Source organism: Molothrus ater, chromosome 17, assembly GCF_012460135.2.
Source record: "Molothrus ater isolate BHLD 08-10-18 breed brown headed cowbird chromosome 17, BPBGC_Mater_1.1, whole genome shotgun sequence".
Taxonomy (NCBI): domain Eukaryota; kingdom Metazoa; phylum Chordata; class Aves; order Passeriformes; family Icteridae; genus Molothrus; species Molothrus ater.
Genome location: NC_050494.2, coordinates 12,424,941 through 12,497,029, shown reverse-complemented (window position 1 = coordinate 12,497,029; position 72,089 = coordinate 12,424,941). Strand labels below are relative to the sequence as shown.

Here is a 72,089-nt window from a genome sequence, read left to right as displayed (position 1 = left end):
AAAAAAAAGAAGAAAAAGGAAAAAAAGGAAAAAAGGGGGGAAGGAAAGGAAAGGGAAGGGAAAAGGGAAAAGGGAAAAGGGAAAAGGGAAAAGGGAAAGGGAAAGGGAAAGGGAAAGGGAAAGGGAAAGGGAAAGGGAAAGGGAAAGGGAAAGGGAAAGGGAAAGGAAAGGAAAGGAAAGGAAAGGAAAGGAAAGGAAAGGAAAGGAAAGGAAAGGAAAGGAAAGGAAAGGAAAGGAAAGGAAAGGAAAGGAAAGGAAAGGAAAGGAAAGGAAAGGAAAGGAGCCCCTCGGTCAGGCGGAGGGGCGGTGAGCAGGGCGGCCCCGCACGGCCCCGTCCTGACGCTGCAGAAGTCAATGGGGCTGCAGAGCCTTCTGAGCGCTATTGAAACGCCGCATTCCAGAGCACTGCGCTAATCGCTCCCCGCCAGCCCTCCAGCAGCTCTCCACTCACTGATGTTTAAATTCTTTGCCGTACTTTTGTCCGCAGCCTTTGGGCCCCCCAGATTTTTTGACATGTGGTCCTTCCGCTCGCTGCCAAGTCTGCTGGGAGAGGATGTCAGCCTCACAGCACCAACACAGATGCTGTCCATGCACTAACTCTGCTGGAAAAGCTTCAGATAAAGGCCTGTCTGCCCTCCTCCTCTGCCCCATGAACTGTAAAATATTCATTACATCTGCCCCAAGAATCTGCTTAGGAGAAAATCTGAATCCTGAAATTGAGAGTCAGAGCATTGTCAAGTACAGTGTACATAGCCTGAACACATGGAATGAAATACCCTGAAAAACAAGGCAGGATTTGCACTAGATTATTGTTTTCTTGTCTATAAATAAAATCCATTACAGCTATCTCAAATATATCCATACTGCTGGTAGTGATGATGCACACAGGATGCACACAGGCACCTTTTAACTGCTGTCACTTAAATCTGCTCAGTGTGGCTTGAGCTGACATCTTAACTGAGACATCACTCAAGCCTTGACTAGCCTGGTGCTCCTGGTGTTATGGCTGCTGCCAGGAGCATTCTGGGGACAGGGAGAGAGAAAAGAAATGATATGGACAGAGCTGTAGAGTTATGAAATGCACCCTTAGGATCATATGTTCAAGAGCACTCAGTTCCTGTTTAGGAACCTAAATGAAGTTGGCAGGATTTCAGAAGTGCTTAGCATCTATCAGCTCCTACTGAGAACATGCTGAGCTCTTCTTAAAATTGTCAGAGAAAAACAATTTGAAGATAAGAGCCAGCTTGTGGCTAACAATTAACATCATTGTATGGGTCTTCAGAGCAGCCTGGCAGGAGCAAGAATAGCTGCTTTCACAGAAGATATTGTACATGAACTCACATCTCCAAGCACAGGGACAGGTCTGTAAGCACTCACCCCACTGGCTGCCTCCTGAAAGAGCTCTGCACCCCAAGGAGAATTTTCCACTTCTGTCAGTGATGCCTTACAGTGTTGAGTAAGTGGGAGTTTGCACCTGACCATGCCAGGACCAACCACATCAGTGGAGTGAGAAGGACCAAAATGAGTGCTTAAAAACTCAGAACATAACCCACAGGGCTGCAGGCAGGGCAACTGCGAAAACATCTGGAGAAATGCACTAATTTGGGCCTAACTTACATTAGGTTCTGGCATATAATTAGTAGCAAAACTAAGTGCCAGTTGGTACCTTCTGTCTCTGAGCCCCAAAGTGCTCTTTGTTCTGAGATGATGTGAAAGATGTTTTCTCCCAGTGGTGACAAACAGCTAACGCCATGGGAACCTTCAACAGACAGAAAGATTTGTCAAATCTCTCCAAACACTTCCAGAGGCATCAATCCAGCAAAGAACTGAGTCAGCAGCAGTCTTGCTTGCCCTGCTGGAACCACTGATATATTTAAAAGGAAGGCTGTGAATTCAAATCCTCCCACTGCTCACAGCTCCTCCAGCCCTGAACCAGCTGAACCTTGGTACCAACACCAAAAAAACCCCAAACCAAGCACAGCAGCTTGTGCCAGGCTACAGCTCATCCAGGGACATATTATAATGCTTGAAGGGGGCTAAGAATGAATTCTTCTGATCAAGATCCTCTTTTTCACTGTGTCCTTCATCTTACATTGAGATTCCAGCATCTATCTTCCAGGTAGGAGCAGCTTGCTTATCCTTGCTTTCCATGTATTTCAGGGGTCACAATGTCTGTCTGCTCCTTGTCTGGCTATGTTTCTTGGTCTAATTCCACAGAAAAACTCCAGAGATTCCTCTAGGAGCAGCAGGAGCTGAAGGATCTCATGAATCTTGCTACCAAGAGGTCCCTTGACTCACCTTGGTATTGAGATGGAGCTGTAATTTAATGTACTTCCTTATATGAGGGTGCTACACCTCAACCAGAGCTGCCAGAGGACAATACCCCTCATGGTATTAGGACATCACAACTATATTTTTTCACTCTTTTAGCTTAGGAGAAGCTTCATGTTTTCTCCATAACAGATCAAAATCCCTCCTGTTGAAGGTAGAATCAAAAATATTGATTCCTGCTCCTACCCCAGCTCAAGGACCCAGGAGAGAGATTAAACATCATGCAATCAAGCAGTGCCAGACTTTACAAGCTCTGGCCATATTGATTTATCTCCTGACATCCTGACACAAAAGCAGAACAGCAGAAGAAAGCATAGCACTATTTTCCATTCTGACTGAAACAAGTAGTCCTAAACATGCATGAATTTAATTTGTCACTCCTCAAATATAATGACTCATTATGATTCATTACTCCCAAGTATTCTAGCTCATTTTCTACAGCTAATTAACCTTGTAAGCAACAATTCACCCAAGAGAGGATCACTCTATTGCCATGGGGAGGCTGCACTCTGCTTTCTCCTGCAGGAGAACAGAAGTGCTTGCCATGGTCTGGCCAAGGGGCACTGCTGCCCTTTCTCTCCTGAATTTGCTGAACAGGGACAGCCTGAGAAAACTCACTTAGAAAAAAATGGAGAATTCTCCATTCCAGTGAGCAACACATGCTCAATGCAAACACAGTCTCCTTGGGAGCAGGGAAGGGCTGGCTGGCCATTGCTGCAGCCACTGAAGGGTAACAAATACTTGTCCTTTGCACAGCTGAGCTGAGCTCAACTAGGCAGGAGACAGGAGGGTGACAAGGCAGGTAAAGATACTAATGCTCATCTGGAGCAGTGAGAGGAATGGTGGCTGCTGCAGCTCCCTGGGATGATGCCCTGTCCTAGGGAAGCCATGGGCTCACAACTGGGTGGAGCTTGGACAAGACCTTTCAGTCTTTCTCTTGGTCCCTTTTACACCCTGCTCAGATTTAAACATCCTCTCAACTTCTCATATATATTTAGACCAAAGAAAAACACCATTAAAATGCCAAGGAGGCTTTCAAGACAATTGTTATATTAAACTAGCTTCAATCCTAAACTCTGCTCCTGTGAAATCACTCACTGGACAGCCCACTTTAATCCTGAATTACTAATTAGTGCTGCTGTCACTGTCAGATGATTGCTGCTTTCACAGCTCAACCACAGCAGGAAAGGGAATTTTAACAAAACACTGCCTGACCCCAGGGATTTACAGGCAGCAACTTTTGCATTAGGCACCAGGGTATAAAGTCACAAAATCTTCACTGCAAAAGTCCTCTTCATAAAGCAGCAGTGGCAAGAGCTGAGCACTGCTGCTGGTTGTGGAGCACCAAATGCCACTTCCCTGGCATGATCCCATGGCTCTGCTCCCACGGGCGGCCGAGTGTCACCCCGTGAAACCCAAGAGCTGTGGCCATTTTTAGAACCAGTCTGCCCGAAGATCTGCTGCATTATCTGGGCAACACGTAAGGGAACAAGATGAACTGCAGCTCCCCCAGCCACTTATTTACCTTCTGTTTAAACAGAGCCTCTGCACTCCCCGCCCGTGCTCCCACTTGCTCGGCACCTCGCGCAGGGCTGCTGCTCTATTTTTAAAGGCATGCTGCTGGCTTTCATCTGAAGCTGCCTGGGTTTTTTTGGTTTGGTTGTTTTTTTTTTTTTTAGCTCCCATACTCTTTAAACTGATTTAAAACATGGTGGCAAATGAAGGTGGTGAGGGAAGACACAGCAAATGCACCATGGTTGGTATTGCAAGTTGAGATTAAGGCAAAAAGTGTAACTCAAACAGCATAAAAATGAACATTTAAACTCATGAACATTTAAACTCAATTATTAGGGCCAGACAGCAGGAGTCCTTGCTAAGGGGACCATCTCCCATGTATTTGGAGTAGGAATCACTCCAAATTTGAACCAACCCATTTGAACCAAGACTTTAGGATTTGTTCTGGCTGCAAACACGCCGGGGTGTCACAGCACAGCGAGTGGCAGCTGTGAGGAGTCCTGTGAGGGAATGTGGTCCCTGGAACACAGTTTGAATATTCTGGGGAGTCAGAGGCTCTGCTGAGCCCAGCCCTGAGCCCACATGAGCAGCAGTGCCTTCAGTGGCCTTGCACAGTCCCACAGGTGGAGGAGGCGCTGCTGAGAGTCTCCAGCATTGTGGGAAGGTGGAAGGGTGCCAGAAACACGTGGCATGAAAATCCAGTGTCCCTACCAGTGGCTGTTATCCCAGGATGAACTAAACACCCTTGGACAGGGAGGCTGTTCAAGCTTGACCCAAAACCCTCAGCAGTAATTAGAATAAAAGTGTTGAGGCCATGAACACTGACAGGTTGTCAATAGGGAAGATGGTTGACTACACTGATACATCACCAGCAAAACAAGAAACCACTTCCAAAACTTCACATTTTGAGAGCTTGGAGACTTCCTAGCCCATGTCTTTGGTCTAGAATTTTCTCAGATGTTCAGGTGCCAGCTCTGTCAGCACTGCAGAGCTGCCCTGCTGATGGTCCTGGTGTTGCAGACATTCACCTGGCTGTGCTGCACTGGGCAGGCTGAGCTGGGCTCCATTTCAGATTCAGGACATCTCTGAGAACTGGTTGAAAGAGGACTCTCTAACACTCCCATCAGATGCTGATGGGCCTTTTTGTGCCAGGAAAACGGATGTGTGCAACAACAGCAAAAGTGCCTGGAAGCGTCCCAAAGCCTGAGTGAAATGGGGGAATGTTGAGTGGCATCAGACAAAAGGAGCAGTGATTTAATCTCCACAGATGGGGAGGAGGGAGCAGTGTCAGGAAAAGCAGGAGGATGAGATTAGCTAGGCAATAAAATGAAAATGAGCAAGAGGTGGAGAGAACTGTGCTGAGATAAGAGGAGGTGGATTACAGGGCTGGCAGATGGAAGGGGAGCAGGCAGCCAAACAGTGAACAACAAACAGGTAATAAATCTGTAAAAATTGTCATCAACAATGTTAAATACCATTTTCAGCCCATTTTCTCCAAGGAAGTAAGTGGTTATGGCAGAGGGCTGTGCTGTGCCATCCCCTCAGGGTGCAGTGATGCTGCCTCCAGCCCCAGCCCCTGCAAATGGCCAGCAAGGTGGGTTTGCTTGGCCTCTCAGCTCCTGCAAGACAGCCAGAATCCTTTCTGACACATGGATAAAGCAGCCCTTTACACAAAAGGTGAAAGAAAATGCTTATTTCTGGAGGGCCTGACCATCCATTTGACTCAGCCTAATTCAGGAAAGCGACACCTTGTCTCCTTTGCTGCTGAAAAGAGAATTTCCTCCAGCCTTGCTGGAGCACATTAGGCTGGGTATCTCAGTTCCGGGTGATAAGACAGCTTTTATCAAGAGACTTTCATTAATGCAGTTTAACTGGCAATAGACAATTGATAACAAGCAGACATTTGACCACAATTTAAGTCATTAAGCCCTTGACCACCATGTTTTTGGAAGATAATCTCTAGAATATCTTAATCTGTGTCATTTTAACTGCAGCTTTCCAAATCTGTGAAACCCCCAGCCTTCCATTACCCAAGGCAGGTCAGTGCCTGCTGGCAGCACATCCATCTCAAGAGGTCCCTTAAAATCATTTATTTTTCATTGCACTTTAAGTCTGGGAGAGGAAATCAGTGGACAAAGAGAAGTATTTCCTTGTGAGTCTGAGACTTCTTCAGGGCAGGGACACCTTGTTGCTCTGTGCCTGGCCCAATGGGGTTTGGGCAAAAGAGCAGCAGTGGTGGCTCATATGTCATTGCAAACCTCTGTGTGGAATAATAAATACCTGGTTTGAGCTGAAAATTTCCCACCCTAATGTGGGGCAAGGTCACATTAACCCTATCTCTGCTGAGTTGGGTCACATGCCTGCCCCTTTATTGCCCAATGGATATCTCTTCCCCCTCTGCCCCTTTAGCTCATTTAATGTCTCTCCAACCTCCAGCACAACCAGGAGAGGACACAAACAGATCACAGGGTGCTGTTGGGGAGAGGAATGAGGTCAGGGGGAAGGCATGGAGAGCCTAGGTCAGAAGTTCCTCATCCCAGACTCTTCTGGAAAATCACATTCCTCCCTATCAAGGATAAGAAACATTTCTACCATGCTGAAATGAGTGCATTTAAGAGCATTTTTTTCCTAGGAAGGCACCGTGGTTAGGCAGTTCTTGGATAGACTCTGGGAGTTAAGTGCAGGAAATTCAGTGCTCTCTGTTATACACCAGAGGTCAGGCTAAGGGTCCCTTCAGATCCAAACCACAAATTTTGCAAACCATTACCAAAAAAGCCCCTCCAAAACCCCCTCCAGTCTTCCACTCAGCATCGAGAAAACCTCTCAATAACAAGATCTGATTGCCAAATGTTAGCAAAGAGGGACAAAACCATCAGGATCCACGTTTGACTCCAGTGTTTGGGGCAGCCAGGAAGGCTCTGGAAGGAGCATTCCCTAAAGCCACCCAGAGCTGCAGCCTGAGGGCTCCCAGCTCCTCATCTGGCCCCAGGAGCTGCTGCATTTCCCAGCTGTTCCAGGCTGGGATCAGGGCTAGCTCATCCTGCTGGAAGTCAGAACTGAGAACAGTGTGTGAACACAAACCTCTGCTGTGCCCAGAGGGAGGAGCAGCCCCAGCCAGCAGGGAATGGTTGGGCTGAAGGGGACCCAGGAGGGCAGCAGGGAATGGTGGCTCTGAGGGAGGTTCTACAGGAGGACAGCAGGCAGAGAAAGTGCCCCAGACTGGCTAACCCATGTGGGATATGCCCAAATCCAAAATCCAGCCCAGGAGGCTGCAATGCTGCAGCTGAAATCGGTTGTGTCAGGTCCTGGCAGCAGGTGTGAGGAGGAGCTGATTTCCACCCCAGGATTAGCAGCAGGATATACAGCACATTCTCTCTGCAAAAGTGGGATCATATCAAAGCTCCATCTGTACTCAGGCTGGAGCTCAGAGCTATTAATGACTGCTGGGGGAGAACTAACATTTTTTTCTTATTACCAGTTAAATAAGCTTCCCACACCTTGAGAACTAACCATTCCTTTTTCTTTAAAGACATGTCCATACATACCTCTTTCTTTCAATACAGATAATCTACACATATCTAGGGAGAGGGACAATTGCACAGATTTTAAAACCTAGAACATTTAAAATGCTGTGTTTATCCTTTTTTGTTTTTAGAGGAGCTCAACTGTTCTCAGCTTGGATGCAAATACACATACTTCCACTCTAGGTATTTTTGGTGAGGAGGAAAAGATAAATAGATAGTGCATTTCAAACATCATACTTTCAGCTGCCTTTAACTTTGGTCAAGAATTTAAAGCTTTGCACTGAACACCAGCACATTTCAAGCTTCAGCTGTAATTCTCTTCTCCTGACAAGAATTTGCTGCTAACAGAGCCTGTCTGTGACATGGGAACCAACAGGCTGAAGCTGAAACCAAGGCTGTCAAGCTCACTTCACTTATTAGTTATGAAATGGGAAAAACCAGCGAGCAGTGGTGTCACATGGAAACATGAGTGCAGCAGTGACACTGCCTTTCAAACAGTGTCAGCACTAAAACCAGGCTATAGATTATTTGGGAAGTAATAAACACTGACCTCATGATCCTATTCTGGGCTGCTCCTGTGACAAAAAAGGGGGAAAAAAACCCCTAAAGCATCAAAACAAAAGCAGAAGCTGACAGCCCTGAGCAGTTGGCACCAGGGGTGAGAGCAGTGCCTGGCTGTGAGCAGGGACCTCAGTGCCCAGTGCAGCCCTGGGCTGGGGACAGGGTGATTTACATGGGGACAGCTGCTGCAGGAGAGGGGCTGCTCCCAGCCCCAGGGCACACAGCAGCTTCCAGCTGCCTCCTCCCTCCCTTGTTTTTTTTTTAATTTTAAGGCGAATATCCAGTGCCAGGCTGCCCTGCAGGTTTGCCCTCACAGCTCAGAGATGGTTTCACAAAGAGGGGAGCTGCTGTTGTCCCCCCAGCCATGCCAGGAGGGCTCCCATGCCCAGGATAACACATGACTCCCTGAGCCTCCCAGCCCTGAGGTCAGTTCAGATGCTCGGAATGACTTTTCCTAATCTTCAGCACGTCAAACCTTATTAGTTGATTTTATTAAATCTCTCTCCAAACATCTCTGAAGTAACACTTGGTGTTGCTGTATCCCAAAATAGCCTCTCAGTCTGGGTTTTTGGCAGCCAGCACAGAGCCTGGATGAGACCCTGGAGAGTCGGATTCAGAAGGAAACTCGCACCCAACCCACTTGGCCTTTTGACTTGCTCAGCCCCTTCCCAGCCCCACACAACCCCAAACCTCCTTTACCTTAGGAACTCTGCAAGCATCTCTGCTTCTCCAGCTGCCTTGAGCTCCAAACTGGGCCCAGGACAAAATCCTGCTGGCAAACAACTCCAGTTGTAGAAGATCTGCACTGATGGTGCAGCTGCAGGAGCCTTCCACCAGATCATTACTCTTCCTGTTACAACAGGCTTTTATTTCTGCTGTCTGAGAGGTGAGATATCCATGAGACAGAGGTACAAAGCCCCCGCCACTGTTAATTATTAAAAGCATTTATCACTGAATCTCTAGCAATGGGCGGGTGACAAATCTTGGGTGAGCCATAATATTTCCATGAGAGGATTTTAAAGGGGAAACAGTTGGAGGAAATCATCATGCATTTAAAATGTAATATGAATTCATATCAGTGACTGTTTTGACACAGCTTTAACCTCTGACTGCAGGGGTTTACAATTTAAAAGACATCTGGTAACGGACAATCTTGCAAGGTAGACGATTTAAAAGACATCTGGTAACTGATGATTTTTTCAAAGCCAGAAGTCCATTACATACATTCAAATGAGCTTGAAAAAAAGCACGAGGCACATCTGGTGTGATGAGCAAGAGCTCGGAAAAATCCCCATTCTCAGTGTCAGTGCTGCTGGTTTGGGCAGCAGTGAAAAGCAGCACAGCCCTGACCCAGGGGCTGCAGGGACACGATGGGCAGGTGCCCTCCTGGGCTGGAGTTCTGATCCCGCAGGTCTGTGCCTTGGTCCTCAGCCTTCCTCTTAGAGCCAGCTCAGCAGTCCTGGCCACCTTTCCTCATCCTGAATGTCACCTTTCTTCTCCCACCCATAGAATTATTTACATCTTTTCTGTAGAAGGAAAATGGTCAGATTCAGCCCCGAGCCAAAAGATCCTCGTTTGGCCCTGGATGTGTTGAAAGCATGGGTCACACACCAGAGCTGGAGCACAGAAAACCTGGCTGTGTAAGCACCAGGGAATTCTGCCAAAAAGACCAGGGATTTTGTCTGTAGTCAGCCCTTGGAGAATGCTTTCTTTGACCAAAAAAAAAAAAAAAAAAGAAAGAAAAAAAGAAAACTATATAGAAAAACTCCATCTCTTGCAAGCTTATGAGAGCATGGCCATGTGCCACAGAGGCTAATGGGCTCCCCAGCAATGTCCCCCACCATAAATCAAATGGCAGGAGCAGACTCTAAGTTCCTCACTCTCTTTTCTCTCTCTTTTATTGTTTTGTTGGTTTTAAATAAAGCCATTAGACCCTTGAAAAAGCAGCCATTACAAACTGTGGAAAGAGTTTTCCAAACAGCAGCTGAAGGTGCTGAGCAGCCCCCCACAGAACCAGAGGAGGATTTTCCACAGAAAAGTTTTCCATGTTCTCCCCATGCACTGAAAAAAAACCAAAAACACTGAGAGGGAAAAACTTTGCCTTTGGAAAGGGAAGAAGTTCTGTTCCAGTCTCAACTGAGCAAGGTGTGAGCTCCATCTTCCTCCCCAGAGGGGATAAACTGAAGATGCCACTTCCCTCAAACTTGACCAGAAGTTTTGCACATCCCACTGCCTATGTTGGCAGAGATGCCCCCAGGGCCAGCCCAGCTGCTCTGAGCTCTCTGCAGTACAAAAGTAACCTCAGTCTTCCCCCCTTCACAGGGACAAACCCTTCAGGCTGAAAATCCCCTTTCCCTCTCACAGTCCATTCCATCAGCTGGCCAAAACCTCCACCAACCTCAAGGCACTGGGTGTTGTCTCCTGAGCAGGCTGTGCCAGGACAATGACCTGAAGCCCATTCTCCAGGGTCTGCTTTTCTTCTCTTGCATTTAATGGGAATTCTCTGTCTTCCAGCAGGGAGGCTCAGCCCTGAGTTCCCCATCTGTCACTGTTCTCCAGGGTTCATCCTAGCTGGAGTTTTCCTGAAGCCAGCCTGGCTTAATTCCAACAAGTGGGAGCTTCCATCACCCCTCTTATCACTCCCTGCCTTAAACAAGTTTGACCTTTTGATTGATTTGAACTTTGGGCAGCACTAAAACACTTGTTCTGGCAGATGAGGTCAGTCCCTCAGCTTTCTGCTGTGTGTAATGGGGCACTTAATGGCACACTGGTTTTAAATCATGGCATATTCCCAGCTGTGAGGACAGGGAAAGAAAACAAACTCGCAGAGGTTGTCCCCTGACATCAGGCTGGGCCAGGCTTGTGAGCAGCTCCAGCAGATCCTGCTCATGGTTACTTCTGGTTGCACACTTTGCAAAGAAAAAGAAACCTTTGAAATAGTAGAGAAAAAATTCCTATCTCTATGTTCCTCTCCTCTCCATCACCCCCTCCTGACTTCCTGAAGCTACCCATGCAAAATCCCTGAAAATGCCTCCTGCAAAGGATTGTTGTGTCACTGCTGACCTTGGGCAGAGGTTTTTAATAATCAACAATGACGAGCAAAACCTTGGGAGCAAAACGTTTCCATGGCATTTAAAATGGACTTGGAAGGGAAGATATTTTGTCCAAACACATAAATATTCCTCAAGCTGTCACAGGTCAGAATTTGTAACATCATGCTATATGTCAGACTGGAAAGGGGGAAAAAAAACCCAACTGGAAATGGATTCCAAAGAGCAAGTTGAAAGAAATGCAAAACCCAACCACACGGGGAAAACCACACTGGAGCAAGCCCAAATCTTTTCATCACTGCAGAAGCATTTTATGTTAACACGAAGAGGAATTTATTCTTTTATTAATGCAGGATTTTTTTTTCCTCTGCCATCTCTACAGGACTCAACAAAGACAAATAAAAGCCCTGTCAGTGACTTCATTGCTCTCAGTTTTATATAAAGGGGTTGGACACACACTAATGGACACTTCTTTGTGGCAAACAGGAGTTAATAATGGGCATTTTTTTCCATGCTTGCAGAAGAATGCTGGTGAATTTAATACATTTTATAATGTTTGCTTATTTACAGTTATGGTTGTAAAAATTACAAGAGGAAATCTTAGTTGTAAGAAGGAAATTTATAGAAAAAACTAAGCAATGAGAAAGGTTTTTTTTCAGAGGGTTGTTTCACAATAATCTGATTTCTCAGATTACTAGGACACACCCAGAGGGAAGGACCCAGTACATCATCACTTCTGAGGATGCTGTGGCCACCACTTAAGTAGATGGGTTGCTGCATCCTCTCTCTTAGTCTATAGATTGAATTTTAGGTGCAATAAGTTCCAGTCAAAATGCATGGAAACCTGGAATATGCTCATATTACAGCATTCCTCTTCAGAAGTACAACCCTGGGGCTAATTTCCTAATTACTCATTTCCTGCATTGCCCCAAAGCTCTGCAACTGCCATACTCCTTTACTTCCTGCCAGCTCTAGTGAAGAATCTGGAGTTACTTACCCAAACCATCATTTCTGCAGGGAAATAAGGCTGAACCTCAGGTCTGAGGGGTCTGATGGCCAGGGTGCACCAGGGGGTCACAGCAGTGTGCTCTCTGCCCAGGGTCTCCCACAGCCCTTCCAGGAAGGACACAGCCCTGCCACACTGACTACAAAGGGAGGAGAGCAAGAACATCACATTTCAGAGCCCATCATTCAACACTCACACTCAGAAAATCCCCTGGAGCCCTGCAAGGGCCTGAACATCCGCCAGCAGGGAGAGGAGAAAGCAAAGAATACTTTATAGATTTAATTTTTAAAACAAGCACACAAATATGAGTGCCCATAAGTTATACATAGCAACATTCTGTCCTTCCCAACCCACTCACGTTTGAAAAGTTAAATAAAGCGAGTTATATTGTAAAATATTAATCAAAGTGAGCATTATATGGGGTCCCATGAATCACTTTGTGCTCAATATTTGCAGTGTCACCATGGTGAGGAGCTGCACCTAACAAGTGCCTTAGTTATAAAGACCAGTGAGCTCAGCCATTGCTACTGGCTTCCCAAACCATAAACCTGTCATCTGGACTAGGACAGCTCAGAGAACATAAAGTGAGGCTTCAAAATCAGCACCCCTGTTTGAAGTTAATCCATGGCTCAGGCCAGCTGTAAAAGTTAAGGTTACAAACACTGGAATGTCTGCAACAGGAAAGTACTGACTGCTAAACACTGAGATAAAATCCAAGTGAAGATGGGGCCTTTCACTGAAACCCAGCCAATGAATTAATGGGATAGAATATGAAGTGTGAGAGCTTTAATGATCACAAGAACAAGAAAATAAAGTCATTTGGAAGCTCACTGCTGTGCTGTCTCCAGAGATTTTATACAGCCCAGTCTCAGGGCTCTAGGTCACTGGGGAAAGCCTCCCAGATTACATTTCTTGGGAGGGGCTCTGCAGAATGTGCTCCCACATCCCCACAGACCCAGGGGCTGCTTACAAATATCCAGTGTCCTATGAAAAGCTGTGCCTCATGTCCAGCAAAACTGTAATAATAGCTGTAATTTTAGCAAATTTAGATCCAAGTACAAGGTAGGTGTAGGGTTCCAAATGTGAGTGAAGATGGGGAGATGAGCCACTCGCACACAGTCTCTGCCACCTGGCAGCCAAAGCATTGTGCACAAAGTGCCTCACGTGGCCACTCAGACACTGAATATTTCTAGATTAAATCAGCCACAAAAAGAACAATTTAGAATTGTTGAGCACGACATCTGGATCAGACCCTGCCAAGGCTGTTGTTTTACAGGCTGGCTCTCCACTGGGGGGATGTTTTTGGTCCCTCCCCTGCTCTGTGACAAGACTGAGCCCTTCCCTGGCACTCTGTGTCTGCCAGACCAACCACAGGGCACAGCAAACCTCATCCCTCCTCCTGCCCTGCTCCAGCCCCCGATTATCTCAGCTCATCGGTGCTTTGGATGAGCGAATAAACAGGATTATGCTCTCCCGGTGCCTGTTAAGTCACAGCTGGATGGTGATCCTGTCAGAGGATGGCAGGGCTCTGGCATGGCCAGGCAGGACATCAGCTTTTGCTTGCTTGCTCTGTGGAGCTGAAAACAGCACCGGGAAATTTTTAATCTCCATGAAGGGGACACTAGAGCTCACAGAAAGAAAATCAAATTCATCTTTATTATCCTTCTCAATCAGCTGCCTCGCTGAAAAAAAAAAAAAAAAAAATAAATTCCCGATTGACAAAGTCATAACCTCCCTTCAGTGATAGGGCAGCAGATTTGGGATGCCAGTGAAAAACATCTTCCATGCACTGCCTTTTTCATCCCAACTGATCCCAGGATGCTTTACAAGTGCTGCATGCAAATGGCACGTGGGATTAGCAGCACTCTGCAGTGCTCTGCCTCTGTTCCCACTGAGGTTACAGGCAATAGAAGTGGGACTTGCTGCTGAGTAAAATGTGAACCAGGCTGGAAACCAGCCAGGACACTGAGATCAAGACTTGCATTCATTTGGAAGCTGCTGCCACAATGGCCCTATTGATCAGGACTTTGGGTTTAGGTCTTGTCCAAAACAATGCAGCAACCTACAGTGGGGTATGAAATGATGCTATTTCAAACCTGTTGGTAATTCATCATTGTTTATTTTTCAATCCTTCAAAGATAAAAATATTGAAAGAGCAAGCAACAGGGGAAATACCCATATCTAAATTAAAATCTTCTTACATAAACTATCCAGATTTTAACACAGCAGCGTGCAAGCAAAGCCAGCCAGCTCCCAACCCTCTCATATACATGCACACAGAAAAATAAATTCCTTCAAAAGAAACTTTGAAGATCATAATTAAGCATGAAAGCTACCATACATTAAATTATACATCTACTAAAAAAGAGTCATTAGCCCAACAAATGGGCTGTTAATGATTTCAGGTTTGCCTAAGGCCACGAGCTAATAAACCAGTGATTAACCAGCATTTCTGGGCTGCTGCTGCTGAAGGCTGCAGCCTGGTGTCACAGCACTCGCCCAGGGCTTGGGAACTGCAGAAAAACCAAAACCAAAGGAAAAACCACACTGGATCTGGGCCATAGGAACAGTCAGATTTCAGGGCCTGCTCTGAGGTACCCTGAGCTCCATCTCTCATCCAGATTCTTCACTTCCACCCACTGGGATGGCAAAACTTGGGACTTCCCCCATCCAGGTGGGACCAGGTGGGATAGCCATGGGACATTCCATGGGACACTCTCCAGGATGTGTCCCAGCACAGACCATGCCCAGGAGAGGCTCCCTGCCACTGAAACACCTCCCTGCTGCTCCTCACCTTCTCCACTCTCTCCTCTCAGGCCACACTTGGCTGGCCCTGGCAGTCATTTATACGGAAAGCAACCCCACCAGAGCGTGCTTGGCAGCTTCCTGCAGACATTTCTTAGCAACTGGCAATAAAAATTAAAAAAAACCCTCCAGCCAGCTCTCCCCAGAGCACCTGTACTCACCTTCCTCCCCCCAGTTTGAAGAGCTGAGGGTGTGTGTGGGATCTCAGCACATCATTCCTGATGTTCAGAGATGCCAGGAGAACCCTTGGGGGTCTCGAAAATCCTGGAATGTTGCCAAGAGTGTCTGGTGGCTTGATTTTGATCCATCCACAGAAATAACAAGAGTTTGAGGACAAGAGAATCACTTTAGAGTAAAAGGTGTAAAATAGACACATTTAGAAAGTGAAATATAGATTTTAAGGTTTTTAGGTACAGGGGGGTTATGGAGACAAGATAGAGAGATCAGGGCGTGTCTTGTCCTTCTTCTTCCTTCTTCTTGTCCTCCATCTCCTGTGGTGATGTTGGCATTTGGGGATTGGTTTATGGTGAAGGTGCACTTGCCAACATGGGTGAAAAGCATTAAAAAATAAAAGTAAATATTGTGTACGTAGATATTAGTATAAAAAGACATGACCGCCCCGTGGGTGGTCAGAGAGTGCCTGTGACTGCTTGCAGATCAGACCTCTGTTGAGCAGACAGAAAATTTTGTAGATAAGAAATAATAAACAACCTGAAGACCGAAAAGCTGAAGAGTCCAGACTCGTCCTTTAAAACGCGTGCCACCCAAGAACCGCCCTACCCGTGTCGGGGCAGAGACAGACAGCCGAACCCGACAGGTGTGGGAACCAAAACTTGCACAAAATTGTCCTTTCCAAGGCTGGGAGCAGCAGGAGCAGGGAGGATGGTGCCCACTCACTGCTGTCAGGGTGGCACCAGAGCTCACAGAGGTGCTCCTTGCACAGGGCAATGGCTTTGAAATTAAGACCTCTACAGAAGTAAGGAGACATTTGTTAAAAAAAATCCAGAAAAATAAACCACTTTTGCACCAACACACAGTGCACCAGGTAGCATTATAAGTCCAAAGAAGTAAATAAAGAAACACTTTTCAGAGGATGGAATTACTCAGCAGTTTGAAGCACAGAAAGGAAGCACTAGCCATGAAGTGAAGAAAGTTGTTCATCCTCCAACCATCACCCTCAGCAGGTTCCAAGCCCCTCTGTTTGCAGTTTCTGTGGGTAAGGGACCTGCATGAGCTCCCGACACCTTGTAAGAGGAAATGCCCATCCATATACATCATCCAACCCACAGAATAATCCAGACCTGGAGATTTGGATCTCCAGGGGCTGAGCCAGCCTGGGCTGCTGGTGCAGAATTCCCACAAAGCTTGGGGAGGTCAGGGATGCTCACAGAGCCCAGCTCAGCATCCCAGCCCTGCCCAAGAGCCCCTGGCAGGCTCAGCTGCTCCTCTCAGTGCCAGGGCACCTCCTCTCGCCGCTCTTTTTAATGTTTTTAATGAACTAGCCGTTTGATTGATTGGGTTTTTTTTTTATAAAAAGAGAAAATGCTTTCCTCAAATGTTCTTGCAATTAAGGTCCAAGATTTATACCTTCACATAAGAAATAAAGAAATAAATTGGATCCTGTTTCAATAGAGACCATGGCAAAAACTCCCACTGGCTGCAGTTACCAACTGAACAAGGCCCATGCACAAACTTTGGATATAAGTTTTTCTGAAACTATTTACCAAATACTGCAAAGAGTTCACAAATATCTTCTCATTTTCCCCTTTCCTTTCAGTGACATTTACAGCACAACCTCAGACATGTTGTTGAACTGGTTTTTTGAAATCTACATGGCTATGTCATGTAAGTAACGTGCATTTCACCTGATTTTTCATATACATGCTGTATTTTTTTTTCCTTATTATTCCTACAAAAAGAACATAGATGAATTTCAGCAGCAGTTGCAGTGACTTCAGATTAAATATAGCAGTTATTGACTTTCCCTGAAATTCAGACACTTCTGAAAATAAGCTTTTTGGCACCCACTAAGGAACACACTGAACATCTCCTTTAGTTACAAGCCCTCAAAATAAAAAATACTCACAAAGTTCTTACATTTATCTCTAAGAATTTGATCTGAGGTGTTATTTAACTCTCCTTGTAAATATTCAGGGCTGGTCCAGCTCTTGCTGAAGTCAGAAGATTTTCAGTGCAATCTTCATGAACATCACAGCACACAACTGGACAAGGTAGTAATTAAACTGAAGAAACGAATTCTTCCTTTTAACAGCCTCACCTTTCCTTGCAGGGCTGTACAAGTGAGGGCATTTACAGAGCACCTCCACAAGATCTGAGCCCTAAACCTCCCCAGCACACACAGCCCAGCCCTTCAGCCACAGCCCTTAGCGTTTAAAAGGACCTTCCCAAATTTGTTTTGTTTTTAATATATTAAGAAGTCTTTCCCACTGAAGTGGGTAGATTTTCCAGTGAACTCCAGCACTTAACCCTGCAGCATTTTGCTATTTCAAGATTAGAGCATGGGTTTCAAAATTTGCCGTGCACAACAAATATCTGATGACGTTGTACTGAGACTCAGAGCCATCCTGGAATAGAAAACAATCCAAGCAACAATATTTGGCTCTGGATAGAAATTTTCCCAGAAGTTCAGGAGTCATTGCCTCCTTTCTGTTAAAGTGACAGGTAATTCTGTCTGGGCTCCTGTGCATGGCTCCTGAGGCCAACATGCTGTATAATGTGTCAAAATTAAATATTCCATCATGAATCATTTATATTATACCTTTCCCAACTATTTCAGTTCTAAAGATGAAGGGGCACAGTCCTGAAACAGTTTTACCTTCTGTACAGACCTTGTGAGGTCTCCAGCCTTTACCTTCACAGGGAACTACAACAGATTTGCATTATTTCTGATTGAAACCTGTTTGGTTTGCTATGAAAAAAAGTCCAGCTGGAGTGTTTTACTACCACAGCTGACCACAAGATGGAAATCCTTTTCCACAAGATGTCTCCTGATTAGGAAAAGTACTAATGAGGAAAAAAAAAAAAAATACAGCCTCTTTCCAGGAAAATGTTTTAGAGGAAGCAAAGGAGGATTCTCATCCCCCCAGCAACCTGCTTTGGAGGCTTCATCGATTTTAATTTGATCAAACCCCACTTTTCCTGGGAAGTTTTCCCTTTTCTAGGAGGGCAGCTCCACTCAGGAATCATTCTGATGAAACCCCTCTCTACTCTGGGCCAGCAGCTCAGGCACAGCAGGCGCAGGAAAGCACCAGGGAAGTGTTCACTGTCACATTTGGAAATGTGCAGGATGAAGTAAACTCTTCCCTCATTCCACTGCAGGTTATTTTTAGAGTTCAAAAGCCCTCTGAGGAGCAGCTCCAGCCACCTAAAGCCTGGCATGGCAGAGCTCAGGGAGCTCAGTGGGGTTTTACCCAACCTGCTGCCCTGCTCCCTGCACAGCCAAAACCACTGGCCTGGGATCTGAACGCTAAATGTCATTTATTTTTGTGATTGCTTATTTACAGAAGTGTGCAGAGGCTTGCACTGGGATGGCACTGGGCACAAACAGAACCAAAAGGCCATTCCTGTCCCCAGGGGCAGGGGAAGGGTTAGGGGAGGGGCAGAGGGGGAGATGTGTCCCTTTCCCACCTCTGTGGGATTTTCTGCAGCCCCCAGGGCAGGGATGCTGCAGGGACCCTCACAGCCCCCAGCCAGGCTCACTCCAGCTGCTTTTGAACAAACTATTGCAGCCAAGAGATGAAAGAGGAGCTCCCATGATTTTCATTATCTGATGGTGCTTTCCACTCCAAATCTAATTGAGCAGCAAGCAGGGAGCTGCACTTGGAGACAGACAAGACATTTGCATCTGCTCTGCTGATTACAGGAGCTGCACGTTGTACTTTAAACATCAGTGGGTTGCAACTGCTATTCAAATGATATGGAAATTGCTACTTTATACTGAAATGTCCCTTAAGCAACAAAGCAAAAGATTAGCACGGGGCTTTGGTTTTTATCTTTTCTCTTCTTTTCATTTTAATAAAACACTGTGGTGGTAGTGGAAAGCTCTTTGATGGCTCAGGAACAACACCTGTATCTTTGAACATTTTATTTGTACCAAGCTGCAGAATATTTGAATCCTTTTGTGCAACTATTATGACAACAATTTCCAACTAAAATGTCATTCTTTATCTGAGACACTGAATTAACTTAATTTCCACAAGACTTCTTCTACAGAAAAATAAACACACCCAGGCTATGTGGATAATAGTTCAAGGCAATGAAGGTCCCACCACCAATTTATGATTATTTTCACATTAAGATGAAGCTTATCAGCTGGATGCCTGTCCTGTTCCCACACACCCAAGAAATATTTCTCATATGGTCAAGCTCACTCAAGACTGAATCCTATCTGTTTCTAGCAGTATTTAGTAGAGTCACTGCATATAAGAACCAGACCACAGTGGGAATTTTTCCCACTGAAGCTCTCATAAATAAAACCAGTTGCATTCCAACAGCTTTCAGGACTGATCTTTTCATCCCTGCCCAGCTCTGCACCTGTTTATGCAATCCCAAAAGAGCAGCTTTGCAGTGAATTTTAATGGTAAACTTCACTCTGGGCAGAAGAGGTAAGGGATGTATAAAGGCACAGCATTAGACTCCCCAAAATCAGCAGATTTTGAAAGTGCAAGCTACTGATATCACAGAGAAACATGAGCAAAGGGGTATCACTGGCCTCTGATTACCTTAAGATCTACCAAGGGGAACATCATCCTTGTCCCCTCTCAGCAGGGCTATGCTGAATCTGGAGAAAAAGGTAAAAGCAAAATTATACAAAATACAAAAGGTACAAACAAAATTATATTTTAAAAAACCCAATGCAGACACATTGACAGAATTAATTTGTAAAGCACTCTGTCTAAAGAGACTGACTCACATTTGTATTCTGATGTCAAAGATTTAGGGCCTTGGGGTGCTGAAAGGTGGGAAATTATCCACTCTTGACCAAATCAGATACATTGCTGTTCTTGACATTAATTATTCTAGAAAGTAAAACACTGAACTCAGCCTGTGGGATTTGTGTTCCATAAGCACCTAGCACAGATCTGGAGGGAAACTTTCAATTCTTCACGAGTAGGTTCAGAACAGAGATGAGCAAACAGAATGAGCAAACAGCAAAACTCCTTTCTGTCAGGAACAAGTTTCAGTGCATCACCCACAAGAGACAGCACTGCCCAATTCCCAAACTGCCTACATCATCCAGGGCCACAAATCCTGCTCTTACCCACGTGCCCCTGCCATCCCACTACCTTTAGGGTTTTTTCCTCACAAAAGTAAAAATAACAGCATTATTCAAAACAGTCACACTGCATTCATCACTCTGAACCCAGCACAACACATCCACACAGGAGCTCTGATAACCACACTCACACTTTTGGTTTTTTTAGTGTCATTATGAATAGTTATGAATATTTATGCCCATTTCCAGGCTGTGCCCCCTGGTTTGCACAGGGCACAGGTTGTTTCAGCAGCTGAAGCATTTCATTAGCATCTGACAGCTGCTGAAAGAGCTCCTTGGGAGCAAAGAGGTGGTGCCAGGCATTGTGGAGCTGGCAGGTGATCACAGCATCGTTACCAGGGACAAGGAGGGCTCTTCTGCACTGCCCAGACCTGCCTGGTGCAGGGAGATTTAATGATCACCACCAAATGGGCAGGCTGGGGAAGGTGAAGAGCTGACAGGAGCAGAGAGGGGGCAAGCACAGGGCACAGCTGGCAGTAACCACCCTCCAAATCCATCCACACTGGCTGGAGCAGCAGGAGCTGCTGCTCCACACACAGCAAATGTTCAGGTGGAACTCCAGAACAAGGCAGCAGAACCTCGTTCACAGAGGATGCTTGGGATGGGGTGAGCTCAGGGAGGAAACTGGGATTTCACAAGGAAAATCTGGGAGCAGAGAGAAGATCCACAGAGCATGGACAGATACTGAGAAGGGTCTGAAGGAGAAAATTCCTTGGCCTTCAACCCACCACCATCCTCTGCTCCAGGACCTGCCTCGTGGATTTGATTCTCAGGGAGGGAGAGTGGGATGGGCCAACAAATTGTAAATGTGCTCAGAGGGAGAGGGAGGTGAGCCTCGTGCCCTGGGTGGGCAAGGTCCATGATTTTCCACCCCAAGTGGGCAGCCATGGGAATCTGAACAAAACCCCACTCACATTTACCCCTCCAGGTGGAACAAGTTGCACACACAGCATGAAAAAGATGCTGCTCAACTTTTGTTCAAGTCATGGCACATTGCTTTGTCAAAAGCAAAATAAATGCAAGTGTTGGGATGGTCAAATGCAACAGAATAGAGGTACAGCCCTTCTGAGATGCTGGAAATGCTTGTCTTCATATCTCACTAATGAACACAATGATTCCACTCAAGGCAATTACATAAGTTATTTAAAAAATAATTCTGTAAAAGCAGGAAATGTCAACGTGCACATTACTTCCTTTCAAACCATTTTCTTGGCAACCAACCCATCTGTTCAACCTCAATCTTCCTTCCAAAAGAGAATTAATGTTCATCTTCATCAGCTTAACATTTGAGGAAGTTCTGAAATGACTTTTACCTACACAGCATCACCTTCCTTGTGTTGCTTTCACCATACTTGCATTCTTTTTTTGCTTCTCTGTGTGAACAATTATCATTGTAAACACATTTATATACCAGTTTTCAAGAGGAAAAAAAGGCCATGCTCAATAGCAACGTAAATGTGGGTTGTAAATTGCCACACAGCACAGTCACATTGTAAACAAGGCTGTCCATGTACAGCTCCACTGCCTTTGATGCCCAGCCAGAATTGGATCATTTCAACATTTTCTTATTAAGGATAAATTACAAAACAAACCGAGCGTGCTCGAGTGAGAGGCCTTGATGGGAGCAGTGTCCAGGTGCCAGGGTTTCTGTGTTAGATGTTGACAGAGCCTTTCAAACACTGCAGCCTCCTCTCGGAGGCTCAGAATCCACGGTTTTAGTAAAAACACCATTCCTGGATAACGTCCACCTGAGGAGAGAATCCCACCTTTCGATTTTGCCTGGGCTCGGAAGAAGGGGCAGCAGAAAAGGTGTCTGTGTGTGCATTGTGCGTGGGGAGCTGCTCTTCAGTGCCCATCAGCAGCTGGAAGGCAGAAGATGCCCCTGGGACAATGCCCTGGGTGGATCCTGTGCCCAGCCCAGGGAGCAGCTGCCAGCCCTGCCTTGGGAGGGACATTTCCAGGAAAGAGTGAGGCATCCCTGGGCCAGGAGCTGCGGGAAGGCAGCTGCGCTCTGTGGGAGCAGCAGGACCCTGCTCCAGCTCCCCGCAGCAGCTCAGCCCCTCCTGAGCCCGGAGGGAATCTGCCCTGGCTCTCCCAGCAGAGCTTTCCCCACGTTCTCTGTACACACTTGCTGTTAGAAGCACACTCGCGGTGAATGTTTGTGCAAATCACCAGCTCTGAATCTCGGCACTTTATACATCTTTGCTACTATTCTCAATTTCACCTGTATTTTTGGAAATACACCCCACTTTCCTGGAAGCAGATGCACAATTCACAAACCTGGGAGCCAATAAGAGCAGCAAATTTCAGACACTTATGTCTAAAAGTGAAGAGCTGACCCCCGTTACCCAATCCCAGGGCTCACAAAGTGCTCACTGCTGCCTGTTTGTGCAATGTATTTTTAAAGCAGGCAGTGTTTAAATTATGCACAATTAATATTAACAAAGAGCTGTGGTTCTCAGTGCAAGGAGCTGGAACAAGTGTTGCCTTCTGTCTGCTGTGCACTGACCTTTGGATGTATTTTTAGGCACTGTCCTATAAGTAATGTGTCTTGCACAAATTACTTCTGCTCAGATATAAAGCAACATTATCCAGGGGAGGGAGAGGGAAATATGGGGGGGAATTTGTGTTTACTAAATTGGGAAAAAGAGAAAAGTACCAGGTTTTAAAAGAGGATTTTTAAACTGAATTTTACAGGACCATGGGCCATGGATAAAGGTATTCACAATGGACTGAAGTGTGTGATTCTCCTATTTTTGAGTAAAGAATGCAGCAATCAGTTCCTTGCAAGAAACACAGAATTAATAGAATCAATTTTACATTTAATTAGAAGTGCTTGTGTCTCCCAGGGAGGACAAAGTTTAATTTAGGTAACTACTCAAAATTTTCAATCTTCATAACTTTAAGCTAAGAACTAAAGTAGAAATCTGTGTGGAAAAATACTGTTGGAAGTGATTGCTCCCCTAGCCACAGGAAAAATCAAACTGCACTCACTATGTTCTGTGGTATATAAGTGGCTCACACAGCTGTGTAGCAATATATATCAATAATGGACAGGTCTAGGAAATTACATGAAAGATTAGGACAATATAAGGTTGAAGAAAACAAAATAAGCTGTATTTAGCTGCCAACTAAAAAAAATGGGCTTGTCTGTGTGGTTACCCCACAGACAAAAAACTAATGTAACTGTTCCTCCCCACTTATAATTAGAAAAATCAATGTTAAAGACTAATCCTCAGCATCTGAAGGATGAAATATGATCTAAGTTGGCTTTTTTTTTTTTTAGCCAAGATTTCTGAAGCCAAAAAAAAAGGGGGAGGGAAATAATACTCAATATGAAATTGCCTCTGATGCAGAGAAAAGAACCAGGGCGTGATTGCACAAAGGATCACTTACTTTAGGTGACACTGTCAGACAATTTTCTCCCCTGGTACATCACCATTAGGCTCCTTATGAGCTCATTTCTTTAAAACTCACCCACAAAGACCCCATGGCAACAAAATGACTGGTTTAACTGACACCAAACTATGAAGAAATGTAAAAAAAAAAGCCATTAAATCAGATTGAGAGGTGCAGTCCATAGCAGTTTTTCATTTAAGACTTAGATAATAAATTCCTCTGGTGTAATGGTGCCACCAGCAGATAATAGTTAGAACTGGGTTTAGTTGTAAAACCTACACAGATACAAATTTCTCTGTGGAGGTTATTTAATCTTCCAAGAATATATCCATTCATTTTTTTAAAACAATATTTTGATAAGAACACGGAGCTAAAAATTGGTTCTAAATGTGATCTATCAGTAGATAAAACTTTGGATTCATAATCCTCAGTGTAAGATCCTCTGTGATTTATAAAGATGGGGAAGTGCTTGGGACAGTGTGGGGGTTTTTCCCACAGCAAAAAATGGTGATTTTCATGCCCAAACAACTGACAAACATTGGAGCAGCAACAGCAACACTAAACTGTGGGAACTGAATGACTGGAACTCCTCAGTTTTGTCTGCAGGAACACTGACCTGGTAAACACTGGATATGGCAGTGGAGCAACTCCTTTTGCCACAGAGATCCAGGATTCATCACTTGTGTTGCAGAGGGAGAACTGAGAGGATTTTCTCCTCCAGCCACTGCAGAGTTGACATTCCCAGCATTGCTGCCACCTTTTTATCTGCAGCACCTCCATTACATTTAAAATTATCACTTCTCATTCTTATTTACTTAGAGGGTTTAGGAATTTGGAATATAATCACAATGGGAGGAAATCCCTGCCATGCAGGTGTGGATTTCCTTTCAGCCAAGGAAATGGGAGCTAGAGCGTGGTGCAGCAATGCCACCAAACTAAACTCAACTGCTCCAAGAGTTACTCCAGACTGAAATACAAACAGGGCAATAGGAGAAGCAGATCAGTTCTCAGCAGGATCATTTTACAGATTTGGAGTACAAGGATATTTGTAGGAAACACACAAATTCTGCCATCCTTTCCAGCCACAGCCTCTCCCTGTGCTTCTCTCAGGTTTACTGGAGCTGATCTGGAGCAGTCCTGGCTGCCCTGCAGGGCCCCCAGAGCTCAAACTCACAGCTGAAAGTCACTGTCCCCCGTTGTGCACTCCCCCTACTGCACCTGCATATTTTATTTCTCACACAAAAGGTCAAAAGCTTGCCAGCAGGCTGCCTGCCTCCTCAGACACACAATGCGTGCAGAAAAATAACTCCAAGGAGCTGCTTGCTGTAATTTCCTGCCATTTAAGACTATTTATTTTTAAAACTTTTGCTGCCAACCTCCCCATCCGACTGTCACCCTCTTGCTGAATTTCACCATCAGAACACAGTAATTTATTAGAGATCAAATCCAACCGGTTATTTGACTGTCTTGGTTTTAAATACTACTCAGGCTTTTTAGGCTTTTTAGCTCTGAATCCTTCTGGCTCTCTATAATTAATGTTCCTTCAGTAGAGGCAGTGAGGGCTGGCTGTGCACAGCCCCTGTTAACCCTTTGCTGAGACCACCATAGCCCACAGTGATGCAGTCTGCTATTCCTTCTTCTGGCATTTGGGATTGAATCTTCCATGGCAGTGGGATGAGTACAGCCACCCTCCACCCACATGCTCAGGAGCTGCTCTGCACTCGCAAATGTTCACTAACAGATTGTGGGGTCACAGCCACACATACGGGGTTTGGGGAGGGACTGCAGCTTCCACAAAGCTTTGGTGGCAGCTGAAGGGAATTGAGATGAGAGAAGGGGATGGTCAAGGGGGATGGATGTCTGCAGTGCCAGGTGTGTACGCGGGGGTGGCAGCACCAAAGGCGCGTGTGAGAGCAGGGATAAGACAGAAAATTGACCCATTTCCTGTGGAAAGGGGGCCAAAAACTCAGTTTGAGAGACCAGGGAGCTGCTGTGGCAGAGAGCCAACAGATGCTGGGCTGCTCCAGCAAGGGCATCACCAGCAGAGATCAAATCATCACCACTCCACCCAATGCAGCACTTGTCAGGCCTCACCTGGAACACTGGGGTCAGTTTTGGTCCCTGCTATGCATAAAAAAGATGTGGAAAGGGTGGAGATAGTCCAGGGAAGGACCTCAAAGATGATCAAAGAACTGGGAAGATGCCCCACAAGGAAAGGTTGAGAGAACTGGGGTTGTTGAGCCTTGAGAAAATAAAGCCTTAGGGAGACTTCCTCACCATGTTCCAGGCTACAAAGAAGATGGAAATTCCCTTTTTACAGGGAATATATTTTACAGAAATCTCCCCAGGGGACTCCCCAGTGCTGGACACTTCTAAGATTCAGCTGGGCCATCCTATCAAGGCTGTGATTTTGCCTAGAAGGGTTCAGTCATAGGATCCCTGGAGTCCTTTCCAACCTGGTATTCTATGGCTCTATGAAAAATATTTATGAGTAAATATTGAATTTATTCCTACATCGAAAGATAATCTCCTGTGCTCTTTAGGTCAATATTAGCATAGCCCAGAGAGGTCAAATAGCAGATATTTGGCAAGAAGTAAAAACCACTGCACAGTAAAAGGAGGTTGACAGTGAACACATTTTCCTTTAAATTTTAGCATCTTGTTACCATACTTTTTTTCCTCCAGCTCTGACCTATAGCCATGAATGGCAAAAAAATAAAGTCAAGAATAGGAAAACAACAATATTAATCAAGGTCTACTCTCAGATATATATTTTTCCTAGTGAGTATTTCATAGTTAGGAGGGCTGAATGTGACCTCGAAACATTCCAATAATCCCTCCTAAAACAAATTCACAGAAAAATTACTATATTTGATATTTACTTATTAGAAATTGCAGCTGCCATTGGAATTCTGAAGGGGCTGCCCTAAGAAAGCCTTTCTGGGTGAACTATTTAAGGCAGTATCCTTGACTGAACTTCCAGCATTTTAGCTAATTTGACCATGTTTGTCTTCTACCCAAAGCACTCCCAGCAAAAATAGCTGAGAGAGCTCCTGTGCAGCAGTTGACTCAAGAACTCTGCTTTTTGCAGTTCTCTTTTGCTGTATTTTAAGAAGATTTTTTTCCCAAGTCTCTTATCAAATAGCTTTTAGTAGTGACAGATATGTTTGGTGTAAGCCTGTTGGTTTCCCACGAGCACGAGCTTCAGGGGAAATTCAAGAGTATATTTCAATTATAGGCACTGAATGAATCATAGATAAATACCAAGATCTCTGGAAGGCACAAAATATTGTTTTCTGTTTTGATGAATAAGTGGCAAAAGGCATAAACCAAATGACCATAGTATCAGATTATAGCTGTTATTAACTAATGTAAAACACGCAAAATTCTATTCTGGGCCACACTTTTGTTATCTCAAAGGAATTTCCACCAAAGAAAGCAACTTTTCAGACTGCATGCGTATTCTACTGGGCTAAGTGGAGTCTGAAACCTATAAACAATTTGTACTAATCTAATTATAAATGTACTAATTTGTGTTGGCACAAGACCATGCTACTACCTACTTATTTCATGATAGTAAAGACAAGTTTAAATTAATACTTGCAGGAGAGGTATATGATGTAAAACCATTATGTCTCTGACAGCACAGCTTTCATCAGTGTGGAAAACCCCAGCAATTTCACTGAACAAAAAGGAAACCTGACTGGATAAATTGTAAGAGGAGAGCAAAGCTTTGTTGCTACCTCCACACTGGGGCGTAGTTTAGAGACAGCTCTTCCCCATCACACTCCCTTGGAGTCGATACAGAAAAATCCAGGAAGGAGGAAATAACAGCAGATTCCAAACCACCAAAGCAGCTTCCAGAAAATGTTCTCCTGGCCCTGCCTTTGTGTCAGTGTGGGTCCAAAGGAACCTGCCTGAACCTGCCCCAGAGAGCATCAGAGAGGAACCAGCCTTTGTTCAGAGCAGTGCTGGGTACCCGGCACTTCTTCATTCTGTCAGCTCCTGGAACCACAGAGAGTGAGACAGGGCACGCAGAGCCTGAGAGGGGAGTGAAAATGCTGCTCAGAAACAGCCTGGGTGCTCACTCACCTTCCCCACCAGTGGCTGGGTAATCCCGATCCTTTGTGGAGCTTTGACAGAAAACAAACTCTGCAGCTTCTTGCAAAAACAAACATTTTGCTTCCCATCCCTTGGGCCTCTCTGGTAAATGAAAAATTCCCCTATGGGCAAAGAAACAGTCTGTTAAAATAGGAAGTGTTGTGTGTTATACACAACATTCAAACAGTTTGAGGTAAAAAACACAATCTGATTGTTGTGTTTGAGGTAGTTCCTGCCTTTTCTATTCCTTCTTACTGAGCACAACCTCTATTGAATATTTCTTATTCTTCATATAATAAAGTCCTAAGTGCTAAGGGCTGACTGTGATAATGATGTTATTAAATATCATTAATTATTTAATATTAAACACATTGATAATGGTGTTATTTCCCTAGTTCCATTCAGCAATGCAACCACAAATTTTTTGGATTTCTGGACCTTGTGAAGGGGTATGAACAAAGCTAATTTTGTGTCAGGACTGTTGCTTGTGTTCTGGTACTGTTCACTCTCCAACAGAAAAGCTTTTTGTATTAAATTGTGATGAAGTCACTGGACAAACTCTAGAAAAATGAATCAATCACTGTAAGAAAAAGATGCACTTTCAAGTTAAATATTATGAATTATGTATACTCATCCATGCTGCTTATTGATATTTGTTGTGAAGTAACAACAGCTTGTGTATTCATCAAAGGGTTTAACACTAAATGGTAATTTAATGTTTAAATCACAATTACTTCCCTGTTTCACAATGCAACTATTTCCTAATCACCTGCCAACAGGAGGGAAAAAAAATCAAAACCGCTTTCTCCATTTCTATCTGATGAAGGAACTTTTTTGATTGAAGGCACAGGATGAAGTTCACTGCCGAGTACAGATTGACCAGCAGCCACTGCCTGATGCTCCGTGAGAGGAGCTGCATCCTCAGGGTGCAATTACAGCAATTATCTGGATGGATCTTCTCATCAGCGACCCTTGACTCATCCCCTACGAACTGTCAGGCTCCATCACAGATGGGGACAGCAGTTTTATTGTTCTACCATCAGCTGCTGCTGCTGCTGAGAGGGAGGAACCCCTGAGGCTCAGCCCTCGGTGCCCTCCTGCATCCCTGGCAGGACCAACCACAGCATCCTGCACACTCCTGCATCCCTGGCAGGACCAACCACAGCACCCTGCACACTCCTGCAGCCCTGGCAGGACCAACCACAGCACCCTGCACACTCCTGCAGCCCTGGCAGGACCAACCACAGCACCCTGCACACTCCTGCAGCCCTGGCAGGACCTGCAGCTCCCTCCTGGCAGGACCAACCACAGCACCCTGCACACTCCTGCAGCCCTCACAGGCATTGGGAGGAAACAGAAAAATATCCCTTTGTGTCCAAAGTACAGGTGCATTGCCTCATGTTAAAAGGTGGGGTTTGTTGGTTTTGCCTCACTTCTTGGAAGTTTGGCCCAAAAGAAGACACAGCTGTCTCACTTTGCATCCAACTAGAATGAATTTACTATCTATCTGTATTTACTATAAACTTACACCTCTGCAAAAATGGAGCACAGTCTTACCCTAACACTATTATGACATTTATTATCCCACAAGTTTTACTGGAGCAAAACTGCATAAGTTTTGTCAGAGGACATGGCCTGGAGGGTACAGCTCGTGTAAAACTAAACAATTTCAATTCACAGTCAGTAAAGCTAAATGGTGAAAGGATAAACAACTCCCTTCAAGCAGCAGGACATTTAAAATGGGATTGGCAAGTAGCAACTATAAACAGCTTCACAACTTTCACTTTGCAGTGAAACAGCTGATCCTGTAACAGAACAAAAAATCACCTTTGCCATAAAGGAACTTGAGCTTAGTTCTCTCAGCTTACAGCTCTTCCAGAAAAAGGATGTCAGTTCCAGGCTTAATTATAATCACCATTAGCTGCTACCTACCATTTAATTAGTTGGTAATAAAAGCAAGTCTCTTTCTTATCAAAGCAATCAGCAGTACCACTTCTTTGCATTCCTCCCATTAGCTGCAAATGTTATGTGGCAGAGCAGGGATAGAACCAATAATAGTCCAATTTGGGAGCAAAAAAAAAAACAACCCCAAAAGTTAAAAATAAAACAATTTAGAGAGGCAACTCAAACAGTCAGCTACCAAAGGAGATAGAAACTAAATTCTTCATTGTCAAGTGCCAATTCAAAGTGAAAACAGATTGAACCAAAACTGTCCAAAAATGCTTTCCCATTTTGTAATGCTCACACCCCTAACGCCAGACAGAGCCCAGCTGTTTCTGCCACTGACTTCAAACAATAGCTGGGCTGTTTAAAAGTTTAAAAGCTGTTTAAAACAGGGAATGATGTTTGCCTGAAGACATACTTTATTAATGCAAATTGCTTTCAAATGCACATCCAGTTTCTTAAGCAAAACAAACCCGAGATTTTAAAGGGAGTGGAAGTTACTGCTAGAGCCATACCCAACCTGTCAGCCAGAATTCAGTCACCCATTAGGAGTCAGCTTGCATTCTGCAAAAGGGGCCCCTAAGGTTTGTATCAAAGGAAGATGATTTTCATTTCACTCTTCCTACTTTAGAAAGGCCTTGAGATTTCAGAGTCTGTGTCTCCTTTTTGGACCTTCCAATTACCAGCAGATTGCTTGTCCAGGATGCTGCACTCCACTCGTGCCCATGGCTGTTAGCCATGCTGCCACAGTGCCTTCCTATCAGCTTAAGCACTGACCTTTAAGAAGTTATAAATGTTATTTCAGCTTTAATATTCTGATTTTAATGTCTCTGGAAGTGATTAACAGCACTAGCTTTATGTCTTTAGGTCCTTGCCTATTTGCTCACCACCTTCTGCTAATGTAACTTAATCAGCACATGCTGCAGCTCCCCAGGTTTCTATTTCTGGTTCAGTGAGATTGAAGTAGTAATGAGCAGAGCACACTGTGGGTTTCATTGCTCCTGAAAGCAAGAGGATTAAATCAGAGATTCATTTTGTTCTGTGTGTCATCTTTCTCATCTGTACAATGGAGACAACACAGCTATGGCTGAGAGACAGAGAGGCTTCCTCACAACAACAATTAAACTCCCATCTGTTAATTTTTTGTCAGTTATCTTTGCAGTATAGTTGTGAGATTGTTAAATAACCAAATTCATGTAACTAACAAAAAAGTAATCATGGCAAGGATCTCCAGGAATGTGCCGACAGACAGCAGACAAGTTTCCCTGATCCAGACTCAGCAGTCAGCAAAAAAGATTTGAAAGACAGGAAAGAGACTAGTTTGGATACAAAGGAGAGGATGGCAGGAACGTTAAGATGACAATTCAAGAAAATTTCTTGGAACAGTCACAAAAATGGAAATCAGCTGGAAATCCATCATTTCCTTGTATAGCGTACAAGAATAATGCTCAGACAGTGAGTAAAGACCATCTCATGGTAAAATGTTACATCACAGCACGAGGAGTCCCAGTCCTCGTGGTGATGCTGACTGTGCACCATATCCACATCGTGTCAACCCTTACCTTGGAGAACATATAAAAGAAATCTACTGGACTTGACAAGCTGCTCCTTTATCAAAGGGCCAGGTCACTCCTCATGGCCTGTGCCCACTTCACCTCACCTTAAAGGACTTTTTAAAATTCACCTAACAAATGTGTTGCTTGATAAAAACCCTAACATCTCTTTTAAGTAAAGAGTTCTTAGATAAGCTGCTTAAATTATCAACAAACATTAACTTTCTTGATATATTAAAAAGATTTATCAGCAACAGAAAATACATTAACATGCCCTAGTGCAGGCTCCCTGCACCTGCCTTGCACTGGTGCCAGGGACCTGACCTCCCATGGAGCCAGCTCAGCCAAAGGGAAGCACAAACACAGCGAAGGCACGAGCGGGGCTGTCAGTCCCTGAACGTGCAGGGACCAGCTCAGCCTCTGTCAGTCCCACCGGGAGAAAATTCCAGTTCCAGGCACAACAAGGCAGCCCCAGCCCATCCCAGCTGGGCTTCAGCAGAACACAAGGCAGCAGCAAACTCCCCTCCCTCTCTACTGGATGCGGTGACAACACTTGGTAGCGACATTAGGACTTAGGAACCTGCTGAAGGAAAGAAAAAGCTCTTTTTGGATCGCCTGGACACGGCCAAAGCGATGGAGGGAAGGGCCGAGGGAAACTGAGGCAGCAATTCCAGAACCTGGGAGCGGCTCCCCTGGAGCTCCCGCGGCCCCGTGCTGCCACCTGCGGGCAGCGCCGGGAATGACCGCGGCCGGGAATGACCGATCCCACATCCAACACCGGGAATGACCGAGAGCAGATCCAACACCGGGAATGACCGATCCCACATCCAACACCGGGAGTGACCGATACCAGATCCAACACCGGGAATGACCGCGGCCGGGAATGACCGATCCCACATCCAACACCGGGAATGACCGAGAGCAGATCCAACACCGGGAATGACCGAGAGCAGATCCAACACCGGGAATGACCGCGGCCGGGAATGACCGATCCCACATACAACACCGGGAATGACCGAGAGCAGATCCAACACCGGGAATGACCGAGACCAGATCCAACACCGGGAGTGACCGCGGCCGGGAATGACCGATACCACATACAACACCGGGAATGACCGAGACCAGATCCAACACCGGGAATGACCGATCCCACATCCAACACCGGGAGTGACCGAGACCAGATCCAACACCGGGAATGACCGCGGCCGGGAATGACCGAGAGCAGATCCAACACCGGGAGTGACCGCGGCCGGGAATGACCGATCCCACATCCAACACCGGGAATGACCGAGACCAGATCCAACACCGGGAATGACCACGGCCGGGAATGACCGAGAGCAGATCCAACACCGGGAATGACCGCGGCCGGGAATGACCACTGTCAGATCCAACACCGGGAGTGACCGCGACCGGGAATGACCGATCCCACATACAACACCGGGAGTGACCGCGGCCGGGAATGACCGAGAGCAGATCCAACACCGGGAATGACCGCGGCCGGGAATGACCGAGAGCAGATCCAACACCGGGAATGACCGCGGCCGGGAATGACCGATCCCACATCCAACACCGGGAGTGACTGATCCCACATCCAACACCGGGAATGACCGAGACCAGATCCAACACCGGGAATGATCGCGGCCGGGAATGACCGATCCCACATACAACACCGGGAATGACCGCGGCCGGGAATGACCGATCCCACATACAACACCGGGAGTGACCACGGCCGGGAATGACCGATACCAGATCCAACACCGGGAATGACCACGGCCGGGAATGACCGAGAGCAGATCCAACACCGGGAATGACCGAGAGCAGATCCAACACCGGGAGTGACCGCGGCCAGGAATGACCGATCCCACATACAACACCGGGAATGACCGAGACCAGATCCAACACCGGAATGACCACAGCCAGGAATGACCGATCCCAGATCCCCACCGGGAATGAGCACGGCCAGGAATGGCCGATCCCAAACCAGGACTGCCCCTGAGCTCCGGCAGGAGCTCCTGCAGGAACACCAGAGCCGACTTCCAGTCTTGGCTCCGTCTTCTTTTGTCCAGGATTCTTTTGAGGTCAATTCTTCCAAATTTCAGGATGCAGCTCATTCTAATTGACACATCACTTCCACAAGGTCACGTCACATTTTGGTGTCATTGAAGCTACTCCTGTGTCATGTCTGTTTTATTACAGAGCCTAAATTGTAAAAAATGTATCCAAAGGCCTGGTTTTACTCTTTCTCTGCATTTTATCTGCTGGGTCTGTGCAAAACTGTATTTCCTCACACATTAACTATTTAAAGCATAGACAATTTCAGCTTGCAGAGGAAACTCAGAATGCAAGTTTCCTGTTCTTTCCCAAATAATTGAATTATCTCAGAACACTGTTACATAATGTTACAGAACGCTCCAGTATTATCTGTTTCAGACATGAATAATTCCTGTGTATTTAACAACTCCTCCACAATTAGTAAATTAAAATATTTTAAATTTGGCATCTGTTCAGAATATGCATTGCTTTAAAAGATATTAATACATATCTACCAGTCCAAAATATGTAATATAATGAAATCAAATTATCTTTGTAAAATATAAATCAGAATAGCGATGCAAATATTTGCATTTGCATAGTTATGCAAACTCTTAATCATGAAGAACAATCACCTGCTGTTAAAAAGCATAAGGCCACTAGGAATGGCTCCTGAGGAGGTCAAAGCATTCTTTCTTGATTTCCAAAATGACACATTCATAGCTTCTAACTACTGAAATAATAATTTGAAAGTTCAGAGATAAAAATATCTTTTATTACTACATTCACATTCCACTCTATGTAGTCTGATTTTTAGATGTCAGCACAGAATGAGTCAGCTTTGTTATTAACAATTCAAATGAACAACATATATTCAGCAAATTGATCAAGGAATTTAAACAACTTCTAAAATTAATTTTAACCAAGCAATCTGCTGCTTAGAATTTATAACACAAATGGAAACAGCTCAACAAGAATAAAGTTAACAATATTATTTAAGCAATTATAATGAACAAAAGTATTCTTAAGTCCTGTCACTTGTAAGAACAAATGAACTTCCTGAAATGTTACCAGCATGAAAGCAGACACAGAGCAATCAATACGAAACTTTATGAACACTGAAGTAACAGATCTGTAATGGAGGGACAGAATCAATAAGGAATCGAAATGAATTCAAGCCCTCTGACTTTTCAGGGTTTGCTACAAAACTGAAGGAGGTTTCTGTTACCAAAGTGGCAATTCCTGTTCATGTGTTTGACTGAGATGATTGATGAAGGTCTTGGTGAGGCCTTTGGTGTGGTCTCTATAAATGGGATTATTTATTTAAGACTGAAATTATCTCCTGCTAATCCCAACATCATCCCTTATCTGCTCACTGAGCACAGAGATACTGGGGACAAAGCTCCTGGCACTGCTCTGGGTCACAGAACAGCTGCTGAATTAAAGAATTTACCCTAGAACGGGCATGTAGACATGTCACCAAGTACAGGATAAAGTGCTATGTTAATAAACTAACTGGCAAAAACTTAAAGTTTCATTGTTTCACTTTTCAAAGCAAAAAAGTTAAAAGTTGCAGTTGCAGTGAGCCTGCAGCTCACCTGGGGTGCACAGCACAGGAATCCTCTGTCCCTGCCCTCATCAGCAGAACCTGCAACCACAGCCTGCCCAACCTCCAAACCCAAACCATCTCATACTGGTCAAATTCCACACCATAATGAAGTTAAACACAGATGTTAATCTTGAAATTGGGATGAGGGTTTGGCATTCCAATTAAATTCAGTTGTTACATGACCTAATATTATTAATATTTGTTAGTTATGCTGGCGCTTATTTATAATGAAATGTAACATAAGAATAGCAGCATTAAAAATGAATATTTAAAAAGTATTTAAGATTTTATGAGGCTTCCAAGTATTAATTATAAATGACAAAAAATGTCTGAACAGTGCATAAATGGCAATTGTGATCATTGTAGTGAATCATAAAAATTAATAGTACTTACTGTAAGGACTCTAGTAATTGTTAAGAGTTAAATCCAGTAGTTCCTATAACCTAAGGAAAGTCAGAGAATTGTATTTGACAGTTAAATTATTTTCTGATTTTTAAGTGTACTATAAACATGAACTTTCCTAAATAACACAGTTGTGCTTTATTGAAGATCTAATTAATTGGGTGTGGTGTGGATCTGGCGCTAAATGGAAGATCAAGAACTTATATGGGAACACTTGCAAGGCTGGTTAAAGAAAACAGATCCCACCTGCACTCAAAAAAGAGTCAGCTTAAGGTCACAGAAGGTTTCACATTCCCAGAATATGGGGTCTTCCACACTTCTCTGCCACCCTGCTCCTGCTTCATTTTTGCCATGCAGTTCTGTTTCCCCAGCTAAGTGAGCTGAGAAAAACTCAGACAAAAGGTTAGTTTCTAATGACCAGCAAGTATGAGGCATAAAAAATGGTGCTTTTCCACAAAATTGTGCCATGCATTCTATTGCATCATGAATTCGATTAGAAACGAAAGTGTTTGCAGAAAGGAGATTTAGTAAATGTACCTTGTACTAAAAAAATCATTGCCTTTCATGTGCTTACCTCAGCAAAGTATAAGCACTGAAATTCAGTGATACTGAGGGATAAACTTGCCTCAGATCAGTCTGCAATTCTGTGAGTAAAGCTGGAAAAAAACAAACGTAAGGGGAAACAAGCAATCTATTCTTTAATAAATAACCCTGAAATTAGCTGATTTTTGCCATTCTGTTATTACCTGTATGTAATAAACCAGGTGAAAGTTGCCTCTAACTTTCACAATTTGCAATGGTATTTAGGTCACACAGTAGAAACTGCAGCAAGAAGAAACATGAGCACAGAAGGGCTTCGACAGCTTCCAACCAGCATCTTTTCCACCTTTCTAACTGGAGGTAGTTCCACACTTTGAGTTCCAGCTGCTGAGAACAAGGATGACCAGTCTGTTTGTGCATTATTTGTCCATCACTCTGAGGATCCATTCCATGAGTTGCTTCTGCTCTGTGTTCCCTTGGAGTTGCTGTTTCTGTCCCATCTAAAACAGGAACAATCTCACTGGCACAATGTTCATTTTTCACAGTAGAGTCATCTGGGAATAATTTCAGGGCAACTTTGAAAAAAAAAAATTAAATATTGTGATGATTAACCAGAAAGACAAGTAAATATTTCAATAAATTTAACAAGTATGCAACTTAATTTAGTGGAGAAAATGCTGCCAATATGTAACTAAAGCACATCTTTTATCTTGCACTTTACTTGGGGAATGAATTTATCTTCTGTTGAATATTACATTACAAGCCGTGTGACTGAGTTTGGTATTCTCATCAGAGGAAAACTAAGCATTTTTTAACTGGAAATTTAATTATCATAGGCATGCTTTTTCTTTTTTAAGTATTAGCAACAGCAAATCACTGACAGCCCCAGTCTCACAAGTCATCATCTGCAAAGCCACACTGAGGATCCCACAGGCCCCTTCAAGTTGTACAAGTGGACAGTGATATATAAATACTTGCAAATGTCAGTTTTGGGGAAAAACCTTCTGGAACAGCACAGAAATTTCTAGGTTTTGTGTGAGTCAGTTAATGAACCGAACATTTGCATGAACAACATCTGAAGATACATTATCACAGCCCTAGAAAATCAAGCTTTCAGATGAAGGTATTTACAAGATATCAAAAAGAAATTGTTTGCATGTAGGAAAACATTAATAAGCAGCAAAATCTAATTACTGCAAAAACATAAACACTGCAGCTGTAACACTTCTCTCTAACCATACCATTACAGCCTCACCAGTGAAAACAGAAGTGTCAATGCTAATGTAAACTCAGCTGCTGATATATATTCATTAGATTCAGAAAAGCTCCAACATTTCTTCCTCTCACCGCATCCAATTTTCTCTCAGTGCAGATACAATCTGATACAAAGGGTGAGGTTTAGGGACACCTAGGCCTAAGGTGTATCTCCATTCTTGTCTCTTGCTCCACAAAGATCATCTGAAAGCATTGCTAAGAAGGGAGGTTAGGAGCAGGGAACAGCCCAGGATGGTTCCTGTACAGAGCCCCAACTCACATGACAAGAATTTCTGACCCACAATAAAGCCTATTCTCAAGTGTTCTTCCATTATTAGCTTCACTGTAAAACAGCAATTAAGCAGCAGGGAAGATTCAATGCCTTAGCCTTTTAGTCTTGATTCTAATTTACATGATTAAATCCTAACTTAGTCACTGATTACCTTCTGGCTTAGCACGCTTCAGGTTCTCATGGATTTTATTTTTGCTTTTGCTTCCTTTTCTGGGTGTAGCAGTTTTTGCCTTCACCAATCCAAGATTTTCAGCGTGCTTACACATATTAGTCTGTTAGCATAATGAAGAACAAATATATCAATCAATTCTTAATCTGTGTAAGCAATTTAACAGACACAAAGCAAATATAGTTCTGACAGACAAATTCTGGAACACTAAGTGGAAGACGGACTTAGTTAACAACTTCCATAAAACTCCTGAAGATTTTCCAGAATATATATTAAAATTCTGCTTTAAAAGAACATTGCCATTTGGTGGGTATAAAATAAATCATTTTCTGCTTCCTGGAGAAGCAATAAAGTTTCACATGTAAAATCTGTATGTGGAAAAAGGGTCACATTTACTTTAAAGTGTGCACAGTTAAGCCAAAATGAGAATATGTTCTCATTGCATATGGTTTTGAAGTGAATAATAATTTCTTACTTTCCTTGCTGAACAGGTTCTAGCTATCCTAAAAGTACTCTTTAAAATAAACTTTTCAGTTCAGGCTGAATTTATTCTGCATCACCACTGAAAATCACATTTCAGGCTCAAATGCTACATTTTGTTCTTTATCACAACATCCCTAAAAGTGACTGCTCTGACTTTATACTTCTAAGCAGTCCACATACAAAAGATTTATCAAGAAGACAGTCCTTCCAGCATATCAATTTCAATTTGTGAAAGATTTACCCCAGAAATAAGAACCATTACCCTATTTGAGTCGGACTGCAGTCACAGAAGTTTTGATTTATTTTTCTTAAGGTAACTATAACCCCAAACTCTGTGTGTGTCAAGACCACCACCAGAGCGAGCAGTATTTTCCCAGGAACTGAAATAAATACCTGGCTGCATGTGCAGCTGCCCTGAGCACACCTGAAGCTGCTCTCACTCCTGTGGGGCAGGAAGGTGTAGAGCTCATGGAAAGCTCTCAGCCCCTGCACTTCACTGCCTCTTCCGTGTAGGAGTGCAGATTCCTCAGCTGGACACCTGGACAATTGTTCAAAACAACTCGTTTTAATGGCATGGTCTTTATTTTCGGAGTTTTGAACAGGAGCTGGGTTGTGTATAGCCCTGAGTAATGCAAATCTTGTAGAGGAAAACGCCAAAGAACCTTCCATGCCCTCGGCAGTGGGGTAAAATAGACAAATAAGTTTAAGATTAAACAAAAGCTGCAGCAAGATGTAACTTCCCAAAGAAATCAAGCAGTTATAAACCTGAATCTTACTGATTTCAGTGGAAATCATTTAACAAATCAAATACTTCAAAAAATCCAGTTTCAACACAGAATTTTCATGTACTTCTGGAAACTTAAAATTATATATAGGTTTTTTTCTTACTGGTCAGCTCTACTGCCACCAACACTTCTTCTGAAAAATCAGAGGGTCACAGTGCCACAGGTATCAAGCAAATAATAAAACAGAAAAAGCTAAATATTTGCTACTTTGCATTTTAAACAAAAATTAAAACATCAACCACAAGATGTCACCACATCTCCTTGCAGGAGGAATTTACCTGTAAATTTTACAAATACATTTTACTTAAAATATTCTGTGATAATATGAAATCAGCTATAACATATTTGGTGAAATTTTGTGAAAATTAGAGATTTCACCTCTACTTATCTCTACATTATGTTGTCAGTGTTTTCTTTTAGACTCACCCAAATCACTTTTTCGAGAAAGGAAAGTACTACAATGTGGACATTGGTGTTTTGGCACATTTTCTCCACGTTTCTGTAACACATGGATTTTCATGGTACCACTCTGAGTGAATCTGGCCTGGCAAACATAACAGTCATAGCGTTTTTCAGCTATTAAAAAGAAATTAAAATAAGATATGCTTAGAAACTCTACTTATTTAATATAAATTCAAATTCCCACAGAATTCAACATTCATGTCCTAACAGCAACAGTCTCCAGATCAACCAAAAGTTAATATTAGTTGACAGTGCACAAAAGGCCAAATAAGTCTCCAGAAGTTTATGTAACTGATTGCAACACAAAATCTTGGCTTTCTGAGTCCACAAGTCAAACTGTTGAAGCATAAAGCCTTTCATATAATTCTAAACTAGGAATTAGGAGCTATTTTAAATTGTCATCTATTCTTCCTTGAATACTTCATGTACAAAAATGCAGAATTATCTTCAAATATGCAAGGAGAGAAAGTCAACAGCAGTAAAACATCATGATAAGAGTGACACACCATCAGCCGTTGATAATGGTGGGAAGGGAAATTAGGAAATTATTTTCTTGCCTTTCCTCTCCAAAAAGCCACATCAGGTGTGAGTACCATTAAAAATTACATCAACACTGGCAACTGGCACAGCTTTGAACCAACTCCAGACTGGTTCTGTGGAAGAAGCCCCTGCCAGGAGTGGGTAACACTCTTGAACTCTTCCAGTTGGACTCTTGGGGTTGACTCTCATAAAAAAATAATTCAGTTTAATTGCACCAAACTGTCTCAAGATATGAAGCAATGCGTGACAAGTGGGGATATTTGGAAAATTTGATTCAAACCACGCTGTCACACTCTGATTCAACCTAAAACATTAATCAGAGCACAAATTACATATCATAACTGAGCCAAGTTAAACCCTGAAGTACAGGATTGATACCCACTGCCCCTGAGATGACTTGCATGGTACAGAGCTGTGACAAGAACACACTGCTTCCAATATTAAAGCAATTTAATTCTTTGTTGACCAAATTAGTTGCTGGCAATCTGGGGTCTCAACAATATGCATGTTCTGAACACATAGTTAAAAATCTCTCATAGATACCTCTCCATGTAAAATCAGCTAATTGAGAAATAAAAGTGACAACTTGATCCACAGAAAATGAAATCTTTCTCTAATAGAGAAGAAGTTTAGGAGAAGCAGCAAGACTAACTACTGGGCTTCCAACTGCCAAATCCAGAGCACTGAAAGAGAACCTGTTTTTACTCCAAATCACAAATTCAAAAAGGGCTAATTTTGAGCCTGAATTAAGATTGCTCTATAAATATTAAGGAGTGGAGGCCCTGGACTTGATCACTAGCCCAGAATCCCACCTGTGTGAGTTAGCATGAGCCTTCTCAGCTTGTAGGCATCTTTGCTGCTGCACAGGGGGCAGGGGTAGGGCCGCGCTCCCGTGTGCGAGCGAACGCGGCGTCTCATCCTGCTGGCCTCAGACAGAAATGAGAGATTGCCTAAAGCAACATCTACACTAGAGATACATTTAATTAAAATATAAGCAAATTGACATGCTGCACCTACTGCAATTTTAAACTTTGTATTAATCCCAGAATTGGCACTCTCACATACGTGGTTTCCCCTGCACAATCAGCCTGTTGTGGCTTTAGGAAACTTCTGCACTCTTTCCTCATATTATCTTACTTTCATATTTAGTGCCCACATTAGAAAAATGGCAAATTTTATAATAAGAACAAAAAAGATAAAGTTTTAAAAAGAGGATATCTACTACTGCCAGGCTACTTGGATATACCAAGCATAAAATTCTTTGAAAACATTCAGGAAAATAAATGAAAGACCAAACTCATTATCCAGAGTCTATTCATCTTCAAGTCCCAATGAAGCACCTTAGTCACAAAGTTTAATTCAATTCTACTTTTTTATGCTGTTTTTTCTGATATGTTCTACATAAATATTATAGGTATGTGATTAGGAGTTATCAAATGTTCAGTTCCTCCATTTATGAACACTATTAATGAATTCACTGCTAGATTCCTTCAAATCTACACTGCTATTCATTTAAATAAATTAAACATAACTGCCAACCTTTGATACACAAAAGTCAAATAATCTGCATGGCAGTGCTGGAGAGCTCTTTCAGCTTTCTTCATTCAGGTAAAGCTCACAAGAATGTGGGTTCTGTAACAGCAGTGAATGCTGAATAGCTCCTTACTGAAACAAGGGAAAGAAGAGGGTAATTTAGTATCAGCTGTCAGGCTTTTTAAAGATGCAAGCCATCAAAAATCTAATTATTAAGATAAGGTGCATGGAATAAAGTTCAGGATTGCTTACAGCTTTAGATCTGGACACAGCACAAATTCAGATATTGAACATCCACTAAACTGTGACAGTGATCCAGTGCACCCTTAAGCAGACACTAAGGTATTTTATTCCTAATGAAGAAAATTCTAGAACTGCAAAAAACCCATACATCATCAAATATATAAACACAATACATGAACTTCCTTTTAGACATTAGCTAGTATTGTCCTACAGTACATGGAATGTAGTGGAAATGAGGACCAAAAATGCTTTTGTAGGACCAAAATCACACAAACACGTTGTCTAGCACCAATTTTAGCATTAAAAAAAGATAAAAAGCTCTTATAATGCAACTAGTTCTTAAACTAAATAATTGTATGAATATTAATTTGGAGCAACACATTTGCAAATACTGCATGGACAAATAAGGGTTCCAGGAACTCAGGTTACTTGTTCCTTTTTTGCAGGATGATGGGGATGAAAAGATGTGCACACAAATGAAATGTAATGCAATGTAATGAAATGTAATGTAATGAAATGAAATGTAATGAAATAAATGCATGGCGCCACAAAGTTGTAGCCATCAGCCACCTTGCAGTAACAGTGCAGCACCATAACAGATAAACACAATCCATCAGTGTGTCCAAGGCCATCAGCAGAGCCTGGACTTCTCACGGTTAAAAAATCTGGGCAAAAATTGTATGTACATTAAATTCCTGGCATGTGAAAACCTTCACACCCTCCCAAAAGATTCAGTAAGGCTGTACTTACTTCTACACAGGGAGTATTCACATATTGTGCACTTGAAAGGCTTCTCCAAAGTGTGCTTGTACCTCCTGTGTCCTGCAAGTTCCCCTTGGGTCACAAAGGCTGTGTCGCACTCACTGCATTTATGGGGTTTGCTCCCTGCAACAATACATGTGAGATTTTTATTCAGCACCACAGCAATGTGATTTGTCTGCCTTACATCAGCATGCAAAATCTTTTAATAAAACCGTTTCCGATATTCTGATTTTTTACATACAATAAATCATGGAATGATTTGGGTTGGAAGGCACCTTAAAGCTCATTTTCTTCTACCCCCTGCCATGGGCAGGGACACCTTCCACTGTGCCAGGTTGCTCCAAGCCTGGGTCAACCTGGCCTTGGACACTTCCAGGGATGGGGAAGCCACAGCTTCTCTGGGCAGCCCGTGCCAGTGCCTCACGACCCTCCCAGTAGAGAATTTCTTCCATATATGTGTACACAGAAAGTTTATTATAAACACAATTTATCACTTTGCTTCATATGTTTATATAGCTAAATGAAAACATCGCAGGAAATTCTATTCTGCATGTAGGAATGAAGCACAGCTGAAGTCACTGTTCAGCTGACAAGAATCGTTACAATGGTACTTAAAAAATAAACACACACACACACAGGGTTCCTAACTACAGACCGTGTCTTTTCAGTGCACAACGCCACAGATAATCAGAGGAATTTCTGAGCACAAAATGATCACAGAACACAGCTCTAAGGCAGAGCCACTTGCCTGCTCATTCAGTTTTGAAGCCAGTATGTAACACAGTGTTTTCAAGCCTCGGGTACCTGTGTGTGTGTTGACGTGGCCATGCAGCAGAGCTGCTGTATGGAAGCCTCCAGGCAGAGGTGACACGCGTGACGTTTCTCATCCGAATGGGTTTTCAAATGACGCCTAAGACTCCATAACTTGACTGAGGTGAATGTGCAGTAAAAACAGTTGAAACTTTTCTTTTCTCCTGTTGGAACAAAGACACATTTACGCCGTACATGCCACAAAATAGTGACTTTACTTTTTCAAAAAATGGTACCAATTTCTAAAGAGTCCCTCTAGTCTGGGTAAAACTACTTCGAACTTCTACATCAAAGGATTCATTAAGACTTAAGTGATTTACCCCCAAATTTGTGTTAATTGCTGGTGATACAGTTTAGAATCTAATCCCAGGAAACCTAACTCCTACCCTTGCCCTCACTACCAAGACAAGATGAGATTTCCTCTCTAAGTACCATCTCTAAGACTTACAACCTGTGCAACAAACTTCTTGACAACAACTATGTAATTAGCACTAATTAAATTTATGCAAAGATTTGGAAATGGCAGGTTAAGCTATTCCCAGCTTTCTGGTGCTCCTGAATCTGTAAAGTGCATACAAAAAAATCATGATGTGAAAGCCTCTTTAAAATCACTGGGTTGAATTTGAGGGGAAAAAGTCAGTTCTGTGGAGAAGTCATAGATTAAAGTTCGGGGCACAAGAGTGATAAATTTCTTTTGAGAGTAACAAGTGAAGATTAAATGTGCAACACTTTTAGTTATGAAGAAGATCTGAAACTGTGAAATGGCAAATACGTCATATTTGAAGAGTCTTTCCAGAACAGTTGTCTCAGCTCCCAAGTGTGCTCTCTGTAATGATTTTCATGCTGAGACCAAAATGCATTTCATACATTGCTTTATACCACACAGAGATGTGCAGATAACACTTCACTTCAGTAAAAGCAAACAAAACCACTTTATTGTCATTTGTTCATTGTGGATTCATGCCCACACAAAGGAACATTGTTAGCTTTGTTAAAACTGCTCAAATGTGCTTCCTATAAAGGCTGTAACTGAAACAGGGGACATTAACAATTTGTGCAGTATCTACAGAGAGCCCCAGCCAAGATACCTTAACTTCCAGATCCAACACACACATTTACAGACTCAACATCATTGATGTCATCCAATTTTTACAGTACACACACAGTTTCTAGGGAAACAGATGCTTATCTGTTCTCTTCTGAGTCAGTCCTTAACTTCTGTAACATAATTTTATGTTTCTAACATCTTAAATCAGCCATTTTCTGTTACTCTTATTTAGGCTTTGGGAAAGGCTTTGCTAACAGGTATTGATTGATAAGTGCCCACCACCCTCTGCTAGCAATGTGGAACCACTCTAAGCTCAACCATACACCCTCAAACAAGCACATTTTGAGGCTGAATGAGTGGATCAAGACACTAAATAAATTACTAGGTTTTTTCAAGGGTACTTATACAATGTTAACTTTGAAATCTCCCTGGAGGTTTCAAATACCACACACTGTTCAAAAGACCATTAATTTCTAAATGCCATCCAAAATGTCTCTCCTGAACACAAGGCAGATGACATCAGCCTGAACAAGATCTTTGAGCACTTAGAGCTGAAGGTATTATTTCTTCTTCCAAATTTCCTCAGAATGTTACTTAACCTAATCTAAACAATTACCACTGTGAATATTTAATGCAAAACTTCAGCCTCAGTTCAAAATCTTACTTAACGTGCCTTATTTAAAAATTAACTACAAAGATAATTAACTTTTTACCTTTTTCCTGTTGTGGAGCACAAGCCTCAAATTTTAGATTCTTGAGATTTCTTACAACTGTTTGCTCTGATGCAGAGGGATATTCCTGCTCTTTACTTTCATTGAAAGAGTCTGACAAATCATCATCCCCTTTGCAGCTCTGACTCTTTGTTTCCCCAACAGTGGAAAAAACTTCCTTTCCTTCCTCCTCTTCAGATGGACTCAGTTGCTGGATGTTATTTTCAAACGCAATGGCATCATTATCTCTGTCAATCTATTAAAAAAAAGAATATGTTTTACAACTTTTTCAATTAAAGGCAAATCAACTGAGCAGTCAAAAAAATGCAAGCCACTAATTCGTTCTGATTTTAATCTTACATGTGATGGACAAAATTCGCATTTGGCATACAGCAGCCTAACTGGTAAGTTACAATTAAGTAAGAATAATTACTAAAATTATGCCCTCCCTCTTCAAAATTTTATATAAAATTTCAGAGCATCGTTTTGAGATTGCAGCACTGAGAACACAGAAACATGTATCTTTATTTTTTAAAGAAAATATTTAAAATTTCATTTCAGTCCTTTTAAAAGGAAATGAGAAGTATGCTCTGTTTTTTTAACAAATTTAGGACTTTTGCGGGCTAATTGTAATGCCTTCTTTGTCATATACCAGTTAGCCAGGTTGTGATACTTCTTGCATTAGCTAGACTCAAATATGGCTGCTTCTCACCTGTTAATTCCCTCCAAAACACAAAGCCCCGAACCCGTGGAGGTTTCCCGCCCAGTGCTCCAGGTGCCCGGTGCTCCTCGGCCCCACACAAGGAGCAAGTCCTGTCGGAGCAGCTGCCGTTTTCTCACCCTCTGAGATGATGAAGATCTCTGGGCCTTAATTGTAGGCCCTTAACCTTCTGCTCCCACTTGGCTGGGGACCGCGGGGCTGAGCTCAATTGGTTTCTCCGCTTGGGGAATATCTGAAGCACTTGCTGTGTTTCTGTGACAGAAAGCCTCCAGCCGGGAGCTCTGCGCTGGAGTGCCGCTGAAGGGCCGCCTGATGCTGCCGCCGCACAAGTGTTGTACAAAATTGGCTCAAGTGGCTTTGCAGAGGCAGTGGAGCGATGTATAAGCATCGTTACACTCTACCTTAGGCCAGGATTGGTTATTCAGTGAGAACAAGTTGAAATACTTCTTTCTCCAAAGGCATTGTGAAAATGTCTTTGAGGTAAACTTGCACAGTTTGAGTGACTTAACATTTAATCTTGTGTACCCTTCTAGACTAGTAATTTCCAGCCATCAAACATTCTGTAAAACCCACTTACTTTGAATACTCTATTATATGTCAGTGCAGATGACAGATTTGGAGCTTTACCTCTAAATATTAGCTCTGTGCATTGCAGGGTGCAGTATAATGCACAGGGACTGCAGCCCAGTGTGGTCTGGATCCTGTTAAACTGAATTACCGAACACGAATCAAAGCCCCAAACGAAGTGGTGGCTTTCCTTGTCTGTGGAAGTAACCCAGTACAACTGGCATTTGTGAAATCTCTGTAGCACAAACAGCAGCCCACACCACTACCCTCAGATGAGGTGGGGTGATTAGACCTCATCCTCAGAGTCATCAACTGAAAATCTCATAAACACCCTTGACAACAGCCACTCCTACCCACAGTTTTGTAAAATCTTAAATGGAAAAATAATACAACATGTTTACATTTAACAACTGCAGGTTAGTCATAACTATTCTACTGCTTGGAATCAGCACAAATCCAAAGCAATTATTTAAGGCTGAATATCTATTCCAGCAATTTAGTGCTGATATTTTGGTTAGACACCACATTATTCATCATCCACAAATCCACGGGCTCTCAAAACTAAAGAACAGGATGCAGAGTACACAATATATTCACATAATTAGGCTGCCAGTAACTGTGGCCAGAGATTTTACTTCTTACACATTTCTAAATCTTTTCAAGTTGCTCTGTATACTGTGCAATTATGATAGTAGAAGGGCACTGTAGGAAAAAAGTTGTTATAATAGTACACCATCCTTTAGCTTGTTTTAATGAGGTTTTCTGCACTTCAGCAGTCATCAACTTCTAAGAGCTGTCCTGCCTTGCACTTCTGCATTATTAATACCAGCACCATCCACGCAGCTACAGTAAAGGTCTGTCATTATTTCCACTATTAACCGATATTTCCAAGGATTTATAGCTCAAATGCAGAATAGCCCTTCAGTTCATTTTTTGCTGAATTTAAAGGAACACTTGGATCAGCAATCTACGAATTCAGCCAGTTTCTGGGTAGGTTTTGACACACCAGAGGTTAACAGCTCCATAATGGCCATTATGGTGTGTTGTGTGAACAGTCTCCAGTTACTGCTGCTGCTGCTGCATTGTCTATCTCTAGCTGCAATCAAGCTTCTACCCTCTCCTCTGGGAGTCTGGTTCCTTCTAACACATCAACAGCCCTCATGAAAAGTCTATCATGAAAGAATAGAGATGTATTTTATATTTTAAGTCATAATTATACTTCGGGGGGTAAACGTTCAAAATGAATTATTGTTTGTTAGGAGTATTTCATAAGGAGCGAAAGGAATTTAATGTATGCAGATTTTCTTGTGCTAAAGTAACATTACATAAAGAAACAAAATTCAGCCACAAAATTGCAGATAAATTACTGATAAGAATCTACCAGTGCATGAAAGTGAATACATGGACAAGTAAAATCCTCAATCAGCAGAGTAAATTTCCTTGGCTGCACTAAGGAAACACAGCAAACTTTGTTCTGATCTGTGGTTTTCCACCCAAGTATAAACAGTGCAGCTGATTTTTTAAAGTAAAATACTGAGTTATCTGTTCAGATTGTCAGTCTTAAATCTGAATAATGTCTTTTATAATATTTAAGATGTTTAATGTGTGTTAGGTGGAGCTGATCTTTTAAAAAGCTCCATTACCAAGTACATAAAGCATATTTGACCTTGAATGTAGTTCAAGGTTTGCTTCCCTTGCTGTGTTTCAGAAACTCACTTTGGATGACTGCAGAGGCTGTTTATCCATCCTCCCTGGTGATGCTTTGCACCTCCATCACAGGTTCTAAACTGCAGTCCTCCGATGCCAATGGAAGGATTGCCATCAATTTAACAGGGCTTGGAATTAGGCCCAGAATAGATAACTATGTGAAGCAATGACAGTGGGATTTATTTACACATTTTTGACCTGTCCACACACTGTAGAGTAAATCAGGAATGCTGCAGTGCACTTGAAAAAGAAAAATGAAAAACAAGAGACCAAAGCATAAAATCCTAAAACAAATAGGTTCAAATTTACCCTCCAATGTTCATAATTGTTCCATTTATGACACTCTGCCTTGTAGCTGAAACCTCCATTCTTCTCCAGAACATGACTCCTGTTAGTCTAGGAGAAAACCCAGTCTTTGTTGTGACTTATTTTGACAGCTTTAATATCATTTTCCACCTGGCATCTGGAAAGTTTTCCATTTTCACCTTCCACCAATGTCTCACTTTTGTTTCCCAGCATGTGTCGCGTTCGCGCCGCACCTGTCAGCGGTGTGTGCGCCTTAGCACCGCGCTGCGAACACGCACGCCTCCCCTCTCCTCCCACCCCAGGGACAATCACTGCCTTCAGCACCTCTTTTGCAGTGAGATATTGCCCCTCTTAATAATGACAGCACCAGATAACCTCCTTCACGCCATCACCTGCTTCGGAGAGAGCGGAGATGCTTTTACAATCTTCTAATTCATCTGGCTCCCTGAAATGTTGCTCAGGTCTTGAAGCTGTCACTAAATGGTTGAAGTCTTTTTGCTGTATTTTTTGGTGCTCCTTGTTCCTTTGGTGTCCCACTTTTGCAAATATGAGGCATTTCTTCAGAGACCACCAGAAACCTTAATTAAAAAAAAAAAGAAAGCACATCAGCTAATGAGTGAGATAAAAAGTTATGTTCTTTTTGATGCTGTTCTAAGCAACTGAATCTTGCAGATTCAGAATTAAGTCAGTGCTTCAGTGCTGGCCTGGAATATTCTCAGGAGAAAATATACAGTTTGATCATTTGGAAAGAAGAATATTATCGATTTTTTTTTTTTTTCCCCCAGACCTGTGGTTCAGAGATGGAAGCTACAGTTCATTTTAGCAGACATCACTTAGGATTTAGATCTGACTCGGATTTCTTGCCTGCCCCAAAGAACACAATTCTCTGCTCCCTATTGCTGCAGTCATATAAAAAACTAGTCAGACCTCAGACCCAGGAACATCAGAACATACAGTCCTACTTGTTTCCTTGCTGAATCCCCAAAGTAGAGAGAAGATGGGAGCAGAGCAAAGCAAAGCCAGATGGAAATCATGCTGGAGGGTATTGATTGACTAGTGTCTAGGCAGGCTATAAATTACCACTTCTCATGCAAAGAGGAGGGTGAGCAGAGCTGCAGAGCTGTCTCAGGGCACAGTGCTTGGACTGTGCTGTTCATGCAGGATCAGCTAAATTCGGGTTGTGCCTAAGGCACAGGGAAAGCCAGGCTTTGCTCTCTCTCCAGTGCTCATCTTGGCTTGGAGGAGACAGATCATTTCTGTAAATATGAGTGATTCTTGCAGCAGAACAAAAGCAACTCCTATTAAGTCAAAAGACTTAATGCTTTCAAGTGTTGTCTATGCTCTTAAAATCCTGCTCCATACTGTAAATGATTTTAATTATATAGCATGACAAAAAACCAAGACCTAATAGATGTGGGATATATAAAAGGGGAAGTATTTAGCATAAGCTTATTGGAGCTGAAAGTACCAGAGATGATTGATTGCTTAGACACAAGTCAGGAAAGTGGTCTAAAAATTATTAACCATAATTGCAATTTGTCTATTAAATGTTTCATCTAACATTATGATATATTTAGAAACAATCCTGCCATCCACTAATACACAATTTGCTCCTTGTGGCAAACAGCAGAGCTGCGTGCCTGGATCTGTTTGGAAGAAGGATGTTTATTGGGAAGCATATCACTTAGTCCATTTCAAAAGGCATTAGTGTGGTTATACACTTAACTACACCTCAGTGACTTCCACTGTTTTTACAGAATACTCTTTAATCCAACAGATAGCAAAGAAAGTTTTTAATACAACTTGCCTTAGTTAGTTATTACAGGTTTCTGTTGCTGTTTGTGCAAGGGTGGAAGAGTTAAAGGTTTAAAAGGCAGAAAGTTTTCCTCTTGTTTTGACTAAACTAGGGGAAACGTGCTGGAGCTGTGCAGAATTTGATTGCCAAACACAGATAGAAGATACACAGTGAGAAAAGATAGTAAAGGTTTAACCCAGCTGATGTAAGAAACAAACTCCAAGGATGCCCATGTTTCCTTCTTTTATCAAAGCACTGTTAATCTTTAATCAGGAAAACAGTTCTGAGAACAGCTCTTTGTGCACAGCTGAACAGACACCAAAACTTGGAAGTTAATAGGATCACTGAAGAATGAGACTATTAAATGATTGTCCTAATAAATCTGTGAGTGAGATGTACAAACCCAGAGGAGTTCAAATTCTGCTTCCACGTGGATGTGCAGCAAGTCCAGGTTAAACCTTGCAAAATCAGCAGTAAGGAGGCAGTTGGTGGGTTCAGAAGAGCATTGGGTTCCTGTGCACTTTTTTCCAGCTCAGATAACAAATCCTCTTGGGCATAAAACTTTCTGAGGAGTCCAAATCAACTTCTTAATTCAAAAATCTAAAGAAATCAAGAAAATTTAAGGGAGTATTTAACAACTTGTACATTAATGTCACTTCATTGAACAGCAGGTGATGTAGTCCGTGATATTTATCAGCAGAAATACCTTAAATCTTAGTTTTCTGCACTGCTACAATGTTGAAACATCACTTAAAGTCCACAACCAGCTAGCCCCAGGCCTCTCCATCAGGAACTGGTAATGGAAATATAGTATAACAGGCTTAGTTGTACATCTTTTCTGCTCCTCTAAGAAACAAAGTCAATTTTATAGACCTTGTAACTTAAACATCAAGATGAGGCAGTGTCTAGAAAGCAGATGAGAATACCTGGGTGACACATTTTGTGAATCACAGTTATTACTCCATTCAGAGCTGCCTCTACAAACCGAGTCTCTTGATCTGTCATTCATACCCATCTTTTGTTTAAGATTTTATGGGCGGAGAACATCTATGCTTTACCTAAAATCAAAAGGTACTTAGTGCTATTTAGAGCAAATATCTGAATCTTAAAAGGCTAGCAAGTGCATGGGGGTTTTAATTTTATTTGCAGAATGCAAGATGATTGCTGTTCATTTGTACATAGTGGTCTAAGCACCCATGTAAAAAGTTTCTCTTTACATGAACAGTATTGATATACATATATATCTTCCTGAATCAGTAAACTTGGAGAGATTTACAGAAGGTCAGTCAAAGATGCACACATAGCAGTCAGAATTATGTCTTCCTAAGAGCATAAGAAAAAAAAACCCCATGATTTCCAGGGTCCAGTTGAACTCCTGATCTCTCTACTGAGTGTTGTTTGTAGAAATAATCATAATTGTGGCATTTTTCTGGTAAGAACCATTTACAAAAGTGCCTTTACATTGAAAAAAATCCCATTGTTGTCCACTGATGTTGCCTTATGCCTCTTAGAATGGTGCTAAGCAGAAATGTACAGTATGTAGGATTTCACCTGACCTGTTAACACTTACATAAGAGTTTTCCAGTAAACAGAGGATTCGTTACAGGGATTATTGGTTTTTGTGCAATGTTGATTTTCCTCCAGGTGCCAGGTTCAAGAACCAAAAGGTATGTAGTGCTTGACATAGGCACTTTTGGCTTCTGACCTTTAGATGTAGCTTGGCTTTCATTTCTGCATAATCAGCTTTTCTATCCTGTTGTTTAGCTTTTAGTGTTATAAAATGCTTGAAATGTTAACCAAAGCTGTTTTCCTGGGGAAAAAGTATAGAACAAATCTCACTTGAAACAGAAGACAAGGTTTAGCCCAAGTTGCTGCTTTTGTGCTGCTATTGAAGGAGAAAACAATTTCTAGTAAATGCTTTTCATTTCAATTAAGAACTTACTATTTCCATTACAGTAACCTAGAGAGAACCCAGCAGGGACTGTCTGTGGCACAGACAAAAATGAGAAGAGATAATGATCATGTTTAATTAGCTTTTAAGTTTCTCTAGCTGGGAAATATCAACCAAACTAGGAGAATTCATAAGAACAGGGAGAAATTGTCACCTCCCAGTCACCTCCCTAGGAGATGATAAAGGCTTGGGGATGTAGTTACATGTCCAAAGTCAAAATGAGAAATCCATAGCAGAGGAAGAAACAAAACCTAAACCTTCAGAATCTGCCCCCACTCTTACTGGTTAAAGCCATCCTTCTTCAAAAGAGTCAACTCAAGAAGGATGTACAGAACTGTGACCAGTGGGTCAGACTGCAAGTAAAAAGTGACTGAAATGTTGAGGGAGAACAAAGGTATGTGGGAGGATTTAAAGAAAAGAGAAAAAGCCTGTGGCACAGGTAGAGCTGGGGAACCCTGAAAGGACACCTGCCAGCACAGTGCTGCCAGCAGGTAAAGAATCACAGAGAAATCATGAACAGTGTGCAGGAGGAAGGAGCCAGGGGAGCCAGGGTTGTCCCATCCTACAAAAAACAAACAGATTTAGAATATAAAAAGGTGCTTCCCTGTCATTTCTTTATGCCTGAGGAGGTGAGGTCTCTGTAAAAGGGCACAGCTAGCAGAACACCACAGGAAGCTGAAATTCTTGAACGAGAGGTGCTTGAACTCGTGTGCAAGGATTTGTCTGTTCCCTACTCAAGTAGGAAGCAGGAAGTCCTTGACAGCTGCAAGCACACACCTCTGTGGTAAAGAGATTTCACTCCAGCAAGGGTAACCATTTCTATTTGCAAACTGGATTTGGAGCCATCTGGGCTTTGTGGGACTGAGTACAGTTGATACTGAAAGATAAAGGGAACACAAACCTTTTGCTGGCTGTTTTTCACTCTGGTTAGTATGGCTTGTCCCCTTTTCTCCTGGCTGTGGTTCTGTTGTTCACCCAGCAAAAAAAACCTGTAGTAACCATGCAAAAATCATAATTCTGTTGTGGCTAGGGTAAAGCTGGTGAAAGTCTTGGTGGGCCCAAACTCTCCATATGACTGAGACTTTCTGCAGTAGATGAGAAGAGCTCCCAAGCTAACAGAATTACACATACCTGGCCACTGGTCAGGTACCAGTGGCTACAGAGCCCATTACTCACATATTCACACTGAAACTTGACAGTTTTTGTTTTTTGGGGTTTTTTTTAAGACAGTATTCCTTTAGGGAAGAGTCCCCAGATTAGAGTCACAGCTCAAGAAATGGCTCCAGAGGAGTGACTGCTTATCAAAGTTAAAATTACATGTCTCAATACCATCTCCAGAGCTGAGCCTGTGAAAGTGAGCCTAAAAATAAAGTAATAATAATAACAATAATAACTATTTTATCTGCCGAAGCAGAACAACAAGCAATAAACCAGTGTGCCCATGGTGTAATGTCAGCCTTGGCATGTACTGTGGCACAACCAGGACTTTCCCTAAAATATAGCTCAGGACTGATCACTTGAGCTGATACTAAACAAAGCATCAAAAGTTGGCGACTTTGTTTAGAGACTTTAAACATGCACCAGTGCATCTTCCTGGCTGCTGAAATTTGCTTCCATTTGTTTTGAGAAATCTCTGTTGTCAAGCTGAAAATGCTGGACGAGTCAATGGAAGTACAGTCTAATCATGATAAATCTGGATATTTTTTCCCAGTCCTCCACCATCAGAACAAGCCACTTCATTTTGAACACGGGCCAAAAAAATCACATTGCCTTTTGTAAGGATCCACAAACAGCATATTTTACAGTCTGCCCAATCCTGCATGGATTAGGGTTGGAAGGGAGGTGAGCAGGAGGTAAAGCACGGTGCCCCCAGCTTGCTGCTACCTGTTGTGGCTGGTGGCAGAGGCTCAGTCTCAGGGTTCACACGTGGAGGGGAGCGTGCAGCACACGTAGCAGGGCCCCCAGCCCTCCTGCAGATGGGTCAGTGCTGAAGAGCTGCTGCAAGAGAGGGGCTGTGAGGTGGAAACGTGCCCGGCGCCGTGCAGGGTCTGGAACGAGCCCTTGGCTCACTCACAGGCTCTTTTGCAACCTCAGGCAATTTGCACGGTTCACGTTTTCTTTTGGAAATGGAGAGAACGATCCCTGCCCTGCTCTCTCTGAGCTTGCAAGGGCTGCCCTTGGGTCTGGACTCTGTGGCATCCAGTCCAGGAGCTGTCAGAGAGTGCTCAGTGTCAGCTGAGCAAAACACCACAGAAATAGCAGTCCAGAGGCAGTGCTCTTCCGTTAGTGGAACAGCTCAGAGAATCTTAAAAAAACCTACAGTTTTATAGCAAAATACCCAAGTGACAAACTCCTTGGAGGTGACAATATGTAGGAGAACTAGCAATGGGAGGGAAGTAGAATTTCTGAGTGTTATTATATGCCATTAACAACTTTCAGATCTCACTGTGAGTGCTTTGTTGCACCTTGGTTTGTAGTGATGAGTTAAGCTTCCTAATGACACTTTTTCTGAGCATCTAAAAAACCTTTACATTTATTGAGTTCTAGTAAGTCTGTAAAACCTGAAGTGCTCAAAAACTTCTGTTTTGAGCAACCTGAATGGTGTCCATCAAAGCAAAAATCCTAAAACCCCTCCTTTCAAGGCACTTGTTGAACACTGTCATCTTGAAATGTCAGATTCACACACATTTAAATGATTTGACAGCTTCCAAGAAGGCACCTGATAAGCATCACATTCAAGTGTCAAGAAGCAGAGAGAAAAAGTGCCAAAAAAAGTTCAATCAGAAGAAATCGTATCAGCTATTAGATGAGCATTATAATGCAGCTACTACTAAAAAAGACTTCTCATTTAAATGGAAAATAAACTTTACATTCAAGACAACTATTTTTTAAAAGGCCTTACATTTCCCCATACCACCTCCTATGTTTGCCATTCCTGAAATCTTCCAGAAACTGAATCCTGACAGCAGCACCCACTGGTACTGGGTGACACCTCAAGACCACTGTAACTGAGCCATTGGAAGTGCTGCATCTGGGTTTTTGTGTGGGAGACAGTGGGTGTTATGAGAATTCACTAGCTTCACATAAAACCTTTAAGGCCTTCTGTTGGCTTTCTGAAAGCTGAATCTCTAAATGAGAAGATTCTTGAAAAAAATCCTGGCCTTGATTTGCATATGCTCCAGTTATTTCACTGCACCAAATACTATGTGTGTTTTATATAGGGGCTTGAGGCTTACTGTGTGTTTGTGATATGCTTTGAGATCCTCTGATGGGAGGTGTTACCTAAATACAAGTAATTTGATGCTGAAGTGTCTAGAATTCCCAGTGGACATCTGTACTCGAGCCCTGCTGCCATCACAAATGAAAAACATTTGGAATCCTTAATGTGATTTTTAATGGACATATGTTCATAACACAGTGCCACCAATTTGGCATATTTAGTGTCTTCTCAAGAGAAGCCCACAGTTTGTATAGCAAGATTGTGGGAGGTTAGGATTGCAGTGCTAGAAAATTTGCACAACACCTGCCTGACTGTAATTTAATTGGCAGAAATTAATGCTCTGGGTTTGGGAATTTTTTTAATCCTCTCAAAACCTAGAGACACGAGGACTGATTCTGCTGTATTACGCTGTTGTATGTAAGATTTTATTCTGATTTTACTTGTGCTGCAATATGATAATTTCCTGGTCAACTGTCTTCCTGACAACTGAGCATTGCTGGCTTACTCTCAGTTATTTCTATGTACACTGACTTACCTGGCCAACAAAAAGCACTCAGTATTTTTGTACTTCTCTGAAAAAGGGCTCTGCTTAGTATTACTAAAGATTATGCTCCATTTTATTTTCAATGAAGGTACTTTATGACATGTTTTAAAAGGAAAATATTTCTCATCAGCTCCACCAGCAAGACAGTATGTGGACTCTTGAGACAAACACCAGCTTTGCCATTATTAAATTGGTTTTGGATTTTATCTTTGCTTACATCACAGCCCTATCTGGAGCAGTCTTTAGCACCTCTTATCCCACCAGATTTTTGTTTTCTTTTTCAGGAATGTTTGGCCTTGCCATGCATCAAGGACAGCCCCTCTTACCTCACTGTTTTCTTCCCATATTTACAAAACACAATAAAAGGCTTTCAGGGGAGATAGAGGGTACAGTCCCAGAGGGTTTTCCTGCAGAGAGAGAGTCAGCTCTGCAGTATTTTAGACTTGCAGGTGGGAAGGTGAGCTACAATCCTGATCCCTGCTGCTGTGCCAGCCTGGCTTTTTGGGGGGTTGCAAGTCACTGCTTGCTGCCCCAGCAAGAACCTTGCTGGGAACATCCAACTGCCTCACAAACCTGAGCAACAGCTGGGTTGTGAACACCCTTTATACAAGATAAGTCAATTTTATTGCTTTTCAGAACTCCCTGAAACCTAGCTGGGAATCCCAGATTTCCTGTTCTGCAAACTACCAATGACAACCAGGGTAAGAGCACCATCAATACAAAAAAGTCTCAAGTTGGCACAAATGCATTACCTTATCCAGGCTCCAGATGCTTTGCTAAGACTGTGTATAAATAGAGGGAGAGCAAATGGCAGCAGGGCTGTTTCTACAGTTCTATTTGCCTGAAATACTTCAGTCTTCACACACCCAGACTGCATGGACAAACAAACTGATCATTCTTTATGGTCACAATTGTCTAAAATGGAATAGGGGAAGCTAAAGACAGGCCTGCAGAAACAGAGACAAGAGCTCAAAGTGTCTGAGATGATGGTCAAGTGCCTGATATCAACACCGAGATAACCCTCAGAATTATAAGAGTACTAGTGGCTGTTGATACCAGATAGTGCCACATCTGACACAAGTAAAGACTCAGGTCTGTGTACATGCACACAGTGCACTTCACCCACAGAACAGCATGCAGCCCCAGTCCTTAGCAGTTCTGTGCTTTTGCTCTGAGTACAAATTTAGGGATGGGTTAATATTTTATGACACCTCGCCCCCACAGAACTCCCAGTAAAATAAAACATAATATTTGAAAGAGGAGGTTAATTATTGAGACAGTTGCTGCTCTGCCTCTTCTGAGGTTGTAGCAATAGCAAATAACTGTTTCATTTGCAGAAGCCTAAAACAAGCCATAAACAAAAACTTCCTTGCCTGCACTGAAGGAACCCCAACACTTAGATTTATACTGCTAGCGATGTTTTTAGAACTGCATAGACAAAAATAAGAGCTGTGGGCCTTACGTAGTGGTTATTCAGGCCTGTCAGTGCTCACTGTTGAACTTTATACCCAGATCAGGCAATGTTCCCAAGGTGAGTAAACACTCCTTGGACGAGCCTCCACTTCACAGCCAGCTAGTGACCATCTGCCTACAAAATGTGCCAACTGCACTTTGCCTCTGTGCATGACCTCCGTGTTCCTGGTTCCAGAAACTCTTTGTACTCAACCTTTCCCACACGCCGAGAAGTTATGACGTTTTTGATTTCAAAGCCAAAATGGATCAAAGTTTGGTTAAACTGCTAAATTTTGTAACTGCTTCAAAACAGCAAACCCAGGGGCTAAGAACCTCCGCTTTCAGCATTCATTAATCAAGCCTGTTAAATGATTACCCTGCCAGGGCTGCTTTGTTGACAACTCTGCATGATGACAATGTCAGTGGCACTGTCCCAAGACACATCCAGTGGTGATGTAAAGGCCAAGCCTCCTCCACCTCAACTGGTGGGATGGACACTACCATGAAGAATATTTAAGGAAGGAGGTGCATCCTTGAAAGCAGCAATTGCAAGAGAGCTCCAAAGCAAGTGAAACGGGCTCAACTGAAAGGTACAGCAAAATCCTCTCTGGCATCCAGCTGCAGCTTCCATAGACAGTAAGTAGAACGGCCGCTATTTCTTCCATCTTAAATTAGTAGAATGGCCTCTATTTTTTCCACCTTAAATTAGTAGAATGGCCTCTATTTTTTCCACCTTGATCCAAATTCCCTGCCTTGATTTTAAAGCAGTACATAATCAAGTCCATTGCAAATTCTTTGTGTTATATGTTGTAAGGCTTTGTGACACTGGTTAGAACGTAACTAAGCTAACACACCTAATCTATTTGATTTTAGATTGTGATCAGTATTTTACAGCCATCAACGAGATCCACAGCAGCTTCAACAATGCCCCCACAGCTGAAAGCCGACATGAACGTCATGCCCAAGGTTGTGCAGGGGGATTGGGAGAGTCTGCCTCCTGAAGCAAGGGATTTCATCGAGACCAATGCCAAGCTGTGCCAGCCTGAGTGCATCCACATCTGCGATGGCTCGGATGAAGAGAACAAGAAACTTCTGGACATCATGGTAGAACAAGGCATGATCAAGAAGCTGAACAAGTATGAGAACTGGTGAGTAGCCTAAACGAAGCCAAGTATCATCTCAGAATTGGAAAATTCATTTTCTATCCTGTTTACTTTAAAAACTTCTTATAACTCTCCAATATTTGCTTTCCATGAACATTTTGGAACTTTAGCTTACATAGGTAAAATACTCAGGAAAAGCAAACTTTTTCCTCTAAAAATTAGATAAAACACATTATTCAGTTGGACTATCAACTGTACATTTTCTCTGTTGATTAGTTACATCAGGGAACTGAAATAATGTCATGAGACTTAGGCAACTTATCATTAGCAACAGCTAAATATTATTGAGCAAATCTTCTTTTGAAGAATTCTACTATTTTAGTCAATTAGTTTATTCATCACATACTTTCTTGTGGCATTCAAATAGGTCTGTGGGTGTTCAAATATTATTCAGTACAGGCATTATTCATATCGTGCCGATGAGCTTTGACTCTAATGTATTCTGCAAATACTTTTTTCAAATATTTCATAATTTCTCCCAACTAACTGAACGTGAAAGGAGAATATTAACAACAAGTGCATACTCGAGAATTACGTGCCAACCACGAGATCTTCATGGGAGAAATCTGCAAAGACTTTTGAATAACTAAGTGCAGGAATTTGGCAATCTGTTTGCAGACTATTTGGGAGAGAAAAGGGCAAGATTCACCAGATAAATTATTCATTGTTAATTATATGCTTAGCTGTAGTGATGATGGTTATGACAGCCCAACTAGAACATTTTTATACTCGTGGAAAATTTCGATGCACAGAGGTGAAAATGTAAAACAATCCCCTCTATCGTAAATAGATGGCAAAAAATTCCTTAGAGGGAAAAAAGAATCCCCTTTAATGAACTCCTTCACTTTTAATGATCGTGCTTATACTCAGTATTTCCTTTGTGATGCCTCTAATTTAAGGGACTATGCCAATCCACTAAGCTGGGTTCTGATCCCTCTGGCACTTATACCAACACTTAAACTACTTTCCTTGGCATCCACTTAGCTTGAGGCATCATTTTGTGGTCCCCATACAAAACAACTTCACACTGATGAGAATGAGAATTAAACAAGATTAACTTTTCCCTGAAAGTTAACAACAGAGAACAAGGCTGCGATTAAGAGGCAAAGGACTATTAAAATGTAACAAGAATTTCCTAGGCCATATGATTTTTATTATTACTGGAAAGTCTTAAAGCAATTTTTATGAGAGAATATATCTGACTGATTTTTGATATTATCCATTATACTGCTTTGTCACTAATTTTTGCCTTACAAAGCATTGTTTTAGCAGCCTTTTGTGCTAAAGTGGACCCACAGAAGGGTAAAAATGCTATATTGATAATTAAAGTCTAATGTGCTGATTTTTGCTGAAATGCAGCTGGTTGGCTCTCACTGATCCAAGAGATGTGGCAAGAATTGAGAGTAAAACTGTCATCATCACTCAAGAGCAGAGAGATACCACTCCAATACCTAAAACTGGAACAAGCCAGCTGGGCCGCTGGATGTCTGAGGAAGATTTTGAGAAAGCCTTCAACACCAGGTTCCCAGGCTGCATGCAAGGTAGGCAAGAAAAAGATAATTGACACTGAACTTTCAGCAATGCTGAGACACTTACTACTGTTGCAAGTTACTGAAAATCTTTGAAGAACAGTTTCAGCTGAAGATTTAGCTTTATCCCTCTGTAGTCACTTCACTGGTTTCATGCAGATCTTTACCATAGACCCAAATACCTGGGCAAGGACAGTCCTCAGTCTCTTTCCAGCACTCTTGTTTTCCTAAAGAGTGGCAAAGTACAAAAATTCACGTGACTTGGTTCAGGAAGTCACATAGCAACTGAGGAGCAGATAGGAAGTGAGATGAGAATGAAGGTCCTCTGGTCCACAGCAAGAATTTCAGATTCAGGGATTTACTCTAACAGAGAACTTGGCCTTCACCTCCCCTTACTCCTGGCTAGACAAACTGTCTGAACTGCTGCTTTCAGCATTTAAGATAAAACTTCTTGCTACACAATTAGACAAACAGAAAGCTGCAGCTCTTTAAACATCATCAGAAGCTGTCATAGGACAAACAGCTTTTAAAGGACTGAGAAACAACCTCCATGTTTATAAAGCTTACTTCAAATGTTCCTTGTTTTGCTCTTGGCCACATCTTGCTACTGCCTGTTTTCCAGGACGTACGATGTATGTCATCCCCTTCAGCATGGGGCCTATTGGGTCACCTTTGTCCAAGATTGGGATCGAGCTGACGGATTCACCCTACGTAGTGGCCAGCATGAGGATCATGACACGGATAGGAACAGATGTTTTGAAAGCCCTGGGCAATGGGGAGTTTGTAAAATGCCTTCACTCAGTTGGATGCCCTCTGCCGCTGAAAGGTAAGAGCCTTACCTTAAAACCCTAGGAGCCATTAAAAACCCCTGGAAATGCCCAGGGCTGTGTTTTGGAACTGAGTGCATGTCCTCAGCACGTGGGACACCCTCACCACAGAAGCCCAGGGTGGTTCTGTAACAGCACTAGGTACAAAACTCAGTTCAAGGAATCAAAGCTCAGTGAGAGTTTGATGGAAAGGAGATCATTATCCCTAGTACTTACCAGGGATTTCCTTGAAGCATATGCTTTGGGTTGCTGTCAGAGGCTCAATGCTGATGAAACAACAGCGTGATCAAGCATGGGAATTGCTGCATTCATGACTACAACATTCTGTTCTGCAGAGCCATTAATCAACAACTGGCCGTGCAACCCGGAGCTGACGCTGATTGCTCATCTCCCGGATCGCAGGGAGATCATTTCCTTTGGCAGCGGCTACGGAGGGAACTCCTTGCTGGGGAAGAAATGCTTTGCTCTTCGGATTGCCAGCAGACTGGCCAAAGAGGAGGGCTGGCTGGCAGAGCACATGCTGGTAAAAATCTATGCTGTTAAATCTTGTGTGTTTGAACAGCCGTTAAACCTCAAATTAGAGCCACATAAATCCATCACCCGCCTGGCCATCAATGGAATTAGTCTCATATGGATAGTCCTGTAACTTTAGATAGGAATCTGTTATGTGCCAGGCTCATGGGGAATAGAAAACTGCTTGCAAGGCCAAGTTCTAAACATTTAAATTAAGACTTGTCATGGTATAAAGCAAGCAAGGTTTGGAACTTCTGAGAGTGACTTCTTGTACTCAAAAACCTGCAAATATCAGATTTTCTAAGGGAGTTGTGCTGTGTAACCTTCCTGGCTTTAATTTCTGCTGTCCTTCAAACATTCTACCACCATAAAATACCACTGAAAAAAAGAATTTCAAAGTGCATAAGAGAGCAGCCTTAGGAAAAAAAAATCTGTGGTCTTTGAGAAGAGCAGAAGAATCCATGCACAAAGTGCTTTCCTTTCACTCCACTTGTGCAGCCAAAAGAATATTGCCTGGTTTTCTTCTCTCTTGACAGAGAAACACAGATGTATATGGTCTTTAATCAGCAAAATATAAAGAAATGTTTATTATATACAGACTTAACATTTTTTAAAAATATAAGAATTTCTTACAGATATTCTAATGGGAAGAAGATTTGACTCTGATTTAAAAAATACAGCTTGAGTTATTTGTCAACAATATTATGTTGTGCTTCTTCTGTAGGACCAAATGTGCATAATTAAATATTTTATCATTTCCACTTGCTGGGAGACAATCTCCAAAATGAAACGTGCAAGAAAAAAAGGCTGTTTTTAACAGTTGCGTTAATTTTTCAATAGATCCTGGGAATTACCAATCCAGAAGGTAAAAAGAAGTACTTTGCTGCAGCATTCCCTAGTGCATGTGGAAAAACTAACTTGGCCATGATGAACCCAAGCCTGCCAGGATGGAAAATTGAGTGTGTGGGTGATGATATTGCCTGGATGAAATTTGATGAACAAGGTATGGAAATAAAATTGGAATGTTTTACAGGTTGCTGTAAGTGCAGTAAGACATGCTACAAACTTCTGGGTAGAATTAAATCAGTATGGTTCACTTATATTTTATCATTTAACTTCCAGGCAACTTAAGGGCAATCAATCCCGAAAATGGCTTTTTTGGTGTTGCCCCTGGAACCTCAGTCAAAACAAACCCCAATGCTATTAAAACCATATTCAAGAACACCATCTTCACCAACGTGGCAGAAACCAGTGATGGAGGAGTTTACTGGGAAGGCATTGATGAGCCCCTGCCAGCTGGAGTGACAGTGACCTCGTGGAAGAACAAGGATTGGACCCCAGACAACGGTACCTGGCCCACCCCGTGGCCCTCTCTTTGGCTTTCTTTGGAATTAATGAATAAATTCAAGTTAACTCTGTTTTGCTGTGTTGTTCTGTGCAGGAGAACCTTGTGCTCACCCCAACTCCAGGTTCTGCTCCCCAGCCAGGCAGTGCCCCATCATGGATCCAGCCTGGGAGTCGCCCGAAGGCGTTCCCATCGAAGGGATCATCTTTGGAGGCCGCAGACCAGCTGGTAAGAGATGCAGCAGCCACATTTCCAGGCTGGCCACAGAAGAGTTGACACACAGCTGGGCATGGCCACAGGTTTTGCTTTCACAGCTGCAAAAGCAAGGAAATCACCACGTTAGTCCAATTCCTCTGTGTTAGCCTTTGGCACACACGCTTCCAGCCACTGGTGTTTCAGGGTCTGAGGTGTTTGATGTTAACACAAAACAGGTAATAATAATAACAAAGGGCTGAAGGGAGATCAGGCCCCATTAACATGGGTAGCAGACACATAGAAAATTGCTACATTGGTCTCAATTTGCCTGTAGTTTAGTTAGCAAATGGTTAGAGAAATGAATCAGTTTTAGACAGTTTAAAGATAAATTGTTCTGCTAAAGGCCACCTCAAGTTGGAAAAGAAATAGAAGTAATGCTAGATCTGAATCTAATATGACCACAGGATCAGATTCTATTTCCACTAAAATCTGCTGGAGATTCTGATGTCCCATATATCTCCCACTGGATGAGTTCAGTAATCAAGAGCCAGTTTTGAAAACATTCATTCAAACTTCTTTGCTGTATGAGAGCAGGAAATGAACTGATTAAAAAAACCCAGGAAAAATTAGAATACATTATCCAGTAACATGCATTCAGCACTATGTCAGATGGCAAAACCTGTCATAAAAATGCTTCTGGACCTCTAGTTACTGAAGTGATTTTGTTCTTTATAGGTGTCCCTCTTGTCTATGAGGCCTTTAACTGGAAGCATGGAGTATTTGTAGGAGCAGCCATGAGATCTGAAGCAACAGCAGCTGCTGAGCACAAAGGTAAATCAAAATTTAATCTGCCTACCTGTATTAAAAGCAGGCCCCTCTGGACTGCTTGCCCTCTCCTTCCCCCTGCTCTTTCACATTTCAGTCTTGGCAGCTAATTTTGCAACCTGTGCATTTTCACAATAGAAAATATTTGTACTGGAATTAACGGCCAAATTCTCTGTAAAAGTCAAATTAAGCAAAATAATCCCTTAGGTGGCAAGCATACAGAACAGGATGCAGGCACAGGGTTGCCAGAAGCCTTGACAGAGAGTTCTTGTTACAGTCTGGGATAAACAAATTTAAATTTGTCTTCTGCTAGAGCTCAACATAAATGCATGAATGATAGCCATCTCTTGAGAATCTTCATTTAAGCTGCTTGACCTGAGCTTTAAGAAATTTAATAACAAAAATTAATTTCATTTGTACCTTTGGTGCATCAAAGATAATGCTTGTGTTGTTTCTTAAAGCTCACAAGGGTGGTGAAGGGATCATGGGTAAACCCCGGGAGGATCTGAATCTTTGTGCTTCAGAATAAAAGTGCTATTTATTCCCTTACCTTATCCATCTGTGTTTCAAACAGGCAAGGTCATTATGCACGATCCATTTGCCATGAGGCCTTTCTTTGGCTACAACTTTGGCAAGTACTTGGCGCACTGGCTGAGCATGGCCCATCGTCCAGCTGCGAAGCTGCCCAGGATCTTCCACGTGAATTGGTTCCGCAAAGACAGCCAAGGGAAATTCCTGTGGCCTGGCTTCGGGGAGAATTCCCGCGTGCTGGAGTGGATGTTCAACAGGATTGAAGGGAAAGCCTCTGCCAAACCAACTGCCATAGGTTACATCCCCACTGATGCTGCTTTGAACTTGAAGGGTTTAGAAGACATCAACCTGACCGAACTGTTTGATATCTCAAAAGAGTTCTGGGAAAAGGAGGTAGAAGAAATCAAGCAGTACTTTGAAGTGCAAGTTAATGCTGACCTGCCCTATGAAATAGAAAGGGAATTGCTTGCCTTAGAGATGAGGATAAAACAGCTGTAAGCTGGTCAAACCCACAATTATTTATCAATTCGCACACACTAAGACAAGGCAAACACATTTTACCAAATCACCACTGGAAGCATAACAGCACACTGATGGGCAGGGGGTTATAATGAAAGTAGGTCATAGCTTAGTTAGGGTATAGATACAGAGACATTCTAGAAATAACTCCAGACCTAATGATTTATAACTACATCGGTTGTTGTGAATAGGTGAGCAGCTGTGGGAGTGCACGTGCACAGGGTCTGAAACCCCTGTTCTGTCACTTACATGCACACAGAGCCATGATGGGTGTAAATTATTTGCCTAGTTCTGCATATGCAATCCAAACCAATCCAGCCTTCAAGTTGTAGCACATTGTTTCCATCACAGAAACCTCTGGAGTCTCAGACTCCACTGCAAAGAGGAGAGAAAATTAGATGCTGTATATATGTATTACCTAAACATATTTCATGTCTTAAATACTTTTTAGAAAAATGAAGTTGTAACTATCAGAGTGAAAGATGACTTTATATTACTAATGCATATTTAAGATATTGCTATTATATATTACTCATGTTCCTGTGATTTCCAGATGTTTTGAATGGCTTGTTCTTAAACTATAAAATAAATGTTTATACAAAATATTACCTCATTTCCAGTATTCTTGCTGTTTATAAACTGCATGCACATAAATCGAGGCTCCTGTCAGTACCACAGCACAGGCAGAGATGCACATGTGGAAGTTAGATGTTGACTGGAGTTGATCTGCTGCTCCTGAGCCAGCTAGTTTAAGCCCAATACTGTCTTTGCAACTTCAATTCAAGCCAAAGGAATGACCAAAAATTATTATACCAGCTGTGAGCAGTCATCCAGACGGTGACACACTCTCCATAACTGGGCATTGTTAGTTGCTGCAGGCATTTATAAAATAAACTACCCTCTAGGAAAGCCCCATATTAGGACCTTGCTCATTTGTTAAAGTCATAGGATTTGTCCCTGTTCCACAGCACCTTGGCTTTTGCAAGAGTAATGAGTGAAGCTGTTGAAGTAAAGACATCTTGGGAAAAAGTTTTCCAGATTTGTCAGGATGCCTAAAGCCTTAGAGCTCAATGAAAATCAGGGCAGGAACCTGTGCTGGCTTCCTTGTAGAGCCAAGACACTAAAACCAGCCCATGTTCTCCCAATTAGAGGTGTCATTTATGTACTTCCCACATCCCTGGCAGGTATCCTGCTTTTTCACTTTGAATGCTTGATCTCCTAAAACACATTGCAAATATTTGCTTAGCAAAAAGAAAATCACTTACATTGTGTAATAAGCCTTTTTACAGACTTGCTTCCTTGCAGAGCAAACAGTGCCAGGGCTGGTCAACAACTGCCCTTCAAAGTTTGCTAGGAGAGGTCACACAATCTGAAAAGGCTCTAAACTACCCCCTGACCCCATGTTTAAGACTTAACACAAACATCATCAGTTCTGAAGTGAATAATAGAGCCCAAGTCAATGCATAGGTCACACAAAGAACAGGCAATGAAAAGCTGTGAGGGAAGTGGAGGAGAGTGGTGCAGCCCCTGTGGAGATGATCAAAATCACATCTGCATCTCTTATAGGGTCACCTCTATGTGTCCTCTTGAGTGGGCTCCAGATTAACAGAAAAATCAAGGTGTAAGTCAGTAAATAAGTCAGAGGAAGTGAGCCAAGGAAGATTGGAATGTACACCCCTCAGATTCAAACATCACTATCAAGTGGATAAAATAAAGTTGTTAATAAAGTAATTCTATAAATAGCTGATGAAGAGCCTGGGCCATCCACAACTGGTGTGACAGCACTGGGCTGGTATTTGGATAGGTCTGAGGAGAGCAAGGAGAGCTGAGAAAATCTGTCATGGTGATCTCAGAGTTATGGCCAGTTACAGCCCCAGGGTTTCTTATGGGCCTCAGGAGAGGCTCCCAGCCCTGAGCAGTGCAAACGTGTTCCAGGCACAGCTTGAAATGCTGCCCAGGAGTTGTACAGAAGCTTGGGGCTTTCCAGAGCTCCTGCTCTGCCTTCCTAAACACAACCAGGCTCAAACGAGTGTTCCAAAGAAATGGCTCCTTCTTCCTGCCAGGGGAATCTGTGCCAGGGCCCAAGCCCAGCAGGCATAGGGGCATGGGAAAACCAAGTGACACTTCTCCCATAAAATGCTGCTCCATTAGGAGATGGAGATTACTGGGGTCCTACAGCACACGCCCAGCTCTAGCATCACTGGTGTTATAAAGTGCTAACTGCCTTAAGAACATCTTACCCAGCCCAAAACACTGGCTTTCACATTCTGACTAAACCCCTGCTTGCTCCTCCTCACCCCAAGAAATCAGGGAATTTTCCTTCCTTTGCCCTCAGGTTCTGCTCTGGGTGTTTTTTCCCTTGTAACACAACACAACCCATGGACAGTGCCTATCACGAGCTCCTCTGGAAAAAAAATATTTAAACCATTTGTGGTTCTCCCACTGCACACATTTTAACCACATGCACCTTTTCAAACACTGCTCAGAGACATAGATCATTCCAGAAACCAGAAAATGGGGGGAAAAACCTGCTGTACTGTTAAGAATGAGAACAAGAAAATGAGTTTTTGCGTGAGTCATTCAACAGCTCCTTTGTATGTAAATATATCCTCAACCCATCAGCATCTATGGGGAGTACAATTTACATTTTGAATGATCAAAATGTTTAGTATTGGCAGAGAAAATGTTTAAAAAGGGAGAAGGCGGTGGTTTAAAATTTAGAAACTTAGTCAACTGTGCCAGATTATGATCTCAACTCTTCTTCCTCCAACAAATACTATGCTCCATAAAAACAAAATGCTTTTAAATTGAAATTTGGAAGTTCCCCTGATTTTCAAAAGAAAGAGGGGAAGGCAACAAATGCAATAAATTTCAACAAATTAGTAGAGAAATATAAAACTTGGCCTATTAAATGCAATTCAGAGAAGGGAAGCACAGGCAAGACTAACACATGAAGTGCACAGAGCCATAACATTTGCAACAGCTGTGTTATGAAATGCACTTGGTATTCTGGGAAGTGAGAAACAAAATACTTTGTTAAAACACTTGAGGATGTACCAGTGGCTTAGAAGAAGAGAGACAAAATTAAAATCACAGTTTAACCATTAATGGTTTTGAGGATATGATCTCTGGTGCCTTGTTTGTGCCGTGATTCACTGGACAAGAACATTGTGATGGATGCACCACATCCAGGGAAGGCTGTGCTCAACTACCCTAAATTTAGCACAGTCCCTTGGGTAAAAGTCTGGCCTCAGTGCCAAGTGCTCCTGTTAGCACAGATAAATCCAGAGCTCAGACCTAGACCTTGGCCCAACCCTTGCACAGGTTGAGAAGCCTCCAAGCCCGATGCCATCGTTTGGACTCATTTCTCATGTTTCAAGGTCAAGTTTTGACTGTGTTTTGTCTTGTTCCTTCAAATCCCCTTCTCAGATGTCAGTCTCAGCAGTAATTAGCTTGAGCATATAAGATATCCATGCACCTGGATTCTGTCAACATCATGAAGGTTAAACCAAATAAATAAATAAACCTGAAAAGCAGCGTCCAGCTTGCTGTAGAACTCGTGTTGGAAAACAGTGAAACCCAACTTCAAACCTCTCACAATTCTGGGATAATATTTTCAGGAAAAGAAGCAAAATTCAGAGAAATGGCATTTGTGCTTTGGGAAATGCTGTTTTCCAAAAACCTTGGCTACCATAGTAACATGATTTATTCCATACTTGCGGCAGTATAGTCAGTCAGCTCCCCAACTGAAAGACAATTATTGTAACTAGAGATGTACCTGGCTGGAAGACTGTGGGAACGCTGCTATGGATGGCAGAGCAGAGCACTCTAAACTCCAAATTAGTAATTGGTAGCGTTGATCGTGGAGGACATTTCTGGCAGAGGTTTAACCTCAGCAGTACAAAAGGGCACGTTGGTCAAATGAGTGCTGGCAAATCCCCCTCACGGAGATTCCAAACCACGTCCTGCCCCATCTGTGTGTCCTTATGCAAAACAGCTAGGTGGGGAGAATGGGAAAGAAAAAAACCCTAATTGCTATTGTATTGCTTTCCTGCATTCTGCAGCCACCATGGATACGTTGGCTGCAAAACTTTACCAGAGAAGGATTTTGTGAGCAAATTGCAGAAATCCACATATATTAATGTGCAAAATTCACATTTTGTGTCTGATCCTTGCAAACAAAAACGTGGTTATGGCGCCTTTGCTGTAAGAGGCCATGCAAAAGACCTCTGAGTTGTCCCTACCCAGTGTGGAGGGCTTGGTTCTGCCTTTGATGCCATCAGTGAAAATCACCTTGAAATTTCTTTTGCTCCTCCTCACACTGGTGCTTCTTTCCATGCCTTTTCTCCAGCACATGTAACCAGACATAATTCTGAGATGATTCTGCCTTCAGCTCTCCTTCAAGCTGATAAGCTGCAAGCAGAACATTTTTTTTAATACACATCCCAGAAATGTTCTTTGTGTCTTTTTGGAAATGTCAGATGCTGGCCATTGGAAAAGGGAAAACATCTGGTTTAATCCTCCCGAAGGAACATATCAAAGTTTTTGTGTTGTTTTTTTATCCATCCTCAATGCCTTTTATTCATCTAAAAAATCCCTTTGTAAACTGCTGCATTTCATTTTTGTTGGTTTTGCTCTTTTTCTGAACCAAGAATGTAGTTTTTGTTCCTTTTCTTGTAAAGCATCACAAGGCCATTTCCCAGGTTGAGATGGCCAAGGAACAGTCCCTCCCAGAAACCTGATCCTGATAAACAGCTGTTCTCCAGCACAAACTAAGCTCATCCTCCACAGAAAATAGCTCCTAGGCTCACAATAAATAGATCTTACCCCTGCTGTGTATAGATTTGTGGGCTTTAAACTGAACTGATAGTCTGAACTTGTCATCCTTCCCATCTCATCAGATATCCTAGAAAGGGCCTGTCACCATGGTGGAGGCTGGCACAGCAACAGCACAAATGCCAGCTCTGAACGTGAATAGAACAACAAAACCTCGTTTTACCCACTGGAAACCATCACTATATTTATCTGTGTCTTCCTGAACAGATGAGAAACTTCCCATGGTGTTCTGGAGCTCCAGATCCTGAGAGCAGCTATGAATAGCGGCTTTAAATTTATCCAGGGTTGGAAAGAGACCGAAACCCAAAGCTACAAGATGATGGCAGTTCAGCTGGCTGGGAAACCAGCAGAGCCTTGCAAGGGGCATGGAGATAAATTCCCACCCACAGGGTGAACAACATCACCACCCATGTCCAGTAATGCTGTGGAAGTGGGGTGACTTTGAATGACGTGGGATCATGAGAGGTACAGCTCTCCCAGGAGTTATTCCTGCTGGCAGGAGACAGAAAGGTGGTGAGACCCATGGGGAGCTTCTGCCTTGACCCTCACTGACCACCCTGACTCCCCTGTTCCTTTTCCTGTAGCTCACTCAGGTCTGCCCAGGCTAAGGTAAATGTGCCTGGACTTTTGTTCTTTTGTTCCACCTCAGTCCCTGGATTGTCTTAAATAACAATTTAATGGAGAGCCACATGGACAGGATAGTGGAGCTGGACAACAGAGCTTTGGTGGTGTCCAAAAGAATCTGCACAAAAACAAACCCCAGCAAAAACCCCACATTCAGCCTGGTTTTGCCTATCAAAGTGATATTATACCAACAGTTATGTCAAGCTCCCAAGGTAACCAATAGGGAAAAACAAAGCTATAAATTAGCCATAAATTTAAACTAGGACAAGAGTTGGGAAACGGGGGGGAGGCTGTTTGAAAGCTGTGGGTTGAGTGGTGGTCTTAGAGTACAAAAACAATAGCCTTCTGACACTAATAAGTAGAAGCAAGGCTTGGATTCTGTGGCGTTTTCTTGGTCTTTATTCTATAAAGACAGAAATCTGGCTCTATTTCATCATAGTTATCTACACTCAGGCACCCCTCCACCCTTGAAGGAGATTAGTAGTGATAATGCATCTGGTACCTGCCCCAGCAATAACAGATCTATGTGGAGAAGATTACAAGAAATTGCTTGGACTTTTGCCCAGTCCTAGAAGTCCCACTAAGCATTTCCAAAAGTCCCATCAGTTTTTACGGCTTGTCTCTCAAGAAGGCTGCAGAAGCCTACATGAGGGAGAGACTTTAAAAAGATTTCTGCAGACATTTATTTCTGGCCAAATTATGATTGCTTGGAGGAAAAAGAAGCCACCATACAAATCTTGTTAGAGACTTCAGCAGGAACTCACAAACCCATGCAGAACCAAGATAAGCTAAAAAAAGCAATTGCATCCAGGAAGGAAAGACAGACCAGCCAGCCAAATGCAACTCTTAATTCCAACCCGTGACAGACCCCTGGGGCAGCTCCAAAGCCACTTAGCACAAGTGTGGAGCTGGGCCAGGAGGAGTCGCTGGCACCAGGGGAGCAGCTCTGGCAAGTCCCCGCTGCAGTTTGGTGATTTGCTGAGGGGGACAGACTCAGACAGGCTCGGTACCCTCAGGACCACTCCCCACCCCCAAAACCCCCCAGCTGACAGCTGCAGGGACACTGTGATCCCTGAGCTCCCTGCACATGTGGGACAGCAGAGGAACAGCACATCTGTCAGCAGCACGAACACCCGGCAGCGCTCGCTGCGGCTTGGCAGGAGCCCGGAGCAGCCGTCTGCAGTCCAAGGTCTAAAGGGCAATCTGCCTTCCAAGGCTCCTGCAGCTCCAAGGACCTGAGGCCTGGGGCAAATATCTGTGACTGGGCAGCCCAAAGGTCCCTGCACATGCCCTGCAAGCACCGTGCCCACTTCGTGCTACACAGGAGGTGAATTTCCCGGGAACCAGGGGATAAAACAGCACCAGAGAGCGTCCCGAGAGGCTAAAGGTGAATCCCTGTGCCCCTCATACCTTCCAATGGACCTCACCAGATGGGCTGCTCTGCCAGCAGAGGTGGAGCACATGGCACACCAGCACAGCATTACCAGGCACTGGGAATATTCTCTACAGCAAGGAAAAAGTGCTTTCTTTTCAGGGACACAGTGCAGAGAGCTGCCAGGAAGGTGACTGAGCTGATTATTCTTGTGCAGGGCTGTGGGACTGCTGGCAACTGCCTGGCCTGGGGGTCCCCAGGCTGCACTGCTCAGTAGGAGGAAGGTAAAGGAGAGGGACCAGATGGTTTCTAGCAATGACAGCTACAAACCTCCCAGTAGGCTGTGTCACATCACTGCTCCATCTCCAAACAAGCAGCTCTCACATACAGCTACACCTTAGACAGTGGGAGCTGGGAGCTTCTTCTGTTCCAGTTGCTGGAGAGCCTCTCCCAGTCTCCTGGTCCAGGTGAGGGTGTTTGCTGGATGCTGTCCCTGCTGCAGGCACAGCAGGAGGGCCCTGCTCCCAAGACATTTATGATGGTGCCAGGCTTTTTTAACTATGAATTTGAACAGAAGTCATGTTGCACCCTAAATGTCACTGCCAGGCAGAAGGGAAGTAATGAATCTCCAGCAATATTCCCAGCATCATGATTTAAAGATAAAATTAATATACACTGCAAGAACCCCTACAGCTGTGGCTGTCTTGGTGAAGCCATTAACAAATGCAGTTTAACGCGTCCAAGTGCAGCCAGCCCTCACTGGGGGCTGCTGGGTCTTTCTCCCATCCT

The 72,089-nt window shown here is 43.0% G+C and overlaps 2 protein-coding genes across 2 annotated transcripts; one reads left to right on the top strand and one right to left on the bottom strand.

Annotated features, from left to right (window-relative positions):
* Nucleotides 1-38,344: 38,344 nt before the first annotated feature.
* CTCFL (CCCTC-binding factor like) lies at nucleotides 38,345-47,792 on the bottom strand. The gene is given in 8 exon segments (XM_036395894.1): nucleotides 38,345-38,403; nucleotides 39,077-39,226; nucleotides 40,465-40,574; nucleotides 42,175-42,313; nucleotides 42,995-43,042; nucleotides 43,045-43,164; nucleotides 44,762-45,014; nucleotides 47,763-47,792. Coding segments are annotated over 8 exon segments (909 nt in total).
* A 9,793-nt stretch (nucleotides 47,793-57,585) lies between these two features.
* On the top strand, nucleotides 57,586-65,022 carry PCK1 (phosphoenolpyruvate carboxykinase 1). The gene is made up of 10 exons (XM_036395611.2): nucleotides 57,586-57,657; nucleotides 57,895-58,169; nucleotides 59,544-59,725; nucleotides 60,336-60,539; nucleotides 60,876-61,063; nucleotides 61,894-62,056; nucleotides 62,176-62,400; nucleotides 62,495-62,626; nucleotides 63,329-63,424; nucleotides 63,993-65,022. Exons 2-10 carry the CDS (start codon nucleotides 57,946-57,948, stop codon nucleotides 64,445-64,447), a joined length of 1,869 nt encoding a protein of 622 aa, XP_036251504.1. The 5' UTR covers nucleotides 57,586-57,657; nucleotides 57,895-57,945; the 3' UTR covers nucleotides 64,448-65,022.
* Nucleotides 65,023-72,089: the final 7,067 nt, after the last annotated feature.

Excerpts from the sequence above, each read along its gene's own strand:
- PCK1 (XM_036395611.2), top strand. The coding sequence starts at position 57,946 with ATGCCCCCACAGCTGAAAGCCGACATGAACGTCATGCCCAAGGTTGTG. Across the intron at positions 61,064-61,893 it reads GGCTGGCAGAGCACATGCTG|ATCCTGGGAATTACCAATCC; the intron begins GTAAAAATCTAT and ends ATTTTTCAATAG. Across the intron at positions 62,401-62,494 it reads GGATTGGACCCCAGACAACG|GAGAACCTTGTGCTCACCCC; the intron begins GTACCTGGCCCA and ends TGTTCTGTGCAG.